We start from the raw sequence: 68,515 nt of genomic DNA, 5'->3' as shown, positions 1-68,515 counted from the left end.
CCGGAGCTGGTTTTCATGAGGACTTTTATTTTTTGGTAAAAACGTTGAACAATTCTGGATTCATCCCCATGTGGAGCGGGAAAAATTTTGAAATCTTGAACATTTTTGAGGGCTTAAAAACAATTTCCCACCCAGTTATAGCCACCAGTCTCATCAGGATGTGTTTGAAACCACTCCAGCAGGAGCTGAGCAGAGCTGGTCTCAGCTGGATACCGCTCTCGACGAGAAATGCCATGGTCAGGGGTCATGTTTCTTCAGAAAAAAAGTATCTTCAATAGCTCAGGAAGTTATTAGTGTCTGCTAACAATAAGAGCTTTGGATTGATTCAATAGATGCTCATTTTAATTGTAAAATGCCAGTAATGAGAAATGTGCCATCCAATGACTCATTTTTCCCTTGTAAAAATTATTGGACATTTTTATTAGTTTTACAAATGACAGGACCTCGTATTTCTGAGAACACTTTATACAAGCCTTGCACAAGCCCACTCTCATAAAAGCGTGTCTGTGGTGACATCCGGAGCCACAAGAAGGGGAGCGGTAGAAAGGCCCAAAGTGGTGAGGACAGCCCACAAGTGGAACTGGCAGGACCGAACCCCAAGAGGGTGGGAAGGGGTGGATACAGTGCCGGAGACATGAGCTTCGGCGCTCCTTCCCAGCAGTGCCTTTCTGGAGAGGCACGGGGCAGACAGGGGGATGGGTGCCAGCCGGCGCCTGGAGGTCCGCCCGGCGCAGAGCCCCGGCAAGGGGCAGCCGCGCCGGCGCTGAGTGGCCGTCCGGGTGGGCGATGCGCTGGGCGCAGGGAGGGCAGGAGCCAGCCCCGGCCAGGCAGAGCTGAGCCAAGGTAAGCGCCGTCCCTAGCCGCGGCCCCTCTGTGGCTGGCACCGGGCAGAGCGGGACCATGCCACCTCCTCCTCCGCTCCTGACAGAGATACCGCTTTGCGCCGTTAACCCCAGCGCCCGGCTTTATCCATCTTGGCGTTATCTCTGCTGGCAGACAGCAGGGGCCCGGGCTGCGCCGTGCTGACCGCGGAGCGCGCCTGACATTGGCTTGCCAGAAATGAGATAAGGGGTGGAGTGTGGCTGGGGAGCAGGGGCAGGAGGGCAGGGGGCAGGGGGCCGGCAGGCAAGGGGCACGGGGACAGCCCCGACCCAGCCTGGCTGTGGCGGCACCGCTGCTGGGCTGTGTGGCTGGACAGGGCTGGTGAGGAGCGCCGGCAGGGTGTTCCTTCTTCTCCGGAGAATAGAAGAGCTGCTTTGGCCAGACCGTGCTCTTTTATAAAATCCAAGCAATTTCCCATGGAGAACTAATTTGCACGAAGGGGAAAAAAATCATTGCAGAGAATTTCTCATTTCAGCATTTCATTTTTCCTCTCTTGTTGACATTATTTGTATTTTTGTTTACATCTCCTCATGACAAGTCATCTGTAATTTTGCGTAGTGTACCATGAGCTGGCATGATATGACATAATGCAAGAGCTGAGATAGCCTACTACTTCTATTTTAGTTTGGAGGATATTTTAAACTTTATGTTATCCAGGAAATTTCTGAAATATTTGTCTTCATTCCAAGCCAGAATGAAAATGAAATGTCGGAAGTTCCCGTGAAACAAGTAGCGAGAGTTTCCAGCTCTGCCACCGCGTGTGACGGGGCAGCTGGTGGGGAGGCCCCGGCCCCGCGTGGGAGGGCAGCAGCGGGCAGCGGGGAGCAGGGAATGGGCAGCGGGAAGCAGGCAGCAGGCAGCGGCAGCAGGCAGCAGGCGGTGTGCCTCTCTCCATGCCTGCCACAGCCTGGCACTGTTTGCTTTCCAGCAGCACAACTGCAATCATGCATTTAGGGCAGGGGTTTAATGGGAGGGATGGCTGAAGGAAGGGCACGAGGAGAGCATCTGGCAAGTCCCTGTGCCCGTGGGCAGAAGCAGGCACAGGGACGGCATCAGCTCAGACCCGGCATATGCCACAGCCTCCCACCATCGTCCAGGTGAGGAGCTGGGACAGGGAGCAGGACGTGCCACGGCATCAGCTGAGGGCAGTAGGGACAGGCAGCTCCACCACGAGCCTGTACAGCAGGCGCAGCTCTGCATCTCCCTCCCTGTCTGGGGCAGCACACGATGGCAGGCTGGGAGGGCTGTGAAGTCTGATTGTGGCAGCTTCCCCCAGCGCTGTTCTTGGTCAGTGCAGTTCTGGGCCTGTCTGCGGGCTCTCCGTGGGGGCATCAGTCCACCCCAAGCCCCCAGGGCTGACGCCTTGCAGTGAAGGTTGAGGCTGTGTGGGGCAGAGAAGCGACTCCAGCAGCCCCCCTGTTCTCCAGGACAGATGGTTTCATTGTGCCAGGACGTGCCAGGAGGGACCTGTGGTTGCTTTGCAAAGCCTCTCTGGTTTGCGGGGCACCAGTCAGGGAAGGGAGAGGCTGGGCTGGCAGCCGCAGGGCTGCAGGCAGGAGGGATCTGCTCAGAGTCACTGGCCCCAAAGCTGCATCTGCCAAGACTGATGCGCCACAGGACAGGCAGTGCCCTGTGGCGACCGCAGGAAGCCAGGGTCCCTGTATCTGTGTGTCCGGGTGGAAAGCACTGTTAGGTTCCCAAAGTATTTGCCTTTGCCTCTGTACTGAGACGCTCAGTCCTCAGAGCTTTGTTTTGTGTACTCTGGGAACCGACAATTTGTAAAGACATGCTGCTGGGCTAATCCTCCATCAGTTCCCGGAGCAGAGACCAGCTGGGATCTGGCAGCTCTCTCCCCTCTCCCACTTCAGTCTGCTGAAATAGTGAGTGTCTCTCTAACCAGTAGCTTACAGGTTTTGACTTATACGCAAAGCAGAACAGCAGCTTTCTGCAGTCGGCAGCCAGGACTGCACAGGCATGTCGTCCTACCGCGCCAGCGCAGCGACCTGCCAGGCGGGCACACCAGCTGTGCCAACAAGGTGCTGCGTGCTGCGCCGAGTCCTGGGGGTGATGCCAGCCCTGGTGGTGAAATCCTCTTGGCTCTGTCCTGGCTTCAGAGCCGTTGTTATGCCCTGGAGACGCTCTTAGGGAAGGGAGCTGTTTCCACAGCACAGTTTTCTGTAGCTCTGGTCCATGAGCTAATGCATAGGAGAAGCAATAAAATTAGACTTTTTAAAAAGGTACCTTCCTTTTTGCGCACAGGAAACCTCATGCTCTGCATGGAGCTTTTAACAGTGAGCACAGTAGCACCGTGAGCCTTGATGCGAGTGAAAGATCACTTGTGTCATCTCCTCTGTTGAGCCTCAGCATGTTGGCTCGGCATGCAGCAGGCTCCATGGTTGTTCTCGACAAGCACCAGGGAGACCATTAGGAACAGGGAGACACATGTGCTGCCTCGGTCCTTGAAGGAGGTTTGGGAGAACAGGGAGGACTTGGATCTCTGAGGTGCTGAGATTTCACTGGGGCCAGGAGTTGGTGTGTAGATAGGTGCTGGCTGGTGTGAAACCCGGGATCCTTCCCATCGGTTAGCAGGTAGAGATTATGGAGCTTGAACCAGTGTGCACTAATCCTGGGTCTGCCAAGGAGAAAGGCTGGCACAGTGACATCCTCAGCAAGCCAGCTGTCACTGGAGAGTAAATACAGCCCTGAAAGCTGTGCTGCACCCCCGGCTGCTGCATGCAATTTGGAGGAGGCAAAACAGCAGGATGCTGCTGTTAACCACTGGCTGCCCAAACAGACACCAGTGTCCCCACAGGCTGGCTGTATCCCTCCAGCCTGACCCCAGCTTGCCTGCACCCACTTGCTCCTGATCCCAGACAGTGCTGCTGTGGCTCGGTTTGGGGTTAGTCATGACTGGTGCCAGGGGAGGGCAGCACAAGTGGTGCCATCAGAGAGGCTGTGGGGCACCCTGAAACCTTCAGTACCTCTTTCCCAAAGTCCTACTCTGATGGGGCTGCCCTGCCTGTCCCAGGATGTCCCCTCTGTTACACCCTGTGGAAGTTGCCAGGAGAAACCTGCTGGCAGAGCCATGTGTGCTGTGCCCGTTGCTGGAGTACCCCCATTCCAGGTTTGGGATTGAGGTCTCGGTGCTGTGCCCATGACCCCAAGGTGCGGCTGGCACAAGAGTTGCCCCCTCCACCACCTCTTGGGCTGTATCTGGGAATGGTGGGGGCCTGGGGGGGCATGTAGCTGACAGACCAGGTCTGCAGCACAAGGGGACCCACCTCAGGTCATCCCAGATACCAGTGGCCAAGCGGGGCCCTGGCACACCCCAGTTGTCCCCCTGCTCCCCATTGTGTGCCTTAGGGGCACAGTCACATGCCAGGGTGGGAAATCCGTTGCTGGCCAGGATCAGTGCAGGGCTGGGGTTCGCCCTTCACAAAGATGGGCGGCGTCACCCTGTGATGGGATGGTGAAGCAGGGGTAAAGGGACAAAGGTCCCTCACCCATCACCCCCACGGCACTGAGCTGCCCCTGCAGTGGAGCGGGGTTCCCCGTGGGCAGAGGGTGCCCCGGGGCACTGTGGGAGCCGGGCGTGCGCCAAGCTCATCCCTGGAGGATGGGATCATCCTGCAGCCCCCCGTGGGAAGGTACCAGTGCCATTGCTCAGCATGTAAAGGGCCTGTGATTTTTAAGAAAACTCATTTTGAAGCTGACTGGAGTCTGTCAGAGCAAATTAGTTGCAGTTTCAGCTAGCCACTTGTTTCTAGTTTAACCCTGGGAAAGCAACTGGGCTACAAATGTTTACCTTATGAGGTAAACCATCAATATCCTTGAAACTTTGATTAAAAAAAATACTGGACTAGAGCATCTTGTGGGTTTCTTTTTTTTTTTTTTTCTGATTCATTTCACAATATGCCAGAAGCATGGCTTGAGTTAGGGCTTTGGCAGGGGCTTTTATCATGATGGATATAGTGGAGGATAGAAAAGAAATTTGGTTATCAGAGGATGCCAGAACTCAACTTCCTAGCACATACATTTAATAATGCAAAAGTTCTCCTTTAAAGGTCTCCTTAGAACAAATCCTAGTCATCACAAAATCCATGGAGATAAATTAAATTACATTTTAATAGCGGAGAACTCATTCCTGGGCCGGGTGCAACAGTGAAAGTATGTTCTCTCTTAGACAAAAGTAGCCTCGTCTCCCATCAAAACTCTGAATGTTACCATATGAAAAACTTAATTGGAAATGAAACCCTGAAGCTCCCAGGGCAGAGGCACCACGAGAGGCTGTCATGGCTGTGGTAGCTCTCTCGCCGACATTGCAGTCACTGGAGCATTACCATTCTCCCCCCTTGTAAATGAAAAGGCATCTCCAAGAAATAGCATCTCGTGTATTTGCTGGAACTGCATCTGGAAGTGGCTGGCCACAGACAGTTTTGTCCAGCATAATGTAAGCTCACCCTCAGGGACAAAGGTGCGCAGCAAGGAGCAGCACCGTGCACCCTGCTCTCCGGGGCCCCACAACGTTCAGCTCTGCCGCCCGCTGGGTGCTCTGGCCGAGGCCTGCCTCAGCCCTTCTGGCCTTCACCTCGCATGATTGCCCTCTGCTCTGCCATCTTTCAGTGCCAGGCTCAATCCATTCTCTTTTTCACTCTGTTATCTTGAAGATATTTAAAACACGTACAATCGCTTCCCGTGCAGACACAGATATTTAAAGTGGATGGTGTGTGCAATAAGTGCTGCAGTACGGGGTGACATGAGGAGATGCAGGCAGGGCCAGCCTCACCTCGAGGTCCTGCATGATGAACACTTGCAAAAGTGGAGAGAAAGGGGGGAAAAAGGCAGAAAGAGAGAGAGGGAAGAGCTGCTGCAGCTCTCCTGCTCATCCCTCCCATTGAACCGTGGGCCTGGCAACTGGGGCTGGGCCTGCCCCGGCATGGCAGGCCATCCTGTCCTGCAGTTCCTCATCTTCACCTCATCCTCCCCATCTCGGCCTCCCCCTTCCCCTTGCGCTAGCCCCGGGAGCCCGAGTCCCTGCTCTCTGCCCTGCCTCCTCCATCCCTGAAAGCAGGGCCCGGCCCCCGGCGCTGCCCGGCCTCCTCCCTGCAGCTCCCCACCGTGCAGGGCTGGGCCTCGCTCCTCTCAGTGTCTGTACAATTACCAAAATCCCTCGGCAGAATTAGCTCCTCGCAGAGCACTGCATTCAATTAATTATATAGTTTAAAACACAATACATAGACATAGCCCATCCACACCAGCTCAGCACTTGGCTCCACTGGAAATCTCTGGAAAGCTGTGGTGCGGCAGAAGGCAGGCCGTCCGCACAGCCCTGACTGCTCCTTCGGCGTAGTCACAGGAGATAATCTTTAATTGCAATTAAAATAATTATAGATGTACTGCAAATGTCTCAGAGAACGCAGTGGACCAAGCACATCTCTACAGCTTTTGCTGTACAAGGGTCCCCTCAGCATTTGTGTTCAGCTGATTTATTTAGGCTGGTTTCAGCACAGTGATGTTCCCACCTGCCAGCGTGGGCCTGAGCTGACCTGTGCAATTCCCTCCCCAGGCTGTGCCTGTCCGCCCCGTGTGGGGACACAGGGACAGGCACCATTCGCCCTTTGGTGCCGCTTTGGTACAACCCGGAGCACCGGTGTCAGTGCTGCGGCCCTTTGTGGGTCAGCAGGGTTCCCAAATCACCCCAGGGACCCAAAACCATCCAAAGGTCCCAAAACTGCCCCACGGTCCCTCCCGCCAGCAGCCTGCTCTCTGTGAGGGCACAGCTGGGGCAGTGAGGAGCTGAGCCAGGGGCTCACCCTGGCCCCAGCCACTCCTGGGCACCATGTCAGTCCCAGACCCAGCCCAGCCAGCCGTGGGTCTCTGCTCTCGCTGCTGCAGGTCACTGAGAGGGGGATTCAGGACTCCCAAGGTCACCAGCCCGTGTCTCCATGCAGTGATGGGAGCCCACAACAATTACAAGCTTCCTGCATGTCCTTCCTCTGGGGTTTTGTCACACATGATGTCTCACATCTGGGATTCAACCAGTTGGTGGGGATGGTAGTGTTATTTCCATGCCAAGCTGTAGCTTTTTTACCCCCAGCCATTTCAGGGCTTACAGCTATTGTGTGTTTTTTTTTAATGTTGCAAGAATTTATATTGGGAAAAAAGTGCCTTTTTATTTCTTTTCTCAATGCCCTGGGAAATGTCATCCAGCAGGAATGTTCCCAAGAGTTGCTCGTGGCCGAGAGGAGGATGGGCTCCAGCAGTGTCCTGCATTCCCAGCTCCCATCCCTGTGCCCAGCCCCCTGGGACCGGCTCTTTGGGCTGTGGCTCCCCTGGGCGCCCTATCCCCACTCCCTAAACTCTGGCCCACAGTGCTGGGGAAGTGGGGCCAGCCCGGCCCCATGGCAGCACCAGCTCCTGCCCCATGGCTGCTGGGCGCAAGGCAGAAGGGAGGGGGCAGATGCCTGGAGAGGGACAAGCTGTTTGTGGAGTTGCTCCTGCTGCAGAAGCTCTTGGTTTCATGTCCTCTTGGCCGTGCCAGTGGCGTCTTCCACTTCCAGCTCTGGACAGAGTTACAAGAAATGCTGGAAGTCCCAGCCCTGTGGTGTGTCATCATTTAAACTTGTCTTTAATAGCGTCCCAAAGCAATTTACTTTTCCCAAACATCAAAGCCCCCAGAGTGATACTGGGAGAGTCAGGGCTTCCCCTGCGAATCCTGGTTGCTTCCATGCCCCCCCGTCCTGCGCCGCTCACAGGGGCTAGATGCTCTCCTTGGCTGTGGCCAGCAGCCTGGGCTGATTGTCCTCTCACATGCTGGCCCACAGAGCAGTCCCTGCTTCAGCCCAAGTAAGTGTGTTGTGCTTTGGAAATGGATTAGCACCGTGTGATGTACTAGGGCTTCAGAGGGCTGGAGCCCCTCTGCTGTGAGGAGAGGCTGAGAGAGTTGGGGTTGTTCATCCTGGAGAAGAGAAGGCTCCAGGGAGACTTTAGAGTCCCTTCCAGTCCCTAAAGGGGCTACAAAAAGGTGGGGAGGGGCTCTTGATGAGGGAGGGAAGCCACAGGATGAGGGGGAACGGTTTTAAACTGAAAGAGGGGAGATTAAATTCGGTATGAGGAAGAAATTCTTGACTGTGAGGGTGGTGAGTCCCTGGCACAGGTTACCCAGAGAAGCTGTGGCTGCCCCATCCCTGGAGGTGTTCAAGGCCAGGTTGGACGGGACTTTGAACAACCTGGGCTGGCAGGAGGTGTCCCTGCCCAGGGCAGGGGGTGGAACTGGATGATCTTTAAGGTCCCTTCCAACCCAAACCATTCTATGGTTCATCTGGGTTTGTTGAACAGCTGGACTTTCATCTTGGGCAGAGCAACGCATCTCAGGTTGGGTTGTGAGAGCAAAAAGGAGGAAGAGCAGAGATATTGCATGCAGGATGAGAAGGCATATCTTCCCCAAGAAAATAAAAGTGAGGTTTATATCGATTGCCCCACTGTGAAGCTGCTGGATGTCTTTTTCCAGGCTCATCATCACATCACACACCACTTCCACAGGACTCGTTATGGTAGAGAAAAGGCTGCAGGCAGGACTGTCCGTGTTCACTGATGGTTTTGCTATGACCTCAGAGGGGTCTGTCTTACGTGTGGGGAAGGGAGGGCAGGGACCAGCTGAGCTGGTGAAGAGCTGAGTTGTCCGAGAAAGGTGCTTGCAAACCCACCTGCCTGTTGGGCTTTTACACAGTAAGGAACTGATAAACTCAGAGAGGGACAGTGGAGGGCGATGCCTGGGGCCATGCGTGGGGCAATGTGTGGGACAACACCTGGGGCAATGAGCAGGGCAGTGCACGGCTGCGTGTGGGGCCATGCGTGGGCAGTGCAGAGGGAGCCCCAGCCTGCCCAGCACTTGGTGTGAGGAGTGTGGCAGCCCCAACTGGGCCAGAGATGGAGCTGTAGCCCCCTTGCCATAACCCTGCCATCGCCCACGATGATAACAAACCTGGGGAAGAGCAGCAAGGCACTTATGCTCTGGCACTTGGGGGGTCGGCTCTGCCTGACAGATGTGAAATAAGGTGACCTACCCAGGGACCGACACAGGGACCAGGCAGGCGCCAGCTGGTGGGAGCAGGCACGGCTTGGCTGTGGCTGTCGTGTATGGCCTGATGACAACAGATCACAAAAATCCAGTCCCAGGAGCAGGTACCAAGGGAAAAAAAGAAAATGAGGAGAAGGAACTAGCAAGGAGATGACATGGCATCTCCTCTTCTGCCAGGATCCAGAGTGGCCCTCCACTCACCTGCATGCTAGGAGATGCTGGGGAATGCTAGGGGATGCTGAGGGATGCAGGTGGAGCAGCTCCTCACTGGGACCCCCATGCCCAGGGTGCCCCCACTGTCCCACCAGCACTGCCCTCCTGCCCAGCCTCAGAAGTTTTGTAGAGGAAATATTATAGAAAAAAATGTAGCTGCTCCTGCCTCTACAAACACAGTGTGCTGCTGTCTCTGCCAGAGCTCAGTGCTGGTTTGCCTCAAGGAATCTGTGAGATCCGTCCTGCTGTGATCTGTAACAATATTGGGATTAAATTAGCTTCCCTGAGCTGCAGAGGGGTCAGTGTGTGAGGCCCCCTGGTTAATCCAGCAGGCCAAAGAGAACAGAAGCCTCCCTGCATTGGGAAAGGAAAACAACGGGGTCTGTTTGCAATCCGTGGAGCTAATTCAAACAGCATTCCTTAAACAACAGGGGAAAAGGGCCTTCGAAGCAAATGAGAAAGGAGCATTTCCCAACATGCGCATAATGTCAGTCCTTGGAAAGAGGCAAAATGTCCAGCCTGCACAGGGCACGGTGTCAGAAAGCCCGGCAGGCATGAAAGAGAGATCCTGAAAAGCAGGGCAGCTCGCTGGGGCGCACACGTCCACCACTTGAACTCTGCCTTCCTGCCCTGTGCCTGGCGAGCACAAAGCGAGTTGGTCCTGCAGACCCCTCTTGGTCTGCCCACAGTGGCACAGGGGGTGCAGGCAGGCGCCCGGCAGGCTGCCCACACCACGTCTGGGGTGGGATGGGGCATGTGGATCTTGCTCTTCCTTCACCCACAAAGAGTTTTATGCAGAAGTTATTTTCACGGCTGCTCAGCACCAAACCAGGGTGACCTCCCTGGGGTCACTCCTGGATGGAGACATGCTTCCCAGCATGGGCCACTGCCAGGCTGCCAGCGCCGCCCCCTCCAAGTGAGGCCAGTGAGCAGTGCTGCCCGGCCGAAAGCCCAGGCTTGCTTGCTCTGCCGGGGAAGAAGAGGCATGCCTGGGTGATCCTATCAGAAAGTCAGCTCCCCTTCCTCTTGCCCCCAGATCTCCCCGTGGAAGGCATGATCCTGCGTGCCCCCATGCCTGACCCCCCAGCACAGCTTGTGCAGCCTGTGTCAGGAACTCGATAGTTGTCTTTGCAACCAGAGCAGTTGTTTATGCAATAAGTTAGGCACTTGGGATAACTGTATTACCGGGGACTGAGGACTGCAGGTGTTCAGATATTATTAAAAACAATTGCCCAGGCTATCAATCATTCTACAGGAGATAAGCCTTCTGAGAAGCAGACCCCTGTGTCAAAGCAGGGTGTGGAGAAGCAGCACACCACAGGTCGAGGCTAGGAGCGTCAGAGACAACTTCAGGACGTTCTTGCTTTCCTTCTGCTTCCTCGGCGAGCGTCTTTTTTGCTTTTTGCTTATGCTGAGATATTATCAAAGGCTGATGAGGCAGCAGGGATGAGTAATGCGCCCTCTGTGCCAGCGGAGAACTTGTAGGCACTGGTATCTGCACACAGGGTTAATGTTGAGGGCGCAGAGCCCTGGGTCTGACAGAAGCTGCGGTGCTCAGTGCCGGAGCTGCTGGGTGCAGACCTGCCGCTGGCGCCCCAGGGCCCCCCCTGCCCTCAGCTGTGCCCAGGGGCTGAGGGATGCTCGGCCCCATCCTGGAAGTCCCTGTGGTCCCCAGGTAGGGTGGGCTTTCCATGAAGGAGAGGCCGTTCCCCTGGCCAAGAGAGGCAGAGGGGGATGCAGGGCAGGAAATGGAGAGGGATGAACTGAGACCAAAAAATGGCAGGTTTTTAACAGGGAGGGGAACCTCGCGCTTGAACAATGGGCTGGAGGATGAGGGGGAGCCGGTGAATGAGGCTCTCCCCTCGGCTTCATTCAGAGCGGGACATGGAGCCCAACTGGGGAAAGGCTGGAGCTGAATGGGCAGGGTCAGCCAGTCTGGGTGATACCTGTAGTGTAGGATTAGACCTGCTGCTTGCTTTTCCACCTCACGCGACTAAAACTGGTGAATTCAGGTGGCCTTTATCTGCTCCGGGAACATCCCGGTGCCCCTTTGCCCACACAGTGCGTTCACCAGGGCAAGCTGCGGGCTGTGGATGATGCTCCCCCAGCACCGGGTGCTGGGACTGCCGCTACTGCCTGCGTGGCCTGGCCGGAGGAGCCCAGGCTGCCGGGCACCTGCTCGGCAAGGACTTCTGCGGGCGGCAGGGAAAATCTCCCAAGTCAGCAGCTCTGCTTTCAATCTGGAGCCGCTTGGCACTTTTACCCCGCTAAAATGTGGAATTTCATGTCCTTTTGTACAAGAGAGAAACAGCCTGTTTAGGATTAATTTAGGATCAGCCTCAACAGCCATTAGCTAAAGAAAAACAAAACGGTAAATTAGCTGCCTGTCAGAAGGGGAAGAAATGTGGGATGATGCTGGATTTATTGTGGAGGGTGTTAAGGCAGGATTTAGTATGATTTACTGTCCTCTGCAATGATACCTCCTAACACCAGAGAGCTGGCAAGCACGTCTCCTTTGCCTTCATTCAGATATACTGCTCTGTTCGCTAATTATTGATGTGTCCGGTAGCCCTGTTCGTGCAGCTGGGTTTGTCAGCATTTCCATTATAGAGCTCTCTCTTCGGGGTTTATTGCTCAGTTATAAACATTTGCTCCAGACTGAAACTTGATCTACAGCTGTCAACTGGAGTTGCAATGCTCTGAGAGAGATTAGAAAGAAAAAGGTTTGGCTATTCAATGCAAGCATAAAAAGATCTTTGGTTTATGAGATTTTTCACTCTTACAGTCAATGAAGTGATTTTGGCCCAGAGCAATTTGATGGTACTTCAGAATTTCCTGGAACAGAAAGTAAAAATCCTCCACATATGAACAGAAAACATCTTTAATATGGAGACTCGCAACAGTGACCACTTTGCATCTGCCCAATAATCAAAACACATTCACTAACGCTCCTGTGAGATAGCAATGATCTCAGAACATACCGTTTACAAGTAGAAAACTAGGGACATTTAACGAGGTGCCAAAGAAAATCCAGGATGAATAAAACTTCCACGTGCATTAACACAAACACAATGCAAAGGAAAAGCTGCGTGAAGGGTGAATTTTCCTTCTTGCTGGTTTTGGGTTATTTTGCATCTTTGTGTTCATACCTGCCCGCACACAAGTGCTGTGCAAAGCAGAGGTGATTGCAAGGCTGTGAAGAACACAGATCTGTGGGACTCTTCAAGCCGCAGTGTCTTTGGGGGCTGCTCTGTGCCACATCCCATACCCCAGCCCTCCTCTCCCTCAGGGCTGCTGTACCGAGCCCCACAAAGAGCTCCAGGGCTCACACCAGCGACTGCTGGGCAAGCTGAGACTCATCTCCAGTGGTGGCTTGTGGGCAGTGGGGTATCAAAGGGGACCTGCCCTGCCCCCAGCAAGGGACCTGGAAGGGGATTCAGGAGACACCATAGGGCCCGTCACAACCTTTGGAAGAGCCTGTTCCCTCTGGCTTCCAGCTAGGAGCCCTGCAAGCTTGGGGAGGATCAAGTGAAGATAATGCTGCTCCTTGTTGCTTCAAGACTTTTGCTAAGCACTGCAGGGTGAGTCACCCTGCTTGGCACAGGTGTCTCACCCATCAGCATGTTGTCCTGTGATGTCCCTAGGAACACTTGGAAGCTAAGACAGAATTTTACTCATTACAGAAGAATTATGGCATCTGCTTGAGTGGATCTTACACTTAAGTAAATACTGAAAGGTGTTCAGACAGTTGAAGAAGTTGACCCACAAAAGGGAGAAGCTGAAGATGGAGCATACCAGTGCATCTCCATCTGCAGGTCCCTGACTCCTGCCCATTGCAGGTCACTGGTTTGGACTTTAAGGACACCAGCTTGTGTTATGGCCAAATAACTTTCATATAGAGAGTTTAGAAAGTATTGCTATTGATTTTTGCAGCACCCCTCAAAAAGCATAGCCTGCAAATTACCTTCAGCCAGAGAAAGCCAGAGGCAACTGGACAAGCAAAATGTTAGAGGGGGCAAACTTTCTGTTCTGAGAGAGGGAAGGTGAACGTGAAGAAGCAGTAGCCTCCTGCCTAGCTGCAGAGGCCAAGAGCACGGGTGGCTCAGCAAAGCGGGGAGAAGACATACTACATCCTCATGCACTAAGGATGATGGTCTTAAATGGTTAGGAAGAGAGGATGGATAGATGTTTCTGTCCCTCCCACCACACCCTGTGTCCTCCTGAGCCCACCCCTGGGTGGGAGTGGGCCCCGACCCTGCGGAGCAGGAACGCGTGACCTGCCCGCGCTTCCCAGGCCCTCGGGGACACCAAAGGGAAGCAATAACCTTCCCCAGGAGGCTGCCGGGCTCTGTGGGGCACGGAGCGCTGAGGGGCTGGCTGGTGGCTCGTCACACAGCTGTGCCTCTGTGACCACCCGCCGGGGCACCAAGGCTCTCGGCAGAGCCCTGTGACCATGGACACCGCATCAGCCCTGCGAGAGCCAGGGACGAGGGTTGGTCATGCGTGGGGACCTGCTGCTGGTGGCCACATGGCACTGATGGCTACTCGGGAAGCAGGCAGACACGGGTTCCGGTTCATGGCTTGTACAGAGAGACACTGGCGTGGGGTCCAGCATGGCTCCATGGCCACGTGCCTGGCGAGCACCAGCTCCCCACCCCAGTCCCCAGTGAAGGGGGCACGCGAGGGGCTGGGGGCCCCCTGCACCTCCCTCAGGCTCCCCTGGGGCTGGGGCACTTCTGCCTCTTCTGTGGGGGACAAGCAGGTTGGGGATGCCTGCTGCCGAGGGAATGGCATCGCGTGCCAGAAGGCTGGTGAGTTGCCAGACGCTGCCCAGGCCAGATCCTGCTCAGCCCACCAGGCACAGTGGATCCTGGGGAAGGTGCCTGTGCCTCGACGTCCCCCTGTGCGCCCATGCGAAGCAGGAGTCTGTCCCGCATCCCTCCTGGCTGTCCCAGTTAAGGCAGGGAAGGGATGGGGAGCTGACGGTGGCACGGGGAGGAGAGGTCCTGGGGTGCTCAGGTGTGATGGAGGGCAGGGATCCCAGCGCAGCTGCACCACAGTCTCACTGCAGTCACACTGTTTTCCTGAGCGTGAGCATTTTCTCCTGCTTTACAGCCAGGGACCGAAAAATAACCAGGCTTTTGAGCTCCTTGCCTTAGTGCCTTCCCCCCTCCAGAGGATAATAAGCTGCTTTTAATATTTGACATGTTTATTAACAGATGCAGTTGTGACAGCTGATGACTTCATATGCCAGTTACCACTGAAATGTTAGTAATAACTTGGAATTAACTGTCATAAATAAAAAAGACTACAAAGACAACTAGATGGTGTGTCACTCCACAGTAATTTACTGAGACCCCGTTGGCTCTGGATGCAACGCTGGAAGGTCCTTTGTGGAGCTCCAGTCCGGGTTTTGCAACAGTCACAATATTTTGGCTGGATATTGTCTTAGGAGGTGGAACTAGTGGGGTGGAATTCCCTCATGCAGGAGTTTGCACTAGATGCCTTTACAAAGCTGGATACTCTGGTAATAATAATAATAAAAAACCCCTACCCGGTGGATGGGGATGGAGTCTACGGCATTGAGACCAGGATTTATTAATGTGCAAATTGCTCTGATATGATCACATACTTTCTGCTTTGCATACGCAGGGAGCAGCGTGGGCTGATGGAGTATGAACTAGCCTGGGCGATCTTTACGAGCTGAAATCCTGCACATCACAGAAGGGTTTGTTTCTCTGCGCAAAACCTGGGAAGCTGTTAGAAACCTGCTTTAAAAAACAAGTGAACAAAATCCCCAGACCCAAACGCACCAGACTGCTCTATGAACTCGCCATGAATATATTTTTCATTTTTTTTGACAGAAACGTGCATGTAACTTTCTCTGGAGGAACCGAGGATTTTTCTAGTTGGTCTTGTAGTCTTTTAAAACTGAGAAACCAGTAGAGTCTTTTCAGCAGTGATGGGGGAGTGACAAGTCAGAGGTAAGGGTTTCAGAATGCATGTTTGTTTAGATGAAGCTTTTGCAATGTGGGCTGCTAATGAGGAACGCGAGCCTTGTCAGCATCCGACTTGCGGGTTTGCCTTGTGCAATGTGGATAATGAGTTCAGACAATGAAAGCTGTGAGAAATCCAGCACGATCTGTTGGGATCCCCGTCTCCCCCACCCCCAAGGTGCGTGGGGCTTTGCAGGGAAGCTGGGCTGCTGCTCCCCCGCCACTGTTGTACCTTGCCAGACCCAGGAAGGGGACACGGAGAGCTAGTTGCAATATTGATCTGTTCGCTGGAGCTCGTTGCTGTTACTGGACCAGCCCCAGGGTCCCGCCGGCCCCAGCACAGACGCTGAGTGCCGCACAGTGGGCTGCAGTGCCCTGCCTGCTTTCCCACTGACTTCCAGAGCCGGGAGCGTGCCCGAGCTGAGCAATGAGGGGACGAGGTAGTTAAGCGGTTGCTGTCTTAATATTGTCCTGGCTGCACCTAAACTCAGCCTCCTGCAGAGGACGGCACCCATGGGGGCATGGCAGGCACCTGGAGAGTGCGGGGTAAGTACGTACTCCCTGGGTTTTTGGATGGGGTGTCAGCGGGGAAATGGTTAACAGCCATCATGGCAATAATTAGACGTCTGTGTTAACACCCCATGCTGATGTGCAGGGGAAGTGCTGCTGGATCTCTGCGCTGGGCTGCCGAGCCTGTGGGTTAGCGAGGGCTTGGGGCTCGCGGCAGCATGCTCCCGCAGCCAGGCAGGGATGCGGCTCCCCAGCGAGCGCTCAGGTCCAGGTGATATTTCAGCCTCCGTCCTCCTGGTCCTCTGCACCAACCAAGCCAGGGTGCTGTGAGACGTGGGTGCAGGTGACCGGGGAATGGTCACCCCTGGACTTCTGGGGTTTCTTGTAGGCTCAGGTGTGTGCATTCCCTTGAACGGCCCTGGAGATGGATGAGGGGGTGTTCAGGTGATGCAGTTTGGGTATGAAGGGGTGTCTTACAGTAAAAGGCATTAAAATAGGGTAATACCGGCAGAAGCAAATGCTGCATGGCATGGCAGGCATGGAGCCTGCACACAGGTCGGCAGGCACCAGGGCAAAAAATCCTGTTACCTGAAAGTCTGTGAACTTGGGGTAAGGCTTATAGTGGTGTTAGTGGTGGCCAGGTTTACGCTGAGATCCTGTGGGGACCCAGCACTTGCAGTGAAACATCTGCCCAAAGTGTTCTTCAGTTTAAATGATTTTGGCCAAAGTCCACTCGTGGCCCTGGAGCAGGTGAGCTCCTGACTGCCCGATCACCTCATCCCCGCTGCGGGGCCAGGGCTGCGGAGGTTGGGTAGGAGGACGGCGGCAGCACTGTGGGCCTGGGAACGCCGGCGCTGCGACTTGCCTGGAAACCACCCTGGAAAAAAGGCTCGTTTCAGCTGGATCAGCTCCCGAGCCCCAGCGCAGCCGCTGCGAGAGCAGCAGCACCACCCTGAGGGACACGGCGAGGAGCGAGCCAGGGTGCAGGGGCACACGCTCTGGGGCGACAGGGGCACAGATGTGCCCCCCTGAGCACAGCCAAAATCAGCTGGCCATGCTGGCCCACGGAGGTGGTAGCAGAGCAGAGCATAAACCCCACATTTCCATCGCCCGAGCTAGACCTGAGCCGGCAGAGCATCTCTCTGCCCGTGCTATGGGGCCGTGGGACTGCAGTGAACACCAGGGCTGGGGGCCAGGTCAGCCTCCCCCAATCTGCAGGGATGGCACCGGGGACCATGAAGCCCAGAGAGGCAGGGGCCGGCCAGCAGAGACACCTTCCCCGGGGCTGTGTGATGGGGACCTGTCATCTCCCCCGAGGACAGAAGTGCCCGTCTTTGCCTGAGACCTTGGCAAACACAGAGACAGCTTTCTGGCCGTACCCACCAACAACCCGCCTCCGAGGACGGATTGCAGCTTCCCCACACACTTGTGTGCAGCTGGGTGGCGTGGGCCGGCTGCAGGATGTCCTGCGTCACAAACCACCCCGAGCGATGCCAGGCTCTGCAGAGCTCAGAGCTGGGTCTCCCTGTCCCGGCGGTGCAGGTTGCTGTCAGCCCTCAAAAAGGCAGAGCTCACATGTGGTTGCGCCAGGCTGGCAGCAGCAGCTGCTCTGGAGAAGGCACAGGCTGCCCTGGCCGCTCCCTCCCACCAACCCAACGCCCTGCGCTGCCCGATGCCCAAAGGTGAGGCTGCTGGTTATTTTTCCCAGTTGTGTTTTCTTTCTTCTGCTGCTGAAATCAGTGCTGCCCCTGGCTCTGCAGGGCTCAGGTTTCCCAGGCAGTGACATTTCGGTGGGAGAGCTGGCGCGCCAGGAACCCCTGGAGGAAGCTCACACTTGGCAGATGCTTCCTCCGCACATGGCCAAGCAGAAAGCCCCAGGTGCTGTTTAGGGTCTTTGCCCTGGGCTTCGTCTCTGCTTTTGCCTGGAGAAGCTGATTAACACAGAGGTCTGTGACTCACCGGGCTCCTGTAAGCCCTGGAAACTTGCTTTTAAAAAGCATGCATTTAGGGTCAGTTGTGGAAGGTTGCTGTTTGGACACATTTACACTGAAATAAGAGGGGAAGTGGGTATTGACTTGAATGGGTGCCTTCTGGTGTAGGACAAGAGCCTTCGCAGTACGCCCTGGCTGTCCTTCCCATTTTGCTTTAGACTCCCCTGCTCCCCGCACACTTGGGGTCTCTGGCAGCGGGGCTATGTGCTAACACAGTGTGTGCCTGCTCTGCACCTCCCGGGGAAGCTGCTGGGCACGTCGCTGCATGGCAATAGGGCCTTTAGGGTTGTTGAGGAGCCCTTTTCACGGGAGAGTGCGGTTTTCAGTGCCCTGGTCTGTGTTGCTCTGAAATGGACTGTTTTGCAATTCCTGGTCTGAAATTTGCTTTAGTTGCTGCTGTTCTGGTGCGTTTTGCCCCTGGCTGGCATTCAGTAAGTGCGTCATTGGACTGTAGGAAGGCTTAAACACGCATGGAGTTGTACCTAATAGAAACAGGTTTGATTTTTCAGTGACTGCAGCTAAATCCCTGGGCAGCTTCCCGGTCTGCAGCACCGGAGCTGTGCCTGCTGGGATGACTCCGGTGCATTTTCAAATGCTGCTCCGTTGTTGAGGAACGGCAGCACACACCGAGCCTGCAGCCTGCTGCAGCACTGCGCTGCTGCCTTCTCCAGACCAACGTGCCGCCTCTCTGCGCTAGTGAGAGGGTAATGGAAATCCCCCAGTAAAAAATTTCCTGATGTTTTACAATGCTGAAGCACAAGCGGTCCTGGAGAGAGGCCTGTGGCACTATTAATCTCAGCATTACTTGGAGCAGCTACTGTGCCGGGCACTGCGCAAGGCGGGCGAGGAGCTGGTGCTGAGCGGAGTGGGGGGCTGGAGCCGTCGGGAGGCTGGGGTGCTGCCGCGGCAGAGCCAGGAGCGACTCCCCGCCGCCAGGCTGGGGCAGAGGGGCGGCCGCAGGCGGGAGCCTCTCCTCGGCATATTCCCCATCAGCGGGTCACAGCACGGCTCCGCAGATCTGGGGAATGCAGTGCAGAAGCTGGTGGAAGGAGTCAGACCTCAACAATGCTGTGGAGAACTCTGCTGCCAGATTGGGTTTTATTATTTTATTTTTTCAGTGAAGTTTATGGGTTAGGGATTTTGCAGAACTTGGCACTGGGGTATAATATCAAATGAAGACCTTCTGGTTCGGAAATTTGACTTAATGCAGCCTTCTTTTATTGCTTCAGGGACTAAGCAGAACAAAGTGGCTCTGCATGTGCATGTGCAGAGATGTTTGCCGGCTGGAGGCGTGTGAGACACCCTGTGGCAGTTGCGATGACCGAGCCGTGCGCGTGTAGGACCTTCCGTGGAGGGTGTCACAGCGCTGCCCGTGCAGTGTTAGCGCTCTCTCTGCCTTGCCGACAGGAAAACACCTCTCGGAAAGACAGCCGGGGAGAGAGACTTTCCCAAAGAGCTGCCCGCCAAGGTCAGCTCTGGTGATAGTCTCTGTCCGTGCCTGGATGGGGCTCCCGCTCCGCACGCCTGCCGGCACTCGCCTCCCCAGGGCTGGTTCCTGACACCCGCATCTGCTGGCAGGCGCCGGGGGAGCGAGGGAAGATGTGTGCATCAGAGCCCGCTGGCTCTGCTCCCTCGCCGGGCTGGGGAGCGCACAGCCACACCTGGGGCTGCGAGCTTTAGATGTCTTGGGGAAGCTTTGCCTGCCGGAGACTTTTGCCAAGGGAGGGCAAGGCATGCAGCGAGATAAACGTGTGTGTGGGCTTCTGCTTGTTTGAAAGATGCCTCCTCTCCTGCTGGCTATATCCCATCTGTTGAGGTTCAGCCGTGCTGCAAGAGCAGCTCTCCGCTCTCCGGGGCAGGGCTGCACTGGGGAGGGTGCGGGGGGCTCCTGGCGGCAGCAGTGCCTCCTGATGGAGGGTACGGGGTGCCCGCGCCAGCATTGCCTTATCCTACTGCTGCTTGACACTGGCCCGGGGGCTTTAGCGGGCACTGGGGAGCTGTGCCACCCTTGGATGGGATGGCTGGTCCCAATGCCAGTCTGTAGGAACACGTCTCCTCCTGTCCCTGTGTACCTCCCCTCCGGTACCCGCTGGGAGTTGTCCCCCTGCAGCCCTGCTCAAACACCGGGCAGCAGCTCATGGTGCCGGGAGCAAGGACCACCGCGTGCCCCGCGGACCCCATCCTCGCATGTGGCCCTGCTCTTCTTAGCAGCCCTCCCCCATTTCCTCCTCCTCCTGCTCCCCTCCAGTGCCTCTGATACCCGGGTGCCGCTATCGTTACTTGGTGGGCTTGTTGAAAGTTTACACAAAGGCAGGCTGGGGATCTGCTGGCAGCGTGGAGCCCGCTGCTGCCATAAACAGCCTCCCCGGGTCAGACTCTGCCTGCCCCAGGGCCAGGGAGGGCTCAGGGCAATTTGTCCTGGGTGCTGTCCCCGTCCCCAAGCCTGCCGGGGCTGGGACTCTGCTGGGACCAAACAGAATCAGGTGAATCCCTAAAACCCACGACTCTTCCTGCAGGCAAAGGCATTTCTGAAACCTGTTCTCCTTGCATATTTGCACCCCCTGAACAAATTGCTAAGGTGAAATTCAGATTCTCTATCCAGCTCTGGGACCTGGAAACCCAAATCCCCCTGCACTCGTAGCTGATGTCCAGCCGGCTGTTGGCAGCCGACCTGGCAGTTCCCGGGGGTTCATTACTGCTGCTGCTGTAATCGGACTTTGTCCTGCCTCCAGCCCTCACAGAAGCATCTGGTCCTTCTCTCCCAGACTCAGTAAACCTTTGGAGAGCCCGTTTACATTACGGATAGCCTGATACGTTCAGCAAGAGGTAATATATCAGCAATTTAGTTATTGTGGATTAGGTCTCAAATATCCCAGGGATATAATGTTGGTCTTTCTCACCTTGTGTGTAGGAGGACTAATGGTAAATTATCTGGATGGTTTACATTTTCTGGTTTGTATTGGAGCTCCCAAGGACCAATTTATCCTGATTGAATTGCAAACAAGGCTTACTGTCACCTCAGATGCAGGGGCCAGGTCTCTCCATAAATGAATTCAGAGCAATTCAGGTTACCCCAAATTCTTGCTGTCGATGGGATAATGGCATAAATCCTGCTAATGTTTAGACTGGAAATTGTTTGCAGCAACCTGAGCTTGACTGATGGCTGCAATAGCAGAAAGAATCATAATTTGTGTCCTGAGGTGAGGGTGGGAAGAGCTGGAAGCCCGGCCCTTCTGCTGCAGCCTCTGCCAGTGGGCACGCCGCAGACGCTGTGTGCTTGCGGGGAGGTTTTGAAACACGGGGATTGTGCTAGTGACCCGCCTTGGCACTGGCTTTTCAGCATCCAGGGTGGCAGTAGCTTTTCTGTGCCGAGTGAGCAGCTGTGGTCGGAGGACCAGGCTCTCTTTGGGCTAGAAAGCAAGGAAAAAAAAGACAAAAAAGTGTGTGCTTGTCTCGTTTGTGCTCGCAGCCTCAAGGCACTTCCCACGGTGCTTCCCTGCCCTTGCCCTGAACAAGCCCTGAGAGATGGGGTATGTGGCAGTGGCATAAGCCTCACGCTGGCTCTTGGCACGCTGGGGCTGTATTTGCTCCCTGAGAATATCCCTGCTGCTGTCCCCGCACCGAGGGGACTTTGCCTAAACTGTGAGTGTTGTGTAAACACTGCAGGACGCAGAGCGGGTTCAGCGTGTACTTCCTGTGAACGCGCTTCACCTGCAAACCCGCTGTAATTAAAAACAAGGGGCAGCCAGACCCAGGCGGCGGCACCGTGCTCCCTTCAGTGCAGCTGGCGCTCAGCACTAATTTGGGGAAAGTTTGGACCATGCTGTACTGATGCTGCCCCACTCACACCAGCCAGCGTCCCCGGGGTCCTCTGGCTGTGCCATGCCGTGCCGTGCGTTGCCATACTGTGCCGTGCCATGCCATCTGTCCGGAGGGTCCCTCCTCGACCTGCTGCCCGTGTTGCCTCAGCCCCACGCAGGGGAGCCCTGCGCCATGCGCGGGTCCCCGCACGTGAGCACAGTGCCGAGGGATGCTGCGGGGCTGCGGGGGGATCCCCTTTCCATACAGCTCTCCGCTCTGGTAAACACTCCCAACAGCCGGGCTTAAGCACTTGACAGTGTTTATAAAGCAGCTTGCAGCAAACAGACTTGGAAGTGCAGAACAAGTTGGTGTTTACACAAGCGACTAATTATTTATTTGAAAATCCTGTGGATGAGCTGTGGGCTGTAACGACAAGCACATGGGGAGCGCTGTGCTCCTGCCCCAGCAGCACTCGGCAGAGTCGCAGCAGGGACACGGTGAAAAGTTCAAAGCCATTGGGGCAGGAGGATGGTGGCGGCGCTCTGCAGTGCCTCCCGGCCTCGCTGGCACACGTGAGCCAAAGCTGCTGTGAGGTGCCCGCTCCGGGCCACATCTCAGCGTTGAGGCACGTGATGCTACAAGGCTCGGCAGTACCCGGGTCACAACTCCCTGCGGCAACTGACGCAAGATGCTGCCATCTCACTGCCACTGCTGTGGGCAGCCCTCTCCATTCAGGTATTTTGCTGCCATAGCCATAACCGCCCTACAGCTGGGCCGGGACAGGGGACCTGCTGCGGCCAGCAGCCCCTCAGCAGGTCCCCTACCCCACCGTGGGCATGGGGGGGCCAGTAGCCTGGGCCCTGTGTCCGTCCTGCAGGCAGTGCACGGGCTGCGGCCGGGCTTCATTCCAGCACCATTGCCACTGGCCATCTGGGGCATCGGTGATTGCACAGTTATTATACAGGGATTAAAACCATTTTCTGTTTCATTTGACCTCACAGAGTGATGTTGACGCCTTTATTCCCCCACAATGGCAGCCGTTGGCTGGGCTTTGCTCTGCCAGCTGCAGAGAGAAGAGCATGGCCCTGCCTGGCAGTGCCAGGGCTCTCGGTGCAGCCTGGAGGTCGCCCGTCCTGCGCGCCAGCCACAGGGCACATGGAAAACCACCTCCTGGGTCTTCTCCTGGCGGAGCAGCACACTGCTCTGCAGCAGCCCTGCCTGCGCTGCCTCTCCCCTGGAGCAGGGCAGCACGGCCGGAGGGACCACCGTCTCGGCCACTCTGGGGCGAGGACGGGGCACACGGCGGCTCGTGGGCTGGCTGCGCTGGAGCCCTGCATGCTGGGCTGCCATCCGGCAATTTCCCACTGCACTGGACTTTATTTGCTCTCCAAGAAGTTCATGTAGAGAAATTGGTTTGTTGCCCAGCCTGTCCTCCCGGCATTGCTGTCTCGTGGCCCTGTCCTGCCATGCACGTTGGGCAACTCACTGCTGCCGCTTGGCAAGGGCAGCGCAGCACTTACCACCACGCCCGCTGCCGAACGCCGGGCTTTCTCTGCTGGCAGGGCCATGCGAGAGCCAGCGGGCCCTGGGCAGAGCAGCTCCTGCGCTCAGCCCCGCTCGGCACAGCGCAGGCAGCGCCGACACTTCCCTGCTGTGCTGGGGGAACGGGAGCTGGGAGGTTTGGAAATTCCCTCTGAGCAGAAACGCGGCCTTTTGGGCAGCTCACGGGACGATCCCGCCCCATCCCCAGACAGCCCCGTCTCCGGCTTGGGACTGCAGACTCGCTTTCAGCTCCGCTCGACTACCAGCCCCAGAGGTGCCCATTTGATGGGAAACATCTTGTGCGCTTGGCAGTCCGCAGAGGCCATCTGCTGCTCGAGGAGGGGCGGCCGAGGGGGACTGGCACTATTTTAAACAAGTTACAGCTATAACTGTATGCAGCATTAGCAGATGGCATAGCTGCGTTAGGCGCTTCTACGTGTGCTAACTGTTATTCGGCAACAGAGTGACTTGTGGATGAGGTTGGAGGGCGACTTGCTGTCTGCCTGCACCCCCTGCATGCCTCTCCCCCGGTTCGCCCCATGGCTTCTGTGCTCGGCCACCGCAGCGCCGAGCCCAGCCGTTACAGGAACGATGTCGGCCAGCGACTTAATCTGTTCTCCTCTTCCTTTGCAGTTCCCGCGAGTGCACTTGGAAACTGCAAGCAGCTAATGCTCGCTGCCAGAGCCCCCAGATGGGACTAGAGCCAAGCTCCTGCGCTCCTTACGGGGATGAAGGTAGAGCCATGTTACCTGCTACCTAAGCTCGCTGTTGCTGATGTAGTTTGTGGATATGGTCCCGTACCAGGCTTCGTGCACAGACTCTCAGCTCTGATCCTGCCTGAGACGTTTTAGCAGCAGCAGAGAGATCCCCAGCTGTGGAGCGGGTTCCTCCGACCACCCTGCGACGGAGGGGCTGCAGCGCTGGAGAGTTACTATGCAGCTTGGACTGTTTGTGGTGGTGGTTTTTCTAAGCTCGATGGATCTAACAGGCAGCAGCAAAGTGGTGAAGGGCAAGAGGCAAAGACGAAGTATGTATGAAACCCTTTTCTTCTCTACTTCTTCTCTTGATGCTGTACTGTTCGTGCAGATGGTGAATGTGTTTACCAATGCATAGAGCTGGGCAGAGCCTTGAGGTGCTCTGTGAGCCCTCGGAGCTCCCCCACTCCCACTCCAGTGCAAAGATGTGCACTACCCTGTCCTGCTGGACCTGCCGCAGCCTCGAGCCATAGGCAATTGCCCGGTGCCTGCCGGCAGCGCAGGGCAGGGACAGGGAGGAGCAGCCCCACAGGCTGCGGCTGAGGGCAGGGACCGGCCAGCACTGCTCGCCGGGGCTGCAGCGCTCAGGTGAGCTGGTGCCCACGGCAGCACTCGCGGCCAGAGGAGTTCGCTCTGCGGAGCAGGATGGAATCGGCCTCCCCGCTTCCCGCAGCGCTGCAGCTGCCACGGCCCCTGCCCGCCTTCGTACCCCGCAGGCATTGAGCAGGGCAACCAGGCTGAATCGGCACAAGAGCGGCCACATGGGTTTGCCCTCATTTCTGTAAGCTAGTTTTAGAAATGTTTTACATTAAAACCGTTTTAAATTAAATTGTATAAAAATGATTTTATATTAAAACTGGACTGCTGAGCCCTGTGAGAACAAGGAAATCTTGATGTCATGACTAATGCTATAAAGTGCAGTTTCCAGCGAGGGCCCAGTTGTACCTTTGCCGTAGAGGCACACCTTGGCACTGTGGCTTGGCGCTGCAGGAGGGATGGGGCCGGATCCCCTGGAGGTCCCTGTGTACGGGGGGCCAGGGCCCAAAATGCCGAGGGAAGGTCCTGGTCCAGACCCAGCAAACCCTCCTGGCAGCCGGGCACTGAGGGTTCGTGGGGCTGGGGACGCCTGTCTGCTTTATGTTTCATTTTCCAAGGCTGCAGCAGCCTCTGCACCCACGGACCCAGCAATGGCGCTGGGACAGGCAGCGGGGGAGCTGCTGCGGTCTCGGGTCACTCTGGGGGGAGAGGAAAGTTTTTTTACCTCTCAGTCTGGCATGTGAACACTGTGGTGCTCGGCACTTGCTTTTGAAGTGTAGTAAACACAGCATTTAAAATAATACATTTTTTAAATATGCAGCTTTTTTATAAACAAGGACACTGCTTGCATAATAAACTAATAAAAATAACCTGCATTCTAGCCTGCAAAGAATGCTATTGGTTTCAAAACAAGCAGCATTTTATATGATAATTAAAAGCAGAAAAGTCTCAAGACATGGGATTGAGTATTTTTTTTGGACTGAACTTAGGAGCTGAGAACACATCTCTATTTTGGGGGCAGTGAAATCTCCTGCACTGCCAGATATAGTTAACATAAGTGGGGTCAGAGTGAGATCTAGCTTGGGACGCAGCCTGGCCTGAAGCGCAGCACAGAATTAGGCAGATGGTTTCACTCCAGCACCATGCAGCTCTGGTCCCCGCTCCTCCTGCAGCGTGCCCTTAGCTCGGCGGGGCGGCACCGCCAGCTCCAAGAGGGGACGTGGTGAGGAGTCGGTGGCCCACCCAGGCACATGTCCCTCATGGGTGTCTGCCTAGCGCGGGCAGCAGGGCTGATGGTCGGGGCTGGGAGGCAGGGGGCTGCTGAGGAGACAGCGCTGGGACTCTCTATAGTGGGTGGCTGCTTCTGGGTCCTGCTCCTCACTGCTGTTGCTGTTGCTGTTGCAACCCTTGTGCCTGTGCTTGCCGTGGTGCTGGCACCTGTGGGCATTGGGCACGGGGCTGTGATGCCCAGACGGAGTGGTGCTGGGAGCCGCAGCGAGCACATTGGTGTAGGAAGACCCCAGCTCTTGGGCTGCCCCGGTCCCTGTCCTTCCCGCCAGTGTGGGGCCAAAGCCGGTGCGTGCAGAGCCCAGCCACGCAGGCAGGCGCTAACCACTACCTCTCTCTTGCTCTTCCAGTTAGCACCGAGCTGAGTCAGGGCTGTGCCAGAGGCTGCGACCTCTGCTCCGAGTTCAATGGGTGCCTGAGATGTTCCCCCAAACTCTTTATCCTTCTGGAGAGGAATGATATCCGGCAAATTGGGATTTGCCTACCATCTTGTCCACTGGGATACTTCGGCCTTCGCAATACAGACATGAACAAGTGCATCAGTGAGTACGGGGGTGGGAGGGAATGGTGAAATGCGGGAGGGTGGCAGGGGATCATGCCGCCTCCGAGCAGGGGAGGAGAGATGCTGTGGCTGCATTGAAGGGGAGAAAGCAGCGCTGAGCAGGGCAGTGATCTACCCAGGGAATAACCCCATAATTTATACCAATGTTGGCTGACGCGCCTTGGATGCCCAGGTACTTCCCTGCCGTGGCACTGTGCAGCTGGCGCAGCCTGCAGCCAGGCTGAGATGCTCCTCCCCTTTGAGCAGCCACTAGATACTGCCCAAACAGTGCCCTCAAAAGGCGGGTAAGCATCCACTGCCCCCACATCAGCCCTTCCATGCAGGTTTTGACTTGAGTTTTGGCTTTCCTGGTCTTTGAGAGCCTCTGTGGACCTCTCCATGCTGCAGGCAGGTGGTGATAATGGACCAGTGGTCCATTAGAACAGACGACCACCAGCAAAGCCTTCAGAGCTGGGTTACCCCATTGCAGCATGCTCAGCATCACCCTGGTATGCTGTGGATGTGGCATCTTGCAGGGTATTTGGGAAGCTCTGTCACCTGGGCTGCCAGACTGGCACCCTCTTTCTTTGGAGGAAGGAGGAGGGAGATCCTTTCAGAGTTTAGGGTACTGTTTACACAAGTCCCTTTTGTCCTCTCCTCTGCCTGCTCACCATGGCCAAGCAGCTCTCTGAATGAGATCCTTGGCCTGGGACGGCCTCTTTCAGCCAAAGCACCAGAAAGAAGCTGGACATGGAAAAATGTGATCATTTCCCTGGCAGTTTCATGCAAATTACCCTCATGGCCAGATTTCAGTCTAACTCTGTTTCTTTGCAGCCTGTACTGTAGCTGCAGCTGGAGCAATTGATATGGGACTTTATTCTTTGCAGCCCCACTTCGGCTGACTGATGCTCAAGCTGAACACCAGCCCAAATCTATTCCCCCCTGCCTGATTTTGATCAGGCAGCGACTGCTGCTGGCTATGACAGCTGCAGCACAGTGACTCTGTTCTGTACCAGGGAACAGTGCAAAACTGACTTCTATCTGAGTAGCACAACGGGGCCTGGACATTCAGAGAATTGCCCTGGCTGTTGGCAGGCCCCTTGGAACCAGGAGTGAACACCAGTTAGCAGTCCAGAGCTTCCTTCTCCCCCCCTGCTGTGCTCTGGGGAGAACCCCCTGCAGTGCTGCCTCCAGCCTGGGGGGTCCCAGCATAAGAAGGACATGGACCTGTTGGAGCAGGGCCAGAGGAGGCCACAGAGATGCTCTGAGGGCTGGAGGCCCTCTGCTGTGAGGAGAGGCTGAGAGTTGGGGTTGTTCAGCCTGGAGAAGAGAAAGCTCCAGGGCTACAAAAAGGTGGGGAGGGACTCTTGATTGGGGGGGCTGGGGGGTGGAGTGATGGGATGATGGGGAATGGTTTTACACTGAAAGAGGGGAGATTGAGATGAGATCTAAGGAAGAAATTGCCTGTGAGGGTGGTGGGACACTGGCGCAGGTTGCCCTGAGAAGCTGTGGCTGTCCTATTCCTGGAGGTGTTCAAGGCCAGGTTGGACGGGGCTGGTGCGGGGTGTCCCTGCCCAGGGCAGGGGGTGGAACTTGATGATCTTTAAGGTACCTTCCAACCCAAACCATTCTGTGATTCTGTGATTCCTGAGCCTTTTGCTCACATCAGACTACATGACGACTTTGTGGTTTTTTTCCCTAGAATGCAAAATTGAGAACTGTGAGTCCTGTTTCAGTCGAAACTTTTGCACAAAATGTAAGGAAGGTTTGTATTTGCACAAAGGGAGATGTTACGTCACATGCCCTGAAGGCTACTCTGCTGCCAATGGCACCATGGAGTGCAGCAGTCCTGGTAAGTGATGCTCAGGCACCTTTCACTGAGCTTTTTGTGCGTCTGTCAGGTCCCGTCGCAGGTATTGCTACAGTTTGGTTTAGATGATAAAATGAACCCCTCAGAGATGATGGCTCACCTCACCCATGTTGAGTGGGTGACGGTACAGGCCAGACCCAGCCCTTCAGAGGGCAGAGCCCTCTGAAAACCAGACTAGACAAGGAGCAGCACCCCAACACTGCTGGTGTGCGTTTGTGAAGTGTGACTCAGAGTTTGTGTGGTACGGCAAGGAAGGGGGTGCCTGGAAAACTTAGGAAGCTGCTGGGAAAACACATGTACCCCTCAAGCCTAAAGTGGGGGAGAGGTGTGATGGTGTGCAAGGGCTCCGGGAAGTCCTGAGGCAGCGATGGACAAACGAGAGTTATTGCGGGCCTCTCTTGTTATCTGGCAGCACAATGTGAAATGAGTGAGTGGGGGCCCTGGGGGCCCTGCTCCAAGAAGAGGAAGCTCTGTGGCTTCAAGAAGGGCAACGAAGAACGAATGCGGCGGATTCTGCATGCTCCCTCCGGAGACGTGTCCCTGTGTCCTGCCACCACGGAGGTGCGGCGATGCACTGTGCAGAAGAACCAGTGCCCTGAAGGTGAGCAGACATGGAATATCTCACCATCCCTCCCCAGCACCCTTTATTTGTCAGGCAGAAGTATTCAGCCAATTGTCCAGTATCACAAATGCGCTGCACATCTCACTACCCCTCTGTGGTACAGGGAACATAACATGACAGCAGCTAGAAAGACCCCTGGGTGGAACTGGCACAGACCCCGGGTGGGTGATGCTCAGCACGGCTTGCTGTGTGTCCCATGGGCTTTCAGATATTTTAGCTTCTTCCCTGGTGAGAGAGCAGCAAGGCAGCAGGGCAGCTGAAGGCGCGCGCCTGTGCACTGCTGTGATGGGAGTCATCTTCTCTACCAGAATGCTTAGGTCTGTGTTTTTCCCAGGAATTAGAGTGTCTTCAGGATGAATGGTGGTTTGGTCATCCTCTTATGGGATGGATGAGGATTGCAGCTGGGTTGAGTGTTTTGAGGGAAACTGGTTCTGAGCAGTGACTAACACCACGGGGATTATACGGCCGGGCAGGGGGAGGCAGACACGGCCGATCTGTTGCTCTGATGCACACAGCAGCGTGGTTAGCTAAGGGGCTTGGTATGCAGCCGCGGAGAAATGCAAGTGTTAACACTCTGCCGGAGACTGACGATTACAAAGCTAAATCCAGATTTGATCGTCCTTCCCTGTTTACATTTAGGCAACAGCTCGCAATACAAAGCACAGCCTGGCAGACAGGGCGGCTCTCGGGCACCTCCGTGCGTGGGCCGGGGCACCGGCCCTCCGGGCCACCCCTGGTAGCAGTGGGCCGTGGGCCAGCTTGCTCTGCTGGAGAACCTCAGGGTGCCCCTTTGCTTTTCTGCAGGGAAAAGGAAGAAAAAGGAAGAGCAAGGAAAGCAAGATAATGCGAATGGGAACAGAAATCAGAAAGACACCAAAGACGCTAAGTCTGGCACCAAGAAGAGGAAGAGCAAACAGAGAGGGGCTGCGGTCCCCGTGACGTCTGCTAGCCCTGCCCAGTAGCTGCCCCTTTACATCACCTGATGGCAAGAGTTCATTGCTGCTATGTATATGAAAGCTTTATTGAACCAGAGCACTGCTACACAACACGTACACATGTCCGGAAAGACAGACATATACTGCCAGACTGACCCACAGGCCCGACAGAAACCACACACAATACTTAAGGAGGCTGCACACACACACACACACCAGCCAGGACGCAGAAGGACGCTGCCGAGGAGTGGGAGCGCACACGGAGGGAAGCCCACCTCCCCAGGGCTCCCCAGGGGACGCTGCGGGGAGGAGAGGTGGAGTATGAGTCAGCGAAGGACCCAGAAGCGAGACTTCACGACCAGAGGCCTCAACCTCGAGACCGGGCGCATGGCCCGAGCGCAGCATGGCTGCAGCCCGCGGGACGAGCCTGGACCCGCATGGCCACTCTCTCCAATCTGGGACCTGGACTCACGCAAAGGCGGTGGCCTCTTTCTCTTCCCCCCTTCCCCTTTATTTTGTGTTTTAAGCTGTATGACTTTATCATTGCGAATACATGTTAAACGTTTGTGGTAAGAGGTCAGTGGTATCTGCCCTGAATCTGCTTCAAAGAGTTATTTCAAATTAAAAAACAAAAAACAAAATGACAACCAGCTTCCTGAGTGTGTGGTTCATGCCTTGGCCCCTATGGAGGCTGGTGTCCCACAGGACAGAGACTCACTTGTGGAAGGGAAACTCACCAAAGCTTTAAGAAAATCCCAGAAAATGTTGCCAGCTGCACTGCAGCCACAAATCAGCCGTCCTGTGCTCGCAGGACCCCAAGCTGTGCTCCGCGGAGCCCCCAAGGAATTTCCCACTGAAGGATCCAGTTAACATGCAGCAGATTGAGAAAATGAGAGGTTACAACAAACCACAGGTTGCCGAAACATTGTGACTCCGCTTGTACAGTCACAGCTACGGGACTCCTTCCCGGGCTAGGGACACGCTCGTCCATCCGCCCGGACACCACCCAGGCACGTAGGAGGAGGGAAGGCAGGCGGGAGGGGGAAGGCACAGTTCGGGCTCTGCAGAAGAGAAGCAAACTGTTACGTTTGGTAGAACCTACTGGTCTGCATGCCACCGACCGGAATTCCCTGGATTCAGCACAAGCGGTCCTGCTCTGCAAGAGCCAACACCTGGGCAGAGGAACCGGGACGAGGAGCGTGTGGGACAGAGGCCTCGAGAGACCCGCATGGGGCGCATGGGAAAGCTGCATTCCCTGCACGGAGAGCTATACCCTCGGCAGTGTGACGAGGTGGCATACCACTCAGTTTCCCTTATATTTTAAAATGTGCTTCCTCATTATAAATATGTGCAGATATTTAATTCCTCTAGAGTTCAGCAAAAGCCCTCTGGTCCCAAGGGATGGAGCCAGGGTAGGTGCCGTGGCTCCCAGAGATGTGGCCAGGGCAGATCAGTGACATGCTGCAGAAGCTTCTAGCTCCCCCCGTAAGGTGATGGGCAGGGAAAAGCTCACCCCAAAGCTAAACCTGGCCAATACACTCTCTGCTGTGCTTCCTTTCGTGCCACCTGCGATTTTGGAGGGCAGAGCGAGCCAGCGAGTGTGTGGGGATGCCTGCGGGAGGACCCCCGCTCGCTCCAATGGGTCGCCTGCCCACACCCGGCAGTCCTGGTCCTCTCCTGGGAAGAGCTGGCGGTTCATGGTGCCCACCAAGGACTCGACACCAGCAAGGGACACCTAAACTCTCCCTTCGCCCCATCTGCTTCGCGGCTGGTTTGGCTCAGTGCAGGACGTGGGAGCTGCACAGTTGTTTCAGCTCCGGAGCTGTACCAAGCTCTCCGTGACTGCTTTGCTGGCAGCAAAACCTTTCAGCCCATCATCCACTTTGTGTTTAAGTAAACAAGAAGCCGTTATATCTTTTAAAGGGGATTCCATTTCAGCACAATGATAAATGACCAGCATACCAAGCAGAGAGAGAAAGAGGTTCTTAAAAGTCATCCTTTGAGTTGTTTATGGATCATGTTCAGACGATTCCTGAAAGCCTCCCAGCTGAAAGATCAGATCTCACTTTATTTTCTAGCCTGTGAGATAAGTATTTTGTTTGTGCCATGGCGTTGCATGTAAGCAGAACCATTTTTCCCTTCAGCTTTTTAGCAGCAATAATCAGTAACCCTTTCATGAACCTCAGCTTGCGAATTCATAAACGACTCCTTCCTCCCTCCTGCTGCAGTATCTCAATCCAGTTCTCAACAAGGATTAGAGAGAAGCAAGAGCGCATTAGTAAGGTTTTATACACGGAGGCTCTGTTCACTGACTGGATTCCCTACAGTAACTCATGGCAATATTAGCACAACTATTTCAAAACTAAACTGCATATAATAAATCAACACAACCTATTTTATAGAACTTTCTAGAGTTTTTTAGAAAAACTGACAAGCTTCTTTCTGTTAGCCTTTTCCCTCCTTTCTTCCTTTTTCATAGCAAAATGGGAAGAAAAAGGGAGAAAGGCAAAGGAAAGTTTAAAATGCAAGATTTTTCAGTATGGGTGATTTTAAGATTAAATTGTTTAGGAAAAAATAGGAGGAAAATATAAAAAACAAATCAAATTTCTTTTCTTAATCAGCTCAAGAATTGTGCTTATTCCCACTCCCAGAGAGCTGGTTCATTTGTGAATTTAGAAACATTTTGCCTTTGACCAATGTGATTTGCACACTGAGCTCAACAGTCTGAGCCGGAGATTTCCTTAGATAGGGTGGTGTCATCTCAACTCACATGCACATGCATGCTCTCTTTCGGCCCACCAAATGAAATCTGTTGTGGTGTTGTCTCCATGGCATCACTGTAAAATATGTTTCTTTAAACAAATAAATAAATACATGGGTTTGCTGAACAAGCTTTGTTTGCTTTATTCACCAAAACCAGAGTCAAATCCCAACTGACCAAAAATGCCTAGAAGGAGAGCGCCTCTCCTACAGAACTTTGTCTACCTGCTGCTGTCTGGAAGCCAAACATGCCTATACAGATGGTGGTGTGGAACCGCTGCTGCTCCGGCTCCTGCGTGTAGTCGTGTGCCGTACTTTGACCACCTAGTCGTGCAACTGGAGAAGCAGTTGCTGGATGTATAGACAGACAGATTGTTTGTCAGAAACTCTGCTGCATAGAAAACGTCTTCATTTTTACTGTTGAACAAACTGGTGCTTATTCGCTGGACAGACCTCTATCAAAATCTGCAGTTTCTAGGTGGTTTACTTAGCTTTTGGGTAATTCATCCCGCGTAAGGGGGAACAAAGGGCAAGGAGTAATATATTAACAGCTTACAGTCGTGGGTTAGGAACTGTTTAATTTCTATCTCTTTTGCCAAGATTTAGGAGGTAAAGCAGACAAATTTCACCAAACAGAGGTTGGTTGTATTATATTCTTATCCTCTCTGTGTAATATAAATCTGTATTTTTCATCAGCTACAGTCAAGTTAAATGTGTGCACACATACTCCTCAAACAATAATTTACTGGCTTTCTACCCCCAGAGAGATGGAGGCAATGTATATACTTTTTAGTTCATGTTTACATTAAAATGATTTCTCACTCAGAAGAAATCTTAGCTTTGATTAAAGGAAATAGAGTAGTATAGTGAAACAGGTTATCCCCAATACTATTATTTGGACTACATTGTCTGAGAACATTAAAAGGCATATTTTATAGATATTTACAGATATTATTAAGTCAATAGTATTCACAGAGACGTTAGGCACCACATCTTTAAAAAAACTCTATTAAAATTACAGAAATACCAGTGATATATAATAGTTACCATAAATAAATCATCCTTATGGCATTTATATACATGGTAATGTATTATACCCAACTGAGTGCCAAACCATACTCTAGAAGGCCAGATTCGCCAGGATTTTTGAAGAGCAGCAGGATCTTAGCAGAAGAAAAAGAGGGAACCAGGTAGATAATATATTGTTGTTTACAGCACCAGCTAAAACACCTGGTTAGAACCTCAACTCCCATTCGCCACTGCAACGGCCTCCAAAAGGCCATGTCAAATCCTGCGACGCGCAAGCCTAACATGCATGATGCAGCATGTGCATCTTTCCCGGAAAGAAGTCACTATTTAATGACTATCAATTCACAAAAGTAAAACATTTATATGTAAATGCTCTAGCTTCCAGATTGCTAGTAAGCACCTCATTCCTGTGAGCGGGATCTGCAGCAGTGGTGTACGTTCAAAAAGTAAAGCAGAAGGCTCCGCAAGCCTGCGAGAACTGCGCGGGACCAAGCACAATGTTCACTCTGAGGGCTCAATCCTGCTGGGCACAGTGCAGCCTGCGCCCTCAAAGCCCTTTTTCACCTTTTTGCCTTTTTTGCTGAACTTCAATTTTCTCCTCCCTCCAGCTTCCCTCTATTGCTTTCAGTCACCATTTTGGGAACTCCAGATCCAAGGCAACGCTATCTGGGACTGCTTTTATTTTTTCTGTTAAGGAGCTGTCAAACCTGGAGCCTTTTGCCAAGGAGCCCTGCCTCCCACTCTTGTAAGCCATAGCCCTGAAAACCTATTCCTGAGGAACCGAGTTGGGAAAACTACTGTGGCAATAAACCACGGTAATAAAAATCTTCTGGCTGTGCTTGGGGTGATTTTGAAGGCAAGCTATGAAACCCACTTCTGTCCTTGTGCTCTGCAGGCAATCACTGCAACAAGGAGAGTAAGATGGCTGATGCTGCCTTTATCCTGTTAAATAAAACAAAGTAGCTCAATACCACACCGAGAAAGTGCTTTGAGTGCAAGTCCAGTCTTGTTCTGAAGTCTTGGAAATCTATTTTTCCTTCATTTAATTGACAAAATCTGTAGATCATACAAGGAAGACAGTCCCTGCCAAAAATCAACCATCACTAGTTTTTAATAATACAATGGGAATAACCCCTTAGAACATATGTAATTATGGCAATGAGTCATTCTGATGGCATCACATAACCATATTCACTGGATTTTGACAAGGAAGAGGCCACATAAAATTTGAAATTATTTCATTTCAGCAATGGTCAGGCTAGTCGTGTCAACGAAGCTGAGGCCGTTTGGCAGACCCGAGAGGCCTGGTATCTGTCACAAACCCTCCTCTCCCGTCTGTACGGACAACATCCCACTGTAGCCAATTTAAAAAGAAAAGGAAAAGAACAGAAAAGTTAAAAATTGAAACGGGAGGATGCATCAATGGCAAATGAAAAGCTTGTGAGTCATACAGCAACATAAAATTAGTTTAGCAGAGTAAAATATCTGACTCGTATGTTATCAGATACACAAGTAAACAACCACAGCTACAGAGATACTGCAAGTTAAATACTAACTGTTAGCCCCAGTAATGTAATTTTGGTCAGGAAAAACTTGAGAGAGAGGAGAGCGCAGCTGAATGGATGAATTTATTCCAGTTTGAATGCAATTCCCGTATGTTATCAGTATAACATTTTCTGATGACAGAAAATACAAGATTGTAGCCCACTCTGATTTGGACAACAGGGCTCACCATAAGCAGGGCTGGGGAGCGGTGCTGAGACCTCCCTGTTAAAGCTTTCAACGTGGGAATTCAGCAATTCACTCAGACACATTACCAATAAAAGTTCTCCACGACATAACCTCATGTCTGAAGCTAGCTATTTCTATTCTTTCACAGAAAGAGACAGCAACTTTCTGGATGCACTCCAAGATATCTTGCTAACAATAAAAAGAGTGTTTTCTTAAGGAAAAGGAAGAAAGAGTGGGGGGGAACAGAGCAAGGATTACTCAACTATTTAGTCTAAAAATTTGAAAATCAAAAGGATCTTCTGACAGATTGATATCAACTCTAATAGAAAACACACTTGTCCTGGGAAAACTCTTCTACATGAGCCTCATGTCTGATAGCTGAAACAATTATCTACAATTTGGAATTAATTTTTATACCCACATCAATGTGTATTTTTTAAATGCCCAAGGCATAGATAATTCTATTAAGACAAAAACCAGAAATCGCAGGCTTAAGCAAAACAGACTGAAAATTCAAGACCGCCATCTTACAAACCATCTCGCAAGTCTTGACTCATTAAGACTTTGTTGTACAACAGGGACTAGCCACTACCTAAAAGCAAAATGCTGAAAATCATTAAAAGAACACAATCTCAGAAGCTCTGTTATTGTTCTGGATTTAGAAGAGCATGAGCAGAACTAGAAGGAAATTGAACTAGCTGTGAATACTCTGCTGCTAGTAACTATTTAGAAACGATGGGCCAGACCTTCATTTGGGGAACGAGTCCCCCAATGTGCTGAGCAGTTTGGCCCCAGCCCAATCTCTGCTACAAATTAACACTGTTTCAGTGGAGCTTTGTTAATTCCCCTAAGGTGAGGATCTTTCCAATGTCTATTCAAATCTGCCAGTAACATAACGTCGACTTAGTCTTTAGACGTATAACTTGCCTAAATTTGATTTAAGTTTCTGCACTGTCCATGCAATAGTTTACACGCATACAAAACCACCAGTGTTATTATTTCTAATTTTAAAAAGCCATTGCCAGTAACCCAGAAAAAACACCCCTGTGCGCCCATAAACGCTCCACCGGTGCTGCCCTGCCGCCTGGAAGCGCGCGCTGCCGTGCCAGCGCTCCCACCAGCACCCCCGCACCGACCGGCCAGCGCGCTGCCCGCGTGCGTGCAGCTGCCAGTGGAAACGCGCGCTAATGCCAAGCGCCCAAGTGATTCTTATTACGGTTCTGTGAACAAACAACATTTCACAAACAATGAGGGCCCCTGTGCCAGCACCCTCGTTATTGCACCCTTCCCTTCCTTTGAAACGGCCCGCCCCCCGCTCCGAACGGGGCCCCGTCACCCCCCGCCCGCCCCGCAGGCGGCCCGGCAGCGCCCCGCGGCACAGGCCGCCCCGCGGGCGAGTCACGGCGGACGGGCGGCCCCCGTGGTCGCGGCTCTGAGCTGAGGAGGCCCCGGGAGCCCCGCGGGCACGGCGGGCCGGGGCGGGGGACCGGGGACGCCAAGGTGGCCCCACGCGTTGCCATGGCGATGGGGGGGGGGGGGGGGGGAGCAGACGTTGTTGTCAGGGCAACCTCTTGCGCCTGCGCAGCCGGAAGACTGACTTAGCGGAAGTGCATCATGCCGCTGACCCTATCGCCGGAAATGCTTGTGCCGCCGCTTCCTGACCGCAGCGGCGCGTGTGGCGGAACGGTCTCTCGGTTCTCCTCGGTCCGGCCCCGCGTAGGGGGCTCCTCGCAGCGCGATGGTGAAGCCACGCTACAAGGGTCGCAGCACCATCAACCCATCCCGCGCCAGCACCAACCCCGGTACGTGCGGGGGCTGCAGGCTAGCCCTACCGGGCCGAGCCGGGCCGTACCGTACCGGGCCTGATCTGACGCTGTCTTGTCTCCGCAGATCGCGTGGGGGGCGCGGGAGGAAACAACATGCGGGACCGAGCCACCATCCGGCGCCTCAACATGTACCGGCAGAAGGAGCGGAGGTGAGTGCAGGGTCCCGGTCCCGGCCTAGCTGCGCAGTTACCGGTGCCGCGGGCCTCAGGCGGCTCGGTGCGCCCGCCCGGGCGGAGACGGTGGGTGGTTTGCCGTGGGCCAGGTCGGGGCGCAGGGCCGGGCTCCCCCGAATACGGCAGTGAGTGGGCGCTGGTGACTGCGCTGTCGTTCACACTGCCGGGCTGCGCCCCGCGGGACACACCGGGGCCGTGCGGCGCCGGGAGCGCGTCTGCCGGTGCAGAGCCGCAGCGTGGCCTCTGGTGCCGGCGCGTTCAGCCTGTGTGGCAGGTGGAACCGCGCTGAGGGCAGCTGGCCATACTCTGACGGCAAAATGCCCAGTGTTGGCACGGAGCCACTTCTTTGCGCTTTGTGTGACCCCATGAGCTAGGGACCTTCTCCTGAGCGCACCGAGAGCAGCAGTGTGTATCGGGGAATGGAAAACATGCCACGCAGAACAGCCGATGTGATCTCACAGGAATGTCGTGAACCCCAAAATGCCCAGAATTCCTTCATTTCCCACAATAGCATAACTCAAAGGCTCACCTCAAAATTACTGAAGAGCCTGACTTCCATACGGCTTCTTCGCTGAGAGACACCTCTTCACTTGGGAGAGTCTCTGGCTGTGGAGCAGTTCTCGCCTTGTAAACATGTCTCTGCTGTATTTCTGAGTGTCCTGGTTCAGATTAGCAGTTTTGTTTTGTTTTGCCAGATTTCACTTTGTTTTGAGAGCAGACTGGGGAATATGTATTTTAAAAAATTCCTAAATTTAAGCCAGGTCTGAATTTGGAAATTATTTTACAATGAGTGTTCTGCACCAGCTGATGGGTAGACCTGATTAAAAATTTCCATATGTGCCCATGAAAGATGAAAGCGATGTTTGCTAAGAACTGGTACTGTGGTGCTTTTTGCAGCCCAATGAGCCATTCCTGGTTTGACATAAGCCACCTTCATCAAGAGCCTGATCAAGCTGGAGCTAGACTCAGGAATGTGTGCTGGCTGACATCACTTCTTCTGTTCCAGTGTTTGACTTAATGAGCCTTTACGGGCAGCACCATCTCTGCCAACAATCTCAGGGGCACCAGTCCTAGATTGAGGGTCTTTCTGGATTTTGTGGATGTGCTTCTGGTCTAATGAACAAAAAGTGCTAGAGCGGTGTGTGCTGCCCTTGCGTATTTACATGTGTTCTCATTTTTCACTTAGAAATAAACATGGTAAAGTGATTAAGCCTCTGCAGTATCAGTCAACAGTGGCACCGGGCACAGTTGCAAGAGTGGAACCAAATATTAAATGGTTTGGTGAGTTGTTTTTTTTTTTTTCAACTTTCAGATGCAGCAAGCTTAAAAACTGTTGAATGTTGTGTGTTTGGAGGGTATTTATTTCAGAATTGTGGTCCTGGTGCTGTGTGGGACAGATGCTAAACATGAAGGTGAAGGACCCTCCCCGTAGGCATGGGTATTTGGGTATTAGCTCACACTTTGTATGTCTTGTACTTAAGGTGTTTGCTTTCCATGCAGTCCTCTAAAGTGAGGTTATTCTCTCTCCTTCGGTAATTTTTGGGGGTTTGCCGATGTGTTTTCATGCTGTAGCCTATGTATATTAAGTGTCCTAGGGATACTTTTAAAATTTTCTCTAAATGGTGGGAAAGAAAGGGATTGGATTATTTATGCTAATTTGGGGTTTGTCTCAAGTAAAATCCTCTGTCTTTTGTCACTGGTATTTTTGATTCCAGATGGCGTATTAATATTTTATTCGTGTACCTGTGGTCTTTGAAGCAGTTAAAATGAGGAATGGTCAGGTGCAATATTGATTTCTATATGCAGGAAATACTCGTGTGATCAAGCAATCATCCCTACAGAAATTTCAAGAAGAGATGGATACTGTCATGAAAGATCCTTACAGAGTGGTCATGAAGCAAAGAAAGTTGCCGATGTCCCTTTTCTATGACCGGATTAAACCACACGTGAGTATCATTCATTTGTACAGGGTGAGGGCTGGGTTATGTGCACAGAGGTGTCGTGAATATTATTTATCTGTGGGCAATCGTGCTGTTTCTGTTCAGCCTGGTGAAATGTTGAGTTCTAGAAGCATTGGGAGGGGCAATAGGAGCAGACAACTTGGGGAAGGATGTTTTTGAGGCCCTGTCACTTTGGTGTCAAATGTGAAGGCAAAGAAACAGTGTATTACTTCCCTGTAGTTTGTAAGAAGTTCTATTATTTATTAGAAGTTCTCATTTTCTGATAGGAAACTTACCCTAAAACATCCTACGTTAGAGCCTAGAATGACTGTAGTAGCTTGCCACCTTATGTTCTAATGCTTCTAATAGCTCGTGTGGCAGAGGGACCTTTTTTGAGGATGCTTCTCACTGCAAACATTCTTTGTGTGATGAATTTGAACTCAAATATGTGGTTTTTATATTGAATCAGAAATTCTTGTGCTTGCAGCCTTCATTTCTAGTATATCAAGTTTTAGTTATTACCAGGTTTCTTTCATGACAACTGAAATATTATTTTGGACTCTAGCTAGCTATTTTTTTCATATGGAAACTTTCCAGGTTTATGTCATAAAAATGTTACCTAAATTAAGGAAAAAGTTCTAAGAAACTAAAATGTCCATTACAAAACCAAATTACTTCTTTCAGCAATGAATTGTATGCTGTTCCAAGAAAAGCTGGCATTCGTTACAGGCATTAAAATCTACAATTTTGATGGTAATTATCCCTGACAAAACTCTGTGAATTTGGCGAGATTTGTGCACTTGTTAGAAAAATAAGAACTGATCAAAGATAGCAGCTGAATTTTCATCATTGTAGCTTTAATTACATTTGATATCATTTATGGTGAAAGAACTGAAGCATAGTTCTTTGGCAAGTGCAGTGTGTTTTATTGCTTATTAAATACCCACCCTTGTGTTTCTCAAAGATTAAGGTGGAAAACTCAAACATTATTAGGAAAGTGCCTGTAACTCTTGTCACAGGTTGCAGAGTTGCATTGAACTAAGGTCTTGTACGCCGTTTGTCATGAGAGATGGAAAAAACAGTGTTTGTGGTTTTTTTTACGAACCTGTTTTTCCTTAGACTTCCAGAGTTCACATTCTTGACACAGAAACATTTGAAACAACGTTTGGCCCCAAATCACAGAGGAAAAGACCAAATCTTTCTGCAAGTGATGTGCAGTCTCTGGTGGAGAATGCTGAAGCCTCATCAGGAGCTTATGATCAGGGCAAGGACCGAGACCTAGTGACAGAAGACACTGGTGTAAGGTAAATAGAAAGGAGAAATTATTAATTGTTTTCATTTCTGAAAAGCCAGCTTTATTTTTAAAGAAGTATCAAGTACATTCATCGATGGTGTTACTGTATGAGGAGTAATGAAAGTAAAATTAGCTTAATTTGGGATTTTTTTAATCCTGTTTTGTCCCTGTGTATTTAACCAAACTCTTGCTTCCGTGGGACCCTTCTGTCTCTATTCATAATTTGTCTTCTGTTGCATGTCAAAATATCTCCAAAATGGTGTTTTGGTTTAATAGGGAATTGACCAGTGGACAGATAGGAATCTTTGAAAGAGTGCGTGTTTGTGGGATCTTTCTGCAAATGGGTAGACTGAAGGCAGAGGACGGGGAGAGGGGCTAAATCCCAGCTCTCTGTTACTTGGGCCTCATCTCCTCTTTTGTCTGTAAATGGCTTTAGAGAAGACAACACTGTAGCCCTCTTATTGTGGTTGCTGATGTCTCTGGTAATCCACTTCCAGGGACGAAGCACAAGAGGAAATATTTAAGAAAGGACAGTCCAAAAGAATCTGGGGTGAGCTCTACAAGGTAGGCAACGTTTATAATTTGGAGCAGACTTGTGTCTGTCTTTCAGTCTTTATGAAGTCAGGTGCTTCAGCACAGTGTTGGAAATCCTATACAGCAATAATCAGAAAAGCTCTGAAAACCACTTTTTGCTCTGTTAGGGAAGCTTTGATACAATTGGATTTGCTGTAAAGTTTCTTAGAAACGTTAAGACAGTGAATTTCTTCATGCAGAAATGTCCTGAGGTTGTCATTCCCTTCCCTGCTTTCGTGTCAGCCTGTTGAACTGACTGACTTGAAACCATACGTCCCTTTCCTGGTACTGATAGAGCACATAAATACAAACAGAAAAAGGCAGCTGTAGGAGACAGCAGAGATTCATTTTCAAATCTCTGCCTGACAGAGCTTGATTCTTGAGCTCTTGTCCCGCTGGAACAAACATCCTTTTAATATACGATCTAGAGATGGACTGGCAGGGCAAAGGTAGGAGCTTATGTTAGATTCCTGGGGCTTCACCACAAGTAAACCAGCCAGATGCCCTTAAGTTTCTTTAGGCTAAAAACATCTGGCATGTTGATAGGGTCTTCTTTGGAGGGCTCTGACCCTCAGTTTCCCTTGAGCCACCTTGACTGCTAGAGGAATGGAGACTTGAGAATGAATAAGGGTTGTAAGAGCAGTTTGTGTGCTCTGTGACTGGTAGGCGTGAAATTGCCTGACTCTTTGCTCTGAATTTCTGAATGTAGCTTAAAACCTTTTAATTTAGATCTAAAAGTGCTCAGAATGATACAGCGAAACAGAATTCAGTAAGACGCTGCCAAAAATGCAGGAAATAGCTGTGAAACAAATTCACTTGGCTTGAAGCAAGTCATAAAATGACAGCTCCCTGCTGTAGATGCTTAGTGGACTAACAGCAGGTCCCTACTTGGTTGTGTGTTTCATATTGATCCAGAAAACATGCTTTATATCCTGTTCCTTCATGAAATGGCAGAGTTGAATTGCTGCAGAATGGATGGCGAACATTGTTTTTGTCTACTGAAGCAATTAATTTTCCCATTTGGGTGCAGTGCTTTCTTTTCCAAGGGCTGTGAGCATCTTCCTGGTGCACAAGAACGGGTAAAGGTATTCAGCTGTCCAGCCTGCGTTTGGAGGGGAGTTAGGAGAAGAAAGAGTGGAGGATCAATGGATATTAGTTTGAGCTTCACTAGTTTATGGGGAAGTAACAGTTGTTCATGAAGGATACAAGGTTTTATAATTAACAATGTAGTTTAGAAAATTACTGGTTTTCATTTTGGAGGTATCGATGTCTTGCTTCCTGTAAAATACTTCTCTGTGATTTTTTTTCCAGGTGATAGACTCATCAGATGTTGTTGTTCAAGTTCTTGATGCCAGGGATCCCATGGGTACCCGCTCCCCTCATGTGGAATCTTACCTTAAAAAGGAGAAACACTGGAAACATCTCATTTTTGTCCTGAACAAATGTGATCTTGTTCCTACCTGGGCTACTGTAAGCACAGTCCTGCCTGTTATTCCATGGACCTTCTTTGTTCCTTTTGTTGCCTCTGACTTAATTCTGTTGCCAGTCTTCGTGCTGGTCTCAAAGGGTAACTGGGTCAATGGGAGCTCTCTGCTTGCCTGCTTATAAAAGTAACAATTACAATGTAAATCTGTCCAAGTTCAGCTGAGTTGAGCAACACTTACCAGCCACAAATTCTCTACTTCCTCTGTCTGGATTTAACAGTTCAGCTGATGTCTCCAGAGTATGCTAAATGTTAGTCTGCTTAAGATCCATATCCACCACAGCTGGTTTGCTTTATATTGTTAAACTAATTAGTTTTAGCTAGCAGTGAAGGCGTTTTTGGGAAATTGTTTGTCTTTTATAAAAACAATACTCAGTCCTTTTAGCTATTGGGTTGGTGAAATGCTTCAAAGGTTCTCACATAGCAACTTTCATAGACAGTTGCATTTGTGACCCAAGTGAAGATGCTGTGTACTTCTGCTCATAAGCAGATTGTTTCACCACCTCCGCAGCGCAGGATCCCTAACCGAGTAATGTTTTCCTCCTTAGAAGCGCTGGGTTGCTGTTCTTTCCCAGGAGTATCCAACACTTGCTTTTCATGCCAGCCTCACAAACCCTTTTGGCAAAGGTGCTTTCATACAGCTTTTAAGGCAGTTTGGAAAGGTACGGAACAATTTGGGGATTTGTGTTGGTTTTTGGGGGGAGTTTTAGTGTGGAGTGTTGTTTTATTAGTGTTTGGGGTTCAGTACACTTCCCTACGGACATTCTGTCAGCAAAAGACTCCATCAGTAAAGCTCCCTTCTCTGAAGAGAAAATGGAAAATATTCCTTCAAATATGTTCAAAGTGTTTGTCAGGCTGAGGAGATCCAGAAAGAGTTGGTTTGACCATCAGTCTCCAGGCTAGGTGTCTTGTAGACAGAGTATCCCATTGACACCCTTAGGTCTCATTTGAATGTGTAGAAGAAAGGAATATATTCCTCACCTGTTTAGGTCCTGCATGTGTGCATATTCTGTTAAGGTGTTCTCCTTTGAAGTGTCTTTATTTTTCCAAGAAAGGTACTTTCTGTTGCCTTTAGATTAATTACTGTCTTTTCAAGCCACATTTATAATCTGTCCCCAGCTACTGTTTGTATTTGCTTGGTTTCTCAACCTAAATGATTTCTAAATAAGGCATTCACAAGTAATTTTAGAGCAACCAGGAATGCAAGGAGTTCACATCTTCCTTTTGAAGTAGCAAACATTTTCTTCGGTGCTTGGAGTTCTTGGATGGTGAGTTGGTTGTGCCCTTGTAGCTTTCTCCTTATAGGAAAGAGCTGATCTCATTTTTTGACCTGTTACTTTGGAGTCCCCTTTGCTTTCCAACATGGTGAAAAGTGTTCAGAATTGTGGCAGTAGCTCTGTCTTTCTCTAAGAGGTGCCAAAAAGATGTGTTATTTCTTAACAGTTACACTCTGACAAGAAACAGATCAGTGTGGGTTTCATTGGTTATCCGAACGTTGGCAAAAGCTCAGTGATCAATACGTTACGGTCTAAGAAGGTCTGCAATGTGGCCCCTATTGCAGGTGAAACAAAGGTAGGAGGAGATCCCTACATTAAAGACAAAAATTAATTATGTAAGTGCATTGTCAAAGGCAGAATTCATGTAAAATTAGCTCAGTGACATTTTTTAAGTCTACAGGGAACTACTGATCTCTTTCAGGTGTGGCAATACATTACCTTGATGCGGCGGATTTTTCTCATCGACTGCCCAGGTGTAGTTTATCCCTCTGGAGACACAGAAACAGACATTGTGCTGAAAGGAGTGGTATGTATCTGCAATAAATGACGGAAAATCTTTGCTGTGGTCAATATGATGGGTTCTAGAAGTAATTGCACACTTTCCAAAGGGTTGATACTCTGCTATTCATTTTCAGGTTCAAGTTGAGAAGATTAAGAGCCCTGAAGATCATATTAGTGCTGTGCTGGAAAGAGCCAAACCAGAGTACATCAGAAAGACGTACAAAATTGATTCCTGGAAGGATACAGAAGACTTCCTGGAGAAACTTGCTTCTAGGACTGGAAAACTGCTAAAGGTGTGACAACTTTCTGCATTCGCAGGCTGGAAGAGTGTGTGGCCTGTTACTGAACATGGAAAATATGAATGTTTCTGTTGCTTACAGGTAATAGAAGGGTGGTATGCCTTGTAAACATGGACATAAATTGTTACTGGGTTCTTTCAGGGTGGTGAGCCTGACTTACAAACTGTGAGCAAGATGGTTCTCAATGACTGGCAGAGGGGCAGAATTCCTTTCTTTGTCAAGCCGCCAAATGCAGAAACAAATCCCCAGGTAAGATTGTGATGCTCGTGCCTCTTCCTCTCACATACTGCTCGGTTTTCCTAATGGTATTCACTGTTGTTTTTCCCAGAGTGCCATGCAAGTTGGGTGCTGCAGCTCTTGTGCTCTGCCCAAGTGTGGCGATTCAGGTGGCATTCACTTGAATTTGGCAAGGACTAGGTAGCGATGCTCTTTAGAGATGCCTGAGCCATTTTACAATCATCTGACTACCAAAATGTCAGTAATTGTCATGTTGTTAGCCTGTCATCTTAGGCTTTTTTTGAATAGATGAAATGGAAATTGCTCTCAGAGATGGTGGGAGAGACTTTGTGGGTAATATATCCATTACACTCTTTCTTGTAGCCTCCTGCATTGGAAGTAGCTATGACATCAAGTCAAGATAATAATGAGGAGAAAATCTCTGAGTCGGTAGCATCAAGTGTGGAGCCAGCAGAAGAGAAAAATAATACAGACACTGAAATGAAGCAACTCATGTCACATGTTCGGCAGAACTTTGGGAGGATTAATGTGGCACCTCAGTTCTCAGAAGAAGACCTGGTCCCTGTAGATGTGCCAGGCTTTGAGGAAACAGACAGCGATTCTTCTGGAGAGGAGGAGCAGGAAGAGGAGAAAGAGGAAAATGAGCAACATCAAGATTCAGTAGAGGAGGAATTGCAGTTGGCTGTACCAGGTGCCAGGGAGAGCTCTAAGGCAGTTCTTAAGGCTTTGGATGAGAAGATTGCAAAATACAAAAAATTTCTGGATAAAGCTAAAGCAAAGAGATTCTCAGCAATAAGGTACTTGAATCTTTTCAGTGACTCGAATATTTTGCAGGAGAGGAAGAGGGTTCATGTGGTTCTGCTGTAGTTTCACTCCATTCATGACTTGCTTGAGTGCTTTCTCTGTGTTGCCACAGCTTATCTAGTTTAGCCATAAATATTTGAACTTTGTCTAAGCAGCAGTTTGGTTTTGAGAGATTATTCCAAGAAATCCTATTTACCAGCACAACTGAAAACGTTCTCACTTTTGGAAAGCTGCCTCTTAAGCTACAGATTAGAAATCTTGTTGGTGTTCTGGGTAGCAATATTACATCCTTGGATCTCTCCTTGATGTTGCGTTCTTTCTAGAGCAGTTCTAAGGCTAATGTCCTACCTGCATATGCCAGCTTAGTCTCCGTGTGTGTATGAGGGTATCCTAGCACATACAGCAGGCCCAGTTTTAGCAAAGCTCATCCACCAGCTTTATGAGGACTAAGATTTCTAGGTTAAGTCTTATATTTTGTCAGTTTGTGCAGTGCACAAGCCCAGTAACTCGAGACAAGATTACATTAATAGGTTTATTAGGGGCAGAGGTTGTGCCTTTGCTGCTGACAGGCTACTGGGATCTATTGGGGACTGATCACTTCTCGGAGGTGGTTACCTTTTGTGTTACGACATTATTTTATTGCTTATTTTATCTTTTGTAGAATCCCTAAGCAGCTGAGTGAAAAAGTGTTTGCAAAATCCATGCAGAAGTCTGAAGAACTCAAAGAAATTGAAGACAGAGGTAAAATAAGATTAATAAGATTAATAGATGTTCTTAATCTACATTTGGAAATCCCGTAGGCAAGATAAGAGAGGGAGTTAGGGGCAAAAACATTCATTAGCTCCTGGTTGCAATTTCTTTTCCACCTAAAACTACTTAAATCTTCCCGTAGCTAGCCTAAGGGCTGCCTGATGACCTTACTGTAGCCTTTCTGTAGCACACCTGTGTGTAGAGTAAGATATGTCCCTCTGCTAGGGAGTGAGGGTAAAGCGAAGACAAATGTTGTATTTCCAAAAGAGCGGTGCTATGGACAGATTGCAGTCTGAGCAACTTCCGTTCCACACGGTGTAATATTACACAGAAGGGAGTGGAAGGGTTTACGACATTATAAAAGTGTAGAGATGCTTCAGGCTATAGGTTTTACTGTGGTGACTTCAAGAGTCTGTGGCTTCAGTTTCCATAGTAAGTGTGATTAAAGGCAAAATCATAGGAGAGAACCCTATTCTGACAAGACTGTGAAATTCTTCTGGACTTGCATGGGGCTTGAAGGAATCTGCTTCTCAAGAGCAGTTTTCATAGTACTAGTGAGAGATTCTCTGGTAAGGAACATGCGTGTTGTTTTGGTAGAAGCTACTAAAACACAACCAAAAGAGTGCTTTGCGGAAATAGATGCGGTGGTGACCCCAGTCTTAAGTTCTGCAAACAGATGGGTATTTTGGAAGATGCCTGAGTGTGTGATCTCTACTGTTTGCAGGCAGCACAGAGAAGAAAAGAAAAAGGAAAGCGGAAGATGAGGGTGATGATGACGACCGTTTGGGTAAACAGCCTTGCAAGAAACTGACATCCAAAGAAGTAAGTGTGACTTCTTGTAGTACAACAGATGAGGAGGGTAGTAGAACTGGCTTTCTTTTTCTACATAGATTGCCCATTATCACTTAAGAGCTTTGAGACTAGGCACTAGTAGGAAGGGGAGAGCACGGGGACTGTAGCTGAGGCTGGAGGAATGTGAAGACAGGGTCACTTGCTGCTGACGTGAGATGTGACAGTAGATGTGACCCATAAAAGGGTCCAGCAGGTAACCGTGACAGAAAGAGTGTTGAAGGGGAGAATCCTTTGTGGACAGCTCTTTGCTCTCAGAGTTAGCTTGTGCACTGGTGCTGTTAAGAGAGCAGGGGTCTAAATGCTGGGAGATGGGAGAATTTGGAGCTAGATGGGCAGTCCTGTCTTGAGAGAGCTGCTGCTGCTTCTTTGTGTTCATGTTAGTCAAGTCTAAACAATTCTTCTGGAATAACTTAAACATTGACTGAAATCGTCTGTAGGACTTTGAAAGTGATTCGTAGCAAACTTGTACAGCAAGGGGTTTTGTATTGCTGTGGACTGTTAGGACTGTCAGAGGGGAGCAGAAGACTGAATTCTGTTTATGAATGTTCTGTCATATCTTCTGTTAAAAGACCTCTTACGTGACTATGCACGTCAGGTTGCTTCTTGTATCTTGTTTACTACTTTTGTAAAGATTAAAGTGTATCTTCCTTTGCAACATTTTAAGAGCATGGGTGGGTAAGTTCCATATAGATGTCCATATATTCACATCAGTAATGTTTTGTTTTAAATTATTTATTTTACTTAAGGCACGTGGAATGCAAAGTGAACAACATTTGAAAGAATGCAAACAAATTCAGGCTATGGATACTGTGGATTTGCTAATGTGTTTTTTGTATATTTACAGAGAAGACGAGCTGAGAGGCAGCAGCGCTCCAAGAAAGTTGGAGTCCGGTATTATGAAACTCACAACGTGAAAAATAAGAATAAGAACAAGAAAAAAACTGGCTTGGAGGAACAAAGATCAAAGCACAAAAAATACAAACATAAGCAATAACTGCTTATTCTATTAAATTTTACATAAAACAGCTCTAGTATGCAGTGGTTTTTTTTAATATAAAACTTGTAGTTCCTATTCAAAGCCTAGTTTAACTTGTCTGTCTTGTTCCCAGGAGTAGCATCTCACTCTTTGTTTCTGCATCATCTGAAAGTTCTTTATGCAACTGGAGATCGTGGTATTTCCACATCGCTGTCTAAGGCCAGTAAACACTGCATTGGCAAAACATATCCCAAAGTGTTATTCAGTGGTGGTGTTGGGTTGTTTGGTTTTGGTTTTTTTCTGGAAATTGGCTTTATGGACTTTTTCATATGACTGCAGTGAATTATCTTTCCCACGTCTGCTTGCTGTGTATAACCAGCGAGTTACACAGGTACCTCAAGTCAAGATTTCGTTTGCTTCCACTGAGAAGTGATATTTGGAATCATATCATGCCCCTCTGTTTCATTAGAAATCACCACGTAGAGAGCTTTGGTATTGCTCACCCTGGGTTACTACCAATGGTTATGATGAGGGATTTTGATGTACAATTAACAGCAACTTGCCTGTACTCAAGGAAATGCCCTCCAAACACCAGTCCAAAGATTATCTGCAATTTGGTTCATAGTGAACGTGACTTGCATTTATTGTAGATGCTTCATATATTGTTTCTGAATTTTCTACAACATTTTCAAAGTAATAATATTACAGAGATGCTTGTATGTAAAACTGTTTATTAGTTTATTGCTTTGAAGGTTATCTAGCATATTACCAACAGGCAAGTCCCAGACAGGTTCACTATTCAAGGAGCTGAATACTGAGACGGCATTGAAAGAGGGTGCAGTAACTAAGCTCTTGAATTTCAACTCTTCAAGAGAAAAAGAAAGAAATAATAGAATTACACTTCCTTCAGTTACCGGTAAGTTAAAATTCAAGATTGTTTTATGAAGACAAATCTTTGTCACTAATCGCAAACTTCTTACTCTGACAGCTCTTCTGAGCACTGCCTGGAGGACTGCAAAAAAAAATCTACTTATTTGGTGCAATGATGCTTTCAAGTTGGGCCTGAAAAACAAATGAGACAGTAAGTCAAATTAGATTCAACCTAAAAAATAAACCCGCGTTGCTGAAAAGTGATAAATTGTCTGTTAGATATTCAAAGCGAGGAGCTGAGGGATGCTGCAATACTTCAAGAGAAGCAGGCCAGGATTTTTTTTCCCTAGCTATTCCATTCCTTACTACATGTTTTATAAATTAGCTTTTCATTCTTGGCATACACACTTGTTGCATTCTGAGAAGAAAAGAGCTGGCCTTGGTTCCATACAATGAGACTCGTTTTATAATGTAAAGCATTGAAGAGGAAATTAAATAAAAGCTGTTGAAACAGTGGTCTGAATTCTCTGATTTCAGCCTGGACTACGTTAGTCAAATATTTGGCTCTCTAGCATTTGGAACACAAACTCTGAATCTGGACAAAAGGAGCTGGGAACAGCAAGTTTTTCAGTTCCTGAGACAACCTAATTAGATGCCCAATTAGTAGATTGATCAGTGTGCTACCCATGCTTAGGGAGCATGTAGGGGATGAGGCTTCCAGGATTCTTAGATTGTGCACTTCCTAGAGCTGCCATCAAAATAAACTACAACGGTGTATACACAGCTGTTGGAGTACTTGTACTTCAAGGAAGAAACGGATTCACTGGCAACACGTACTTGATCTAACAGTTATTCCATTTTGTGCCTTAAAACGTTTCAAGATGACCTGAAGACATTAATGGTTTAGAAAGGAGAAATTGTAGGAACACTAAAGATAAGGAAAGCAGGTTGGTGTAAAGGACATGTTTTTAGCTGTAGCCAGAAACATTTAACGTTGTTTATGGGAATATTTTTTCTTTACTCAAAAGATGTGGGTTTTTTTCCTTTCAAAAGCAAGGTAATGAGCAGAAGCTTGGTTTTCACCAAAGCAGCATGCACAAAATTACTCCTGTAATTATGCAGTCCCTACTGCCTAAGTACACAATTGTTATTAGGTAATATTGAATGTTAAACGGTGTGTCTTGTTATTGTAAGTCAACTTTAATAGCCAACAGCAAAAAACCAAAGCACCTTAATTTGCCTTCACTAGATTTTCTGTTTTGTAGTTGAGAAGGGGTGCTACCTATTATAACTTTGCAATCAAGTTATGCAGAAATAGATTCCTGGAGTATTGGTCAAGTTTGAAACCTCTGCGTTTGGGGTTCAGCTGCATGCGTCTGCTCTTCTCCAGATGACTGTAACAATTTAGCATTTTCTGAACAATTTCTGATCTCTCCCTGGCAAATGTGCATATGACTAGAATTCAATTAATCAGACCTGCTGTTTACATTGTCAGGTTTACTCATAATGACCAATAGCTGACTGAGCAAGGAAGTAGAGAATGCAAAAGCACTATTTTGACATTTCACTGAGAATTTCTTTTAAAGAAAGTGGAACATTAATACAAATGCATCCTAAATGCAACACTTCTAAAACTATATGGAGAAAGTTATTTTTATATCTTTCTAATTATAAAATGAGAAGTTTTACCATTACTGTTTGGAATTGCACTTTTTTACTAACCTTCAGCTGTTGATTCGTTCGTTTCAGGAACTGAACCTCTTCAGTGTGTTTCTTCTCTTCTATCTGTCGCCTTTCATTTTCACGTTTTTCAATAGCTTCACATTTAGCTTTCTGTTCACTCACTTGTCTTTCCAACTCCCGCTTTTCCTCTTCTAGCTCTGCAATCTTGGAAAAGAGTAGAGATTTCTCAAGTTTTGTTTGGTAATAATCAATTTTCAGTTAAGATGGGACAAAGTTCTATGTTGTACAGCCTTTAGAGTGTTCCAGATACAATAACAAATTATTTATGAACTGCAATTAAGCCCTAGGAAAACAATAAGAAGTATTTTGATCTTTACTGCCATCCAGTGGAATCAGAAATAACTGATTTCTTACAAAATTTTATATGTAATATCCCTATGTTGTGTCATGTGCAGAAAACTACATTATGAGGTTAACAGCCCAACTTACTCTTTTTTCCATGTCAGATTTGCCTTGCTCAGCTTGCAGTGCCTTCCGCATGCCAAATGCAACACTGCTTTCATACAGTGTCTGATAAGCAGCAATAGTCATTTGGATTTCATCCCTGACTCGAAGCAGCAACAGTCCTCGCTCTGCACAATTAATTGTAGTTTCACGGATCAATTCATCTTTAAAGAAAGGGAACAACAGTCTAGTTAGATACTGTACATTTATCTAGGAATGCTGGATACACACAGGGTGTAGAGCTTGTTGTCTTTTACCTGTTCTCTGCATCTCAAAAGCAACATGGATTTACTAGAGATGGTCATCTTTTTTTTTTGTTGTTACATTACAGCTATCACATCAAGTGCTACCCCATAAAAGTGGAGTGGTGGTACAGAAACTATGGTAACAACAGTGATACTGATCTACTAAAGCCATGGCAGCAAACACCTTAACAGGTATGTATATGGTGGTTTAAGTTATTTTAAACTAACTGATGGGTTAAGTAAAACTAAGAGAATTTTAAGCTTCTTTGCATCTTTTATGTTGTAAAGGTATGCCTACACAGATGTGTCTTTTGAGGGTCAGCTTTATCAACAGGACCCTGTCAGATGCTCTGTGTGAAAGCTGACAGCTTGGCTAAGTGTTTCGGGTCAGAGCCCTGCGACTGCTGGGAGAGCAGCCCCTGCCCCGCGCAGCCCCCCGCACCCTGCCCTGTGGGGATCGAGGCTGCTGGAAGGGACAGTGATGGTGGGAACGTGGCTGGGGGAGCCGCAGCCCCTCAGGGCCAAGGGTAGCTGTGCTTTTTGTGTTCCCTGTTCTGGCACTGACCAAAGCACTGCGAGTAGAGCTCCCTGCGCACGGGGCAGATGCCGGTCTCCCGTGCCTGCCGCTGCTGCAGCCGCAGATCCAGCTGCTCCTGCAGGTGCACCACGTCCAGGCGGGTGCTGGGCGCGCTGGACACCTCCTGCACCCACCGCCGGTTCTCCTCTTCCCACTCCCTGCCGCGGAAAGCACCGGGTGTTATGGGGCGGGCTCGGCCGGCAGCTGCCAGGCGCGGCTGGGCCCGGCCCCGCTCACCGCGGCGGCAGGATGGCGTTAAGGATCTCCTGCGGCTGCTTCACGGACTCGGCGGCGGCGGCCGCCGTCCGGGGCGGCGGCGGGACGGGCCCGGTCGGAGCGGGCGGCGGCGGAGTCCCCTTCAGCGGGCGGGCCTGCGGAGAGAGCAGAGCGCGGTAGGTGAGGGCGGCCCGCGGTTCCCCGGCCCGCCCGGCCCCTCTTACCCCTGGGGAGCGCTTCTCCGTGCGGCGGCTGACTAGCACCGGCGGGTTGTACCGCAGCAGCGAGTCCGGCGGCGGGATCATGGCGGCCGCAGCCGTTGTCGCCATGGCGACGGCCGCGCTGCGAAGGGCGCATGCGCCGGCCGGCTGTGCCCGTTCCCGACAAGTGCTTCCGGGTGGCGGCGTGCGGGCCGGAAGCGGCGCGCACTTCCCTTTGTGGCGGCCGGCGGCGCCATGGAGGCGGCGGACGAGCGGCGGCGGGAGCGGCGGCGGCGGGAGGTGGCGGTGAAGGCCGAGAAACGCAGCCCCCGGCGCTCCGCCTCCCGCTCGGCGCGGGGCAGCCAGTCGCCGCCGGCCGAGGAGCGGCGAGGCCCGGCCGAGCCGCGCCAGGGCAGCCGCGGCCGGAGCAGCAGGTAGGGCCACCCGGCGGCTGCGGGCCCCGCGCTGCGACCGGCCCGGCCCGGCCGCGGCCCCGCATCTCGTCTCGGCTCACCCCACCTCTCCTCTCGTTGTTTTCAAGATCGCCCAAGAGGAAGAGCAAGTCCGGGCGGAGGAGCCGGTCCCCGCGCGGCAGGAGGAGCCGGAGCCCGCACCACGCCGCCGTGAAGGTGAAACAGGTAAATCGCGTTGTTGGTAACAGCGAGGCCCGGTCCTGCCCGCGGAGGTGTTAGCGGGGCCTGGCGCACTTCCTGGCTGCGCAGCGACTGCGGTTCCTGTGGGACTCGGCTGTGCGAGGTACGGAAAACGATTTCTCATCAGGCAGTTCTTTTCTCCTAGTCCATGTAGCGTGTCGAGTTAGGAAAAGAAAAGTATTGGCGTTTTAATAGCTCGTGCTGCCCACCTCAGCGACAGGGTGTGCACACGTGTGTGTGTGAACCCACCCAGTCTTTGCCACTTATGCAGGCTGTCTGTGCAAGCTTCTTCATGTGCCCAGAGCAGATGACACATTGCACCATTTCTTGCTCTTGGTTTATTCAGTGCAAATTGTAGGAATCCAAACAGTTTGACAGGGAAATAAGTTTCTCTTGCTTTGTGTTAGGTCTGCGCACAACACGTCCAAGTACGTCTTTTCCATGTGTTGGATTGGGGTTTTCTTAAAAGCTGAAGTAGATCCACTGCTCTTTCATTCTACTTCTGAATATGTCACTATAAGCAATTCTTTACAGGAGCGAGACGATCATTGTCGTAGAGGAAATGAGGAGCGAAAGCAAAGATACCCATCAGAACAAGAGCACAGGAGAGAGAGAAGTGGTGACAGAGATAGACACAGAGACCACTCAGACAGAAGGAAGAATCCAAGTGAAAGGCCTGGAGCTCGAGGCCATGAGCGAGAGAGGGATGTTCAGAACATCCGTGAGCAGCAAGCAGAGAGGGAGTTTTATAACGAGAGAAGACGAGAGCATCGACAAAATAATGAAGGCAGCGGTGTTGACCAGAACCCAGAACTCGGGCAATCCGATAACAAACCTAAAGAAAAAGCTGCTGTAAATAAAGAGAAGCCAAGCTTTGAACTGTCTGGCGCGCTTCTAGAGGATACCAACACTTTCCGAGGTGTTGTGATTAAGTACAGCGAGCCCCCCGAAGCTCGGATTCCTAAGAAGCGGTGGCGCCTCTATCCTTTCAAAAATGATGAGTTTCTCCCAGTCATGTACATTCACAGGCAGAGTGCTTATCTTCTGGGCAGGCACCGCAGAATCGCAGATATTCCAATCGACCATCCCTCCTGCTCAAAGCAGCATGCTGTGTTTCAGTACCGGTAAGTATTACTCTGCCTGCTGCTGAAACAGGATTGTTCAGGAACTTGTGAAGAGGGGGGAAAAAAAAAACAACAAACCAACCCCCCTGGAATACACACAGCTGAGAGCTATGAGTTTGCTGTAAGTACATTAGAAATGGAATTTATGTTTGACTGCTGCATATCATCCCAGCAGTAATCAGAAACATCTGTAATTCCTCTCATTTAACCACAAGCAGCCTTTTAGTAAGACAAATAACACAGCAGGGTTAAACACAGAACTGTGTGTATATCTGAATTGGAATAAACCAGCAGGTGTAATTGGCAGTAAAAGTATTTCAAGGAGAGGTTTTATTCGTTTGGTCTTTTACAAGAAAGTCTGCTGATCTCCTGTGAAGCAGCAGGGCTTGCGTGCTGCTGGAGACAAAGATGCTCTCTTAGGGAACAGCCATCTGTTCTGCTGTAGGAATTGCTGTATTATATCCTCAGAAGTTTTCAAAGGTGATGCAGTCTGTTGGAGTCTGCTCAGTCTCACAGTTTCTCAGTGCTCTCATCAGACTTGTTCCGATTGCAGGAAGTACAGATAAGTATTAACTGCACTGGGGCTCCTGTCTTGGAAAACCCTTCTGCTTTTGGAGTACACTTTCTGTCCCTGGCTGTTGTGATTGAAACAGTGTTTTCTGTTTTGCTAGGCTGGTGGAGTACACTCGTGCCGATGGTACTGTTGGCCGCAGAGTGAGGCCCTACATAATCGACCTGGGCTCTGGGAACGGCACTTTTCTAAATAACCAGCGGATTGAACCTCAGCGTTATTACGAACTAAAGGAAAAGGATGTACTGAAGTTTGGGTTCAGTAGCAGGGAATATGTTCTTCTCCATGAATCTTCAGATAAATCTGAGGCCAACACAAAGGACGATGATGAGGAGGAGGAAAAGGAGGAAGAGTCTGACAGTTAACAGATGAGGAGGAGACGGGGGGTAGGGGAGAGAAGTTCTCTGCAGTTGAACATGCATTGGGATGTAAACATTGGAGCATCACAGCACGGATGCCTCTTATTGCCTTAAAGTCCTTTTTCTGTTGCTGATCTGTTCTTATAGTTTCTTTTTGGGGACTTCACCGATTATTCATCTTTGATAGATCTGCATATTGGGAAATACGGCTTTTTTTTTTCCCCCTGCTTTCCCCCCCCCCCCAACAAGCAAAGGAGCACCTGGATGTGAAAGCTCTGATGCTGGAAATATTCAACAAACATTGAAAGACTGTCCTCTTCTAGGAAATTATGTTAAACACAGCTGGCATATTTAAAAATATTTTTATTATTTTTATGAACTGTTTTGTTGTAGCCCTTTGAAAATGTTACTCAACTGAAATATTAGTTAGAAATTAACCCAATGCATTTTGTAACACGTCTTGTTTGGTAGAGTTTGTCAAATTCCTTTGCCTGTTAGGAGTTCTAGATGGGAGAATTGATCAGGTTCACTACTAAAAAGGCAGAAATGTTGCAAAGCCCCTCTTGTGTTTAGGGTAGTTAGTTTGCCTTGTGATAACTTTCAGGGACGTGCATTTCACTGGAATACACTACCTGAAAACTGCAAGGTAACCTGAAATAGAAGTTAAACACCTCCTGGGATTTAGGGTGACAATACTGTGATTTGGGGGCTGTGATCTGGGTCAGGGTCTGCCCAGTACACGTTGCAATGTGCGATGCGAAACCGTTACTGGATGTTGAGTGTCCAGGTCTAAAGCTGAGGCCTTTGTTTCTGATACCACCCCTGCCCCATGAGTAACTCCTCCTTGGTTTTCATTTGTATTAAGCATAAATACCTTTTATGTGGTGACATGTGTTAACTGGAGTTTGCACTATTTAAGTTTTCTTTTTATAAAAAGTTATACTGTCACTTGTTTAAAATAGTCTTCTCCCCTGTAAAAGAAAACAATGCTTTAGGAAGAGAAAACCCAATTCCTCTCACTGAAAGTACTTGGCTCTTGTATATTTTTGGATGTCTTCTTCCCATGGTTTGCTTTATGGTATAAGAAATGTATATTTTCCACACTGTTTACTAATTTGCCTGGCTGTTTGTTCTGTGGCCCCCAGCTATTCATACCTGCTGTGTATATTCTTTGTGTATACAAATGGTGCATATTGTATACACGGGCCAGCACATTTATGGTGTAAATACGGGACATTGCTGTAGGTTTTCAAAAGGTAGGTAGAAGGAGTTTTAACTCGGAGGATCTCCTTTATATATATTCTAGGGGTTTTTAAATAAATAATTTGTAAATTTAGCCCTGATTACTTTTAGTTGTAGTATTTCTGTAGCATCCCTTTTTTTTTCCTTTATGTTCCTTGAAACAGATGACCTTTCAGTGCTCATTTCAGTATTGACACCGAAAAAATTTAAAAATAAATAAAACCGCGCCATCGGTGTACCTGAGCAGCTGCGGGCGGGCGGGGGGGGGGGGGTTGCTCGGGCCTCTCACCCGGCGGCGGCTCGTGTGTGCGGGGGGCGGTTTGCCGGGGCACGGGGAGCGCTCGGTGCTTCGGGCCGGAGACGGCGGTAGCGGGGCCGGGCTCTGCTCCGCCCGCGGCGACACGACAGCGGGGCCCGGCGGGACACACGGACACGCGCACCCCCGCGGGGCGGGGCCGGGCTCGGCGCTGCCCCCGGCGGCCCCTCCCGGCAGCGCAGCCGCCGCCGCGCCGCGCCGCCCCGCCCCGCCCCGCCCCGCCCCGCCCCGGCCCGCGCAGGCCGCCGCCGCCATGGCCGCGCTGCACGCCAAGGCCGGCGGCCCCCCGCAGATCCCCGACACCCGCCGGGAACTGGCCGAGCTGGTGAAGCGCAAGCAGGAGCTGGCGGTGAGCGGCGGGCGGGCGGGCGGGCGGCGGGGCCGGGGCCGGCGGGCGGCGGGGCCTAGGCCGCGGGCGGGAGGGCGGCGGGGCCTGGGCGGAGGGGCCGGGCCCGCTCCATGCGCCGCGCTGTGCCCGGCAGGAGACGCTGGCCAACCTGGAGCGGCAGATCTACGCCTTCGAGGGCAGCTACCTGGAGGACACGCAGATGTACGGGAACATCATCCGCGGCTGGGACCGCTACCTCACCAACCAGAAGTGAGTCCCCGCCGCCCCGGCCCGCCCGGCCTCCGCCGCGCCGCCGGACCCCGGCGATGCCGTCGGTCGGTCTGTCTGTCTGTCCGTCTCTGTTCCAGGAACTCCAACAGCAAAAACGACCGGAGGAACCGCAAGTTCAAGGAGGCCGAGAGGCTCTTCAGCAAGTCCTCGGTCACCTCGGCAGCGGTGAGTGCCGGGACGGGCCCCGCGGGACCGAGCAGACATCCCTGGCCCCATCCCTGGCCCCATCCCTGGCACTGGCCCCATCCTTGTCTCTGGCCTCATCCCTGGCCCCATCCCCTGCCCTTGGTGCCCTTCGGTGCAGCTGGTCCCATGGTGGTCCCCTGGGCTGCCGCAGGACCACTTTTCCATTTAAGCTGCTGTACCTGTCTTGTCTCCCCTGACCTGAGCATCTTCACCCCCCATCACAGCCTCTGTCAGAAACCCTTTTCCGGGTGCCCCAAGAGGCAGAAGGGAAACACAGGCAAGAGCCACCCATGCCATGCACTTGTCACTGCCATCCCTGTCTTTTTCTTTTTGCTCCTATCCCCCCCCTCTGCACTGCCGTGCCAGTGCTTGGTCGTAAGCTCTTGATGCGTCTTTCTCTGTGAGGTGATCTCTGTGGTGTTGAATGTTTGAAAAGTGGTGAGTTACTGCTTTTGTTAACGTCTGTTTTGGTTTTCTAGGCGGTCAGTGCATTAGCTGGAGTTCAGGACCAGCTCATTGAGAAACGTAAGTCATTTCTTCATTTCTCTCAGAATTTGGAAAGAGCTACACTTCTACCCACAATTCAGCCCTGTCTTCAGTTGACTGGACCCGTGCCGTACTCGCTGCTCCCCTGCAGCGCTCCCGGTCCAGGGACCTGCGGCTGTTCCTCTCCGGCCAGCTCCCGAGTGCTCCCAGCACAACCTCTAGCGACACAAGCCAGCAAAGCGGCACTGTGAGAAACAGCATTAAAGTTGATCTTCCTTTCTTGAGTAAATTTTTATTCTCAGCAAGGGTTTATTGTGCATAAGACTTATTTAAATGGATTTAGCGCTATTAGGAGAAAGAGGCTAGAAGGGCTGTTTGTGCGTCTGTCAGTTCAGTTGCAAGTGACGTGGGGAGGAGCCACTTACATTCAGGATTTTTAAAAACGTTTCTGTAGCTAGTACTGGATCAGATGCAATTCTAGCATCCTTCCGTTGCTGAGCAGGTAGCTTGCTGTCCTTCGGAAATATGTTTCAGGTTCTGTCATTACCTCCTGGTGCCGTGAGGCTCAGTGTGTCTCTGCTGCCCCATGTGCTGCTGCTGGGATTTCTTTGCCAGGGCAACCTGGGCTGTGGGCGGCAGGGAAGTAACCATCGCACTCGTCTGTTTGTCATGCTCTAGGGGAGCCAGGCAGCGGCACAGAAAGTGACACTTCTCCAGACTTTCACAACCAGGAGAATGAGCCCAACCAGGAGGATGCTGAAGAGCTGGATGGGTCTGTGCAGGGGGTGAAACCCCAGAAAGCTGCTTCCTCTACTTCTGGGAGCCACCACAGCAGCCACAAAAAACGGAAGAACAAAAATCGACACAGGTTAGTGGTACCAGCAGCCTTCTCATCATGCCTTATGAATGGTTAGCTGTAGCTGAATTTACTGTATTATGTGAAAGGAATTAGTAACTTGTTAGAGTAACGAGCAGCTCGGGTCATTTGTTTTGGTGATTTGCCTGGTTTTTAGTTGCATGCATCCTGTAGCGATCATCAGGACCCCATTGCCCCCCTGGTGTCAGGGAGGGGAAAGCACGCTGGAGAAGTTAAATGAGCAGTGAGCACAGGGTGCTGACTCCAGCTGTGCTACAGCTGTGCTTTTCACCTGGCCTTTTCACCTCTCCTGTCTGCCGGGAGAATAAAGTTGTCTTCCTTCCAGTAGAGGAGGACTGCAGTCCTGGCTCCTGTGCTTGCTTCTTGGTTTCTGCAGAATCACGTAAGATAGGGATGTCAGTACTTTATTTGGAACAGAAGGGTGAAAAAGCAACTTGGAATGTTTTGTGGACGCTCTTCACTAAGATTTCTGCTCACTTTCAGTTTTCAGTGTCCCAAACTGAGTCTCTTTTGATTATGGCATAGAAGTCTTGCTTTGTCACGTTCACATCAAAGTGTTTGTTATTAAACTGACCTGAAATTCATGTGAAAAAAAGCTTTTCTGAACTTTTCAATGACTGGTTCTGCCCCTTAAGGTGCGCCCCTGAGGTGGGATGCAGCACGGTGGGCTGAAGGCTCGGAAATCTGAAATGAGCTCCCTGCCTACGGTGCTGCTCTCCATGGGCCACATAACCCGCTGCTTAACCGTGTCTCGGTGCCCCACAGCAGAGCTAGCCCAAGGATTTCTACCGAGTATGATAGTGCACTGCGGAGTCAGGCCCTAAGGAGAAACAAACATGGAAATCCATGCTTTGGGGAAGAGGAGACATTTCTGGAGAACTGCGCCTCTCCTGAAGTGATTGCTGGAACTGGTACTTAAAGATTATTAGAAGTAAAGGAGCTTTTAAAATATCAAATGTTCCTGCTAGCTTTAAGCTTGTTGGCTTTGAGTATGGATGGGCTTTCCTCTTCGGGGGGCCTTCTCATACAATTAGAAAAGAGAAATGTTTTAAAGAACAGTGGTAAAAATTTACAAAGATTGCTGGGGCAAGGTTGATTTGGGAGATCCAGAGGTAGGTATAGTGCTTGAAAAATGCTTAACTACTTTTTCTCCTTCATTAGGTTTTGAGTCATTAGTGTGTCTTTAATTCTTAGATCAGAATTTTCTTCCTACAGCAGTGTTAATGGGGCAAACGTTCTAAAGTGCTGGATGTCCCCTTCATCATGAGCTGGGAGTCCAAAGCAGTTCAAAACTCTTTTTTTTGCCTGTAGGCAGTTGGAAAGACACTACATCTGTAAACAAGTTCAGAGAAACAATCTGTAAAACTGAAGTACAGCTTAAAAAAGTTGCTATTTCAAACAAATGATAAGATATTCTACTAAACGCTTACCTGGGTAGCAGACCGGTCCGCTGCAGGCGCGGTGGGGTGCAATGCAGATGCTGTAAATAACGTACATTCTTTTGCTCCACTACATAACCCGAACTTTAGCGACACGAGTTAGGAAGAAACCGCCCTACCAATAGGTTGTGGTGTTTGGGGTTTCTTCTGCGTTCCTCCCGCTGCAGCAGCTGGTGCTGGCTACTGCCGGGGACAGAATATTGGACACGAGGAGCCCTGGTCTGATCCGGTACGGCAGTTCTTGTCATCCTTAGAGATACAGCAGACACGTCTACCTTACGGAAGGGCTTTTGCAGTTAGTAATTGACTATTTTGTAATACTTAGCGTGGCCAGATAGATAATTAAAAAAAGGTGATAATTAAGTTTGTCTGTAATAAAAAGTCCGTTAAAATTGTGATTGCTGTTACTGACTATCCCCTGATTGTTGGCAGAAAAGACCAAACAATTTTCAAGTACATCTAGGTTAAAAAAACCAAACAACAAACCAGTCCCAGTTTACCAAAAGCATAGCTAGGTGCTTTAAAATGTATTGCAGCCTGGAGTGCTCTTTAGGAAGAGACCCACCTGTCTGTTTCTTGAGTGTCATGGAATGATAAAAAAAAAAAAAAAAAAAAAAGAAAAATAAAAAGAAATAATGGCATTTCTTTTTGATCAGAAGCTCTCCTGTTTGCCAGCACATGTTTGAGTTCTGCTCGCCTGTTCCTGCGGAACTGGGAGGTGTTGGGAACAGGCACCCTCAGGGTGTGCTGACTCCACTGGATTTTGTACTTCATATGCCACCGAGAGCGGGGTGGAAAGTTGGATTCAAACTGGGGAGAACTGGTGTGAACGGGCAGTTTAACTTCAAAACAGTTAAAACCAGGGAATCAGATGGAAGTTATGGTGTCTTTATTGAAGTCATCCTCTGTTCCCTCCGCGACCACAGGAAGGCCAGGATGATTGTCTTCTGTGTGTTCAGAAATTTTCATGGCTAAAAAGTATTTCAGGAGAAAACAATGCTGTTTTTCCTCTTAGAAATTCAGTGCTGAAAAGCTACTGGGTTACAGCTGATTTGATGATAAGTCCTTTCCAGGACACACAGTGGTTAGCTTTGGGGCAGAGCTGTTTCTGGAGACGGTGCTGCGGGATCCGTGTGAGCGCTGAGGCGGGGGGGAATGTCACCAGGCTGTAATTAGCCCTGGCCAAATGACCGTGTTCTCTTTTTCGCTCTTCTAAAGGAAGCGAGTGCGAGGGCGTGTGTATGCGTGTGCGTTATGAGGATATTCGAATGGAGAGTTGGCCACTTAGTTCTGTGTCGTCTCCACCTCTGCCTGACCGAGCTTTGCTTTGCCCCGTAATCCAGACGAGCCCGCTGCTGGCCGACCTCCCGCTCCTTTGGGTTTGCAAGCACATCGGTTTTCCTCTTGCCTGCGAGCTAGTCCGCCCTCGCGAGTGTCTGATAGCTGCCCTTCTCAGCGCCTAAAATTCCCTCCATAAACCCACTCTGCCTCTGTTCTAACACCTCTTCTTCCCAGAAATCCAGTTGGGGAGGGGGACTCTGGATTGCCAAATCTGGAGTGCTGTTTGTGCCCAATTCTGGTTAAGATATCTTAAGAACTTTATGGCATTTGAACACTGGCTTTATTATTTATTTTATTTTATTTTATTTTTTAGTAATCTCGCTAGGGTGGCTAATCAACTAATTTATTTAATTCATTAGTATATTAATTTCTATTGCTTTCTTCCTTTCAAATGCTGCCCCTCAGCCCGTCTGGCATGTTTGATTATGACTTTGAGTAAGTTTGACTTGAATTAGTACTTGTGCTGTGTTGTTAGTGTGTAGACACCAATGTGCCTTTTGAGACCTTTCTAACCCATAGTTTATCTGTTTAATTGTAGGTATGTATATTAGGTTAGGCTGGGAAGTATTTTTTAAAAACAGAAAAGCGTGATGGAGGTAACATTTTATTTAATAACTTCAGCAAAATTAAATTAACTTCACTCTTCTTTACCTTTCTATTTCATTTTTAAATAGATAAACTTTTTAACTTAAAAACTTAGTTTAAAAACTGATTCTTCTGGCTTTGCTTCTTAAGGAGATTAGTGTAGACTTGGATATTTCCTTCTGGAAAAAATGTAATGAACTCAGTACCTTTGACTCGTATAATCCCTGTCATCTTAAACTCCTATCTCTCTTCCAAGTAAATAACCGTTACCACTATGTCTGAATAATTACCTGTGGCATAGTTACACGTCTAACAAATTAACATAGAGCATGCATATTTAACCTTATTTCTTTATGCTGCATAACTGCCCTGTGATTTTTATTGTGAACCTTTATTAACTCTTTTTTTGAGCAGACGGAATAATAAAGAATCCACTCTCCGTCTCTTTGCTGCTCTCTTGCCCAGTAACACTGGGACAGTGATTTGGCTCAGCCGAATGAGAATGTGGATTGCATTAACCAAATAGTCTTTGTTGTAGCCTGTGCCATATGCAGTAGCTGGTTCTTTGAATTCTAGTCTTGGTTTAATGTATTGAAATGGACATTTCTCTTATCTTTCCAACCACAGGATTGATCTCAAGTTAAACAAAAAGCCAAGAGCCGTAAGTATCAGAGCTCTGTCATTGTTTTCATTGCTCATCTGTAGACTTGAGTGGCTGACTGACTCCTAATCTTACCAAGCCTCCCTCTGCTGTAATTTAAGATCTTATTTTCATGGTTGAGGAATATCGTGGTATGAAATAAGCATTGTCTTGTGGATTTAACAATAAATAAGCCCAGGTAGGCTTGTTACAAAACTAGGTCACAGTTAAGTCCTGTGCACTCCTTTTGGAAAAAGCTGGTTTGCGTCCTGTTACCTTGTCATGATCTGGAACATTAAAAGCATCTGGTTTTGGTTGATGCGTTCTTGAACTAAGGTTTTGAAGGGTCCTTTCTTTCAAATGTTTAGCTACAAAAAAAATATCTCTTTTCTGTTTTGCCTGCAACTAGTGGCATGTAGAAATGAGAAGACTGAGAATTCCCGCTGTGCAAGCAGAATTGGAAGTAGAAAGATGTTAATGTGCCTGTCCTTTCCTTTCTCTGCAGGACTACTAGACTCATCAGTGCTGATGCTTCTGGGATTTAGGTCTACATGAATCCCCACTGGGAAAAATGCCAGTCGACTGAATGAGCGCGATGGCGGCTCTCTGGCCAAGTGTCTGCAGATGGGAGTGGCTCACTCGAAAGAACTTACATGGGGGAGAAAATCTTGGACCATGTACTTTGCATCATTTTTAAATCACCTGAGTTGCAGGAAGACTAAGGTGTAGTAGTAGTAGTAGTAGTTGTAGTCCTGAATTCCTGACTATTCTGTGCTTCCACCTCAGTCGGGAACTTCCTAAAATTGGCTGATCTTGCTGCTGCCATCCCTGTCATCTGCAAACCCATGGAAGGGTTTTTCTTTTTCCACTGGAACTGGGGTATGATTCAGTATGTCCCATCCGTGTTGTAAGACTTAGATTATTTTTGTTGCTGATACTTAGCTTTGTAGTTTGGGGTTTGTTTCGTTTTTTTTCTTTTCTTTTTTTTTTTTTTGTTTGTTTGAACCAAAGTGTATCATTAACAAATTGCCTTTTGGTTTATTTGTTTTAATCCGTGTAGAGTGGAAGGTTCTTCATTTTGTGGAACAGCTCATTTTGATTCTTACTCAAGCAGAGAAGAAGGTGTTTAACCCTTTTCTCTAATTCTAATTTTAAGCACCATCCCCTAAAATTTAGGCAGTATCTAAAGATGCAGGGAAGGCTGGAGCTCAAAGCCATCTTGCTCTTTGCTATCTTTGAGGTTGGGGGTGGATTCTCTTTTTAATACAAACTTCTGTCATTTGTACATAAACAATAAAGTTACATGTTTGTCTCTCTTCTCATGTTTTGTTCAGTCCAAAATTTGACTCCTAGTGCTTTTTATTCTCCATCTGCTTTATGAAGACTTTGCTGGAATTCTTCCATTTTTGCCTAGTAGCTGTTCCTCATCTTGTGACCCTTAGGAGGTTTCTGTTGCACTTGTTTTCCTCTGCTATATGTAATGTTGAGCACTGAAAGGATTGCCAGGCACCACTCTCCAGCTGTGTTCAACTAATCCTGCTTCCAGGTGGGACTTGGGCGTCAGTCAGTTCCTGCTGGCGGTGGCAGAATGCCCACAGGTAAGGGATGAGCAGTCGGGATTGCTGCTGGAGGAGTGCACAGAGGGAGGAGTGTTGGGTGCTTGTCACAGCAGTCGGGTGAAGACATCGATGCTGATGTTGAAAGAAGTTTGCTTTTCTCAAGGCGGTAAATTGCCTTTGTTACCGGCATTGTAAGGCATTTGTGTCTGCTTAAACATTGCGGTGGAGAGAGTGCCATGGGCAAAGCTGTGTCACTGCAGCCCCTCAGTGCGTGTTGTGCACTTGTTACAGCTCAGCGTTCATTCCCTTCCGCTGCGCCTCCTATTTCCTGGTGTCGGCTCTTGTTGAGCTCCCTCCAGGCAACCCGGTCACCGCAGAGTGGTACGTGGGAGTGAAGGCCAACGTGTAGGAGTGAAGTTCTCCCTTGTGCTGTTGCCTGGCTCAGGGGTGAAGGCAGCTCCGTGTTTGCGCAGGGTGGGAGCTGGCTTATCCCGCAGTAGCGCCAGCGGCTGGCACTCTGCTGTCAGGGGCTGACGGCTGCTTAGCCGGGGGGTGTCGGGATGTAACGGCTTAATGGGTGAGCTGCAAAGCTGTCCTACTTTCTTGTGTTTTAAGTTACAGAGGTTAAATACAGGGGGGTGGAAGACCTAGGAAGTAAAAAAACGCCTAAAAGGCCTTGCTTTTTCACAGTTCTGGAAAAAAGAAGCCTTAGCTGATGGTTTTTGGTTACTTGGCCTTGGTACAAAAGCAGTTTTTCTCCCACTAGTGCTGCTCTTCCAAAGGAAGAACTGCAGGAGCACCTGAACTTCAGAGGGTAAGAATCTTTGCTGCACCACTTTGACTTCGAGCAAAGCTGCTGTACCTTTTGGCCCAAACATTTACCTGCAGAGAAGTAGCAAAGGGCTCGTGGAGTTTGGAGCCCTGTGTGTACAGGCGTGTTTTGTGGCAAAGTGTCGATCAGCTCCGCTTTCGCTGTGGTGTGCGTTAGGGGTGCTGCAGGGACAAGGGGAAAACACAACCTTTCCTGCTTCTGGCAGTGTTTGTCACTAAAGGAAGGGGACAGCCTGTCCGGATGAGGACAGTGGCTGATGGCAGTGGCCCTGGGGAGCGAGCACATTGATCGGGGCAGCTGCTTGCTTCCCTCGTTCTGCTGCTGCGCAGCTATTCCCTCCCAGGTCCTGCTGACCCACAGCAGCCCTTCGGCTGCCAGGAGAGAGGTGAGATTAAGAGGCCGTGTGGCCCAGTGCAGTCTGTCCCAGCAGAGGGACCCATCGCTTGTCCCAGAACAAGCACTGACGGCCACAGCTCTGCAGCAGCAGCTTCCCTGCAGTGTTGCCATACAGTGGGGGAGGACAGTGTGCGGGGTTCCCCATTGCCTTGGGAGCATAAGCACCATCACCTACAGGAGGGTTGTGAGATGGATGCTGGAGTCTGACTCTAGCACTTGTGCTTCAAACTTCTGTTTTATTTCTGAAGACTTCTATTTTTCTTCCTAAACAGCCAGTGACTAAAGATCCCCAGGACGGCCAGGGCCTGGCTGTGGACACAGGAGTCAGAATGAGCTGCACAGGCTTTTACCTAAATGCTAATCAATGAAAGCTAAAAGTAGTCGTTAAATCACAGCTCATTTTCTTGCAGAAAATGAATCTGAGCAGAGCAAATGAGGGGTGGCAGAGCAGCAACTGTCATTATGGCCACCAAATGTAGAGCAGGAGAAAGGCTAATCCCCTGCGCAGCCTCGTCACCAAGAGGATTAGGCAGGCGTTTATCAAGCCCAAGGAAGCAGCCGAGCAGCAGCTGAGAGCTGACACCGGGCAGGAGGGGCAGCAGCCACCTCAGCCGTGTCGGGGGGAGTCCGTGTGTGGCCCATCGCTGGGTAAGGGGGCAGAGTGGGGGACGGGGAGTGGGTGTCCCCATGGGCACGTGTCCCAGAGGCTGAGATTTGGCCCCTTTGGCTAGTCTGGCCCTCGGTGAGCCGGGCTGGCCACTGGCTTGTGGTGGTGCCTTCCGTGGCTGCCACATGTCCCTCCAGTGTGCAGAGCATAGCGGGTGAGCACGGCAGCAGCTCACGGGGGCACAGGCACATCACTTTGTCTCCTGGTCTGCAGGGTCCCCATGGACAGGCAGCGTGACCCGCAGGCGCCGAGGTGGAGGCATCTCCTGCGTGCCGGGTGCTGGTGGCTCCTGTCGCTCTCTGGGACAGCGCTCCGGGGGCTGCGGTGGCTCTGGAGGCTGGCGTGGGTGGGTACCGGCGGGGCCCCGTCCCCAAGGCCCTTCATGCACTCATGTCAGCCCCAAACATGGATCATGTCCAGACCCCGGGGTGGGGACACTGCCGGGGCTCCATCGCCCGTCCTGGTGGTGCCGGGGGGGGTTGTGTGGGGGGTGTCACCACCATGCAGCAGCATGGCTGGGGGATTGGGACGCTCATCCTCAGGGGTTAGCTCTTGGCTTGAGTCACTCTATGGTTCTGCCCACCAAGAGCTCTGGGGATGTGGGGACATTGCTGCGGGCTCTGCGCTCCCCGGGACGGGTTTGAGCCCACTGCTCTCACCACGTGGCTGCCGTCCTCTCCCCCAGTACCTGCTGATCTGCTACAAGAGCTGCTGGGATGGCGCCTTCCAGGTCACTGAGGAGGTAATACCTGCAATGTGCCCCCACACCACAGGGGCTGCAGAGAGCTCCGACCCCCGGGCCACATCTGAGCCCGGTGACATGGTCTGTTAGGTGGCCCCATGGCACCAGTGGGGCTGTAGGTCCCCCAGGCATGGCACGGTGGACCTCCCCAGTCAGGGTCGATGCCAGGGGCCCTCTGGGCTCAGCTGCCCATGGATGGGTCAGTCCCCACTGTCTGTGGCGGCTTTCAGCTTGGCATGGCGCTGCGGTTGAGGCTGGAAAGTGGCAGCGAAGGGAGTGAGGAGGAGGAGGATGGGGGCTCCACCTCTGCGCTGGAGCCTGGGCAGGCAGGTGGGTTCCCGGCACAGCGGCACGGGCAGGCGGGGGTGTCCCTGGTGCAGGGGACGGGTGTTATGGGAGCTGAGCTGTGGTGCCAGGGCAGTGGTGGACTGGCGGCGGCACAGTGATGCCAGCGAGGCCGTGCTGGGGAGGCTGGAGGCACTGGAGGCCGATGTCCGCTTCCTCTGCACCGAGCTGGGCGCCGAGAAGCTGCTGTGGAGCAGCCGGTTCCTGGAGCTGCTGCGGGAACAGCAAGGCCTGCGCCAGCGGGTGAGTCCCCCATGGAGCCCCCAGCCCCCCCCGTCCTGTCCCCCCCCGTCCCCGTCCCCTCTGGTACCCCCGACCCTCACCCCCCATCCCAGCTGCAGGAGCGCCTGCGGCCGTGGGACAGCAGTGACAGCCCCGAGCTGCTGGGGGAAGCGGAGGACCAAAGTGCCAGTGGGAGCGAGGGAGAGAGCCCAAGAGGTAGCGGCTGTGAACGTGGGAGGCAGGGGGGGGACAGGGAGCCAGTGGTCGGGGAGGGGGGGACCTGCAGGGCTGGGGCAACGTGCTGAGCTCTGGCAGTGGGCAGTATGGGGAACCCACCAGCTCCTACCTGGGCACTGGGCGGCACTGGGAGGTGAGGGTGCTGGGGAAGGCTCCCAGTCCTCTGCAGCAGTCACCACCAGGGGCCCAGCTGGGCACTGCCATGCTCCGCAGAGCTCCAGCCATCGCTTCCCCTCTCCCCCTTTTGCTCTGCTAAAGGACGCCGGTGGATGGAGCCACGCTTGCAGCCAGCCCTGTGCCCGGGCAGCCTTTTGGGGCCAGAGGCTCCGTGACGGGCAGAAAACTGTAAGTGAAGGTGTAAGCAGGGCGTTGGCGAGATGGGAAGGAGCCACATGTCCCTCTCTGCCCAGGCACCACAGGACTGGGCCAGGGCAGTGCAGTCCAAGTTGTGTTCCCGTATGTGCTGCCATCCCTCCATGCCAGGCGGGCCCTGTCCTGTCCTGCCCCATCCTGCCCATTGAGCAGAACTGCAGCCATTTCCCAGAAGCAGGAACCAGCCAGGAGGCAGCTCAGGGCGAGCCGCTGGCTCCTGGGCTGCCTGGGACAGGTCACAGCCACCCTTTGCTCAGGCCCACCCCCAGGGCTGACTGTGCCCTGGGCGGGTTGTCTCTGGTGGAGCCTACTGAGGAGCATCTTGATCTGCTGTGATTTGTTG

General features: G+C 50.8%; 5 protein-coding genes across 7 annotated transcripts; 4 read left to right on the top strand and 1 right to left on the bottom strand.

Annotated features, from left to right (window-relative positions):
- Positions 1 to 23,948: 23,948 nt before the first annotated feature.
- On the top strand, positions 23,949 to 29,589 carry RSPO1 (R-spondin 1; the record flags this gene model as incomplete). The annotated part of the gene is made up of 5 exons (XM_082494124.1): positions 23,949 to 24,042; positions 25,945 to 26,136; positions 27,838 to 27,987; positions 28,418 to 28,606; positions 29,432 to 29,589. The coding sequence occupies 5 exons, from the start codon at positions 23,949 to 23,951 to the stop codon at positions 29,587 to 29,589; spliced, it is 783 nt and encodes a 260-aa protein (XP_082350250.1).
- Positions 29,590 to 36,748: 7,159 nt separating this feature from the next.
- On the top strand, positions 36,749 to 48,116 carry GNL2 (G protein nucleolar 2). Its single transcript, XM_082494062.1, has 16 exons — positions 36,749 to 36,884; positions 36,973 to 37,057; positions 38,268 to 38,362; positions 38,888 to 39,027; positions 40,141 to 40,325; positions 40,813 to 40,879; positions 42,200 to 42,358; positions 42,920 to 43,033; positions 43,815 to 43,943; positions 44,070 to 44,174; positions 44,284 to 44,442; positions 44,590 to 44,697; positions 45,049 to 45,482; positions 46,151 to 46,230; positions 46,964 to 47,061; positions 47,936 to 48,116. The coding sequence occupies exons 1-16, from the start codon at positions 36,821 to 36,823 to the stop codon at positions 48,083 to 48,085; spliced, it is 2,172 nt and encodes a 723-aa protein (XP_082350188.1). The 5' UTR covers positions 36,749 to 36,820; the 3' UTR covers positions 48,086 to 48,116.
- A 977-nt stretch (positions 48,117 to 49,093) lies between these two features.
- DNALI1 (dynein axonemal light intermediate chain 1) lies at positions 49,094 to 52,467 on the bottom strand (the record flags this gene model as incomplete). Its single annotated transcript, XM_082494170.1, has 6 exons — positions 49,094 to 49,129; positions 50,627 to 50,824; positions 51,110 to 51,288; positions 51,935 to 52,104; positions 52,184 to 52,317; positions 52,387 to 52,467. 6 exons carry the CDS (start codon positions 52,465 to 52,467, stop codon positions 49,094 to 49,096), a joined length of 798 nt encoding a protein of 265 aa, XP_082350296.1.
- A 150-nt stretch (positions 52,468 to 52,617) lies between these two features.
- Positions 52,618 to 56,468, top strand: SNIP1 (Smad nuclear interacting protein 1; the record flags this gene model as incomplete). Its single annotated transcript, XM_082494205.1, has 4 exons — positions 52,618 to 52,796; positions 52,904 to 53,000; positions 53,550 to 54,139; positions 54,811 to 56,468. 4 exons carry the CDS (start codon positions 52,618 to 52,620, stop codon positions 55,073 to 55,075), a joined length of 1,131 nt encoding a protein of 376 aa, XP_082350331.1. The 3' UTR covers positions 55,076 to 56,468.
- A 379-nt stretch (positions 56,469 to 56,847) lies between these two features.
- Positions 56,848 to 64,116, top strand: MEAF6 (MYST/Esa1 associated factor 6). Of its 3 annotated transcripts, XR_014269947.1 has the most exons (8): positions 56,848 to 56,976; positions 57,110 to 57,225; positions 57,324 to 57,411; positions 57,912 to 57,957; positions 58,597 to 58,786; positions 62,114 to 62,171; positions 62,788 to 62,821; positions 63,306 to 64,116. XR_014269947.1 is itself a non-coding variant. In XM_082494109.1 (7 exons), the coding sequence occupies exons 1-7, from the start codon at positions 56,881 to 56,883 to the stop codon at positions 63,312 to 63,314; spliced, it is 579 nt and encodes a 192-aa protein (XP_082350235.1). In that variant the 5' UTR covers positions 56,848 to 56,880; the 3' UTR covers positions 63,315 to 64,116. The 3 variants fall into 3 exon arrangements, 2 of the variants coding, with proteins under 2 accessions (XP_082350235.1, XP_082350234.1); XM_082494109.1 differs by lacking the exon at positions 62,114 to 62,171; XM_082494108.1 differs by lacking the exons at positions 62,114 to 62,171; positions 63,306 to 64,116 and having other exon boundaries at positions 62,788 to 63,069.
- Positions 64,117 to 68,515: the final 4,399 nt, after the last annotated feature.

This window comes from Vanellus vanellus (genome assembly GCF_965231255.1).
Source record: "Vanellus vanellus genome assembly, chromosome: 22".
Classification (NCBI taxonomy): Eukaryota; Metazoa; Chordata; class Aves; order Charadriiformes; family Charadriidae; genus Vanellus; species Vanellus vanellus.
Note: the sequence above shows the minus strand (reverse complement) of the source record. Positions and strands in the feature narration are given on the sequence as shown.

Bases quoted from the DNA above. Each gene is read 5' to 3' on its own strand.
- MEAF6 (XM_082494108.1), top strand. From the start codon at position 56,881: ATGGCCGCGCTGCACGCCAAGGCCGGCGGCCCCCCGCAGATCCCCGAC. The intron at 56,977-57,109 runs GTGAGCGGCGGG...TGTGCCCGGCAG, and splicing joins AGCGCAAGCAGGAGCTGGCG to GAGACGCTGGCCAACCTGGA. The intron at 57,412-57,911 runs GTGAGTGCCGGG...TTGGTTTTCTAG, and splicing joins CCTCGGTCACCTCGGCAGCG to GCGGTCAGTGCATTAGCTGG.
- GNL2 (XM_082494062.1), top strand. From the start codon at position 36,821: ATGGTGAAGCCACGCTACAAGGGTCGCAGCACCATCAACCCATCCCGC. The intron at 39,028-40,140 runs GTGAGTATCATT...GTTTTTCCTTAG, and splicing joins ATGACCGGATTAAACCACAC to ACTTCCAGAGTTCACATTCT. The intron at 44,443-44,589 runs GTGTGACAACTT...GGGTTCTTTCAG, and splicing joins GGACTGGAAAACTGCTAAAG to GGTGGTGAGCCTGACTTACA.